Source organism: Cibotium barometz, chromosome 43, assembly GCF_041138505.1.
Source record: "Cibotium barometz isolate CiBa-2024 chromosome 43, ASM4113850v1, whole genome shotgun sequence".
Classification (NCBI taxonomy): domain Eukaryota; kingdom Viridiplantae; phylum Streptophyta; class Polypodiopsida; order Cyatheales; family Cibotiaceae; genus Cibotium; species Cibotium barometz.
In genome coordinates, this window is record NC_141088.1 from 35312947 (window position 1) to 35373894 (window position 60948).

At 40.9% G+C, this 60948-nt stretch overlaps 2 protein-coding genes across 2 annotated transcripts; one reads left to right on the forward strand and one right to left on the reverse strand.

The window, feature by feature from the left end:
- The first annotated feature begins 9673 nt into the window (after window positions 1-9673).
- LOC147613865 (zinc finger A20 and AN1 domain-containing stress-associated protein 4-like) lies at window positions 9674-11122 on the forward strand. Its single transcript, XM_086781841.1, has one exon. The coding sequence runs from the start codon at window positions 10164-10166 to the stop codon at window positions 10920-10922; it is 759 nt and encodes a 252-aa protein (XP_086637967.1). The 5' UTR covers window positions 9674-10163; the 3' UTR covers window positions 10923-11122.
- Window positions 11123-38157: 27035 nt separating this feature from the next.
- On the reverse strand, window positions 38158-42131 carry LOC147613866 (uncharacterized). Its single transcript, XM_086781839.1, has 2 exons — window positions 39263-42131; window positions 38158-38888 (listed from the first exon to the last, which is right to left on the reverse strand). The coding sequence occupies exons 1-2, from the start codon at window positions 41925-41927 to the stop codon at window positions 38488-38490; spliced, it is 3066 nt and encodes a 1021-aa protein (XP_086637965.1). The 5' UTR covers window positions 41928-42131; the 3' UTR covers window positions 38158-38487.
- Window positions 42132-60948: the final 18817 nt, after the last annotated feature.

A 60948-nucleotide genomic window follows, 5' to 3' on the forward strand; every position in this document is an offset into this window, starting at 1 on the left:
TTCCAAATCTTAAGTGCATGTATGTATGATCTGATAAGCTATTAATTAACCCAATTTAATTCAATTTCTGATTCTATCGCTCCTGTTCAGGAGGCGTGAATTAGTAGAGAATGTTTCACATCGTGAAATAGCAGGACTCAGTTCACGTCGTGAAAGAATGGTTCACGTCGTGAAACTGCAAGAAAATGGTTCATCTCGTGAAACTGCAAAAAAATGGTTCATGTCGTGAATTGTATATTATGTAGTATACCTTTGGTTAAGGCATCCATGGCATCTACTATGCAATTATGTAGTATGCCTCTCAATAATTTTGGGTTACTAGATTGAAAGGGGTTATTTCCATCAAGCTAAGCATGAGCTTTGGCTTAAGGAGTGGGTTACATGTATGGATCATGGCCTCATAATCCTTGCCTACATTACTTCTTGTCATGGATCCTACACATCTTGCTGAGCAGCCTGATGAACTTACAACATTGAGAGGGTTCTAAACTTGTTCCAGAGCTAGTAACTCTTTGGGGTCTAGTAAGTTTATTAGTGGGAAAGTCATCTTATGGAGGAAAAAAAGAAGTGTGAGTGTGGCATGTGTTAGTGATAAGTGATTGAGAAATGGGGGGTGAGATGATAACTTATTAGATAGGGAATGAGATTATAATAACTTATTAGATAGGGGATAGTGAATAGGGTAAGTTTAATCGAGCCTTTTATCTAACAACAAAGTGCACTTTTAGTAGTTAGGGGAAGTGAATAGGGTAAGTATAATCAGGCCTTATATTTAACCACAAAGCATGCAATTTTAGTAGAATGTTACAAACTTTCCTAATAAATTCCTAATCAACTTTAACAAGATGTGTAATAGCATATGCAACCAAAGTACTCATCAATATTACAAGGTAAGCAATCATAAATTTTACTTTAAAATACTAGTTATTTTTTACATTGAAAAAGGAAAGTGTTGAATCTTGCTTCTAGTGCAATGAGGGCAAGGAGTACAACTGATGGAGAGAGAGACTAATGTTGACTAGCAAGATAATCAGCACATTAACAAAATGATCAAAGAGGGGATTACACAATTGAGACGTGGAAAGCATATATATTATGATATTTGGTCCTTTTTATAGTAGAGACCCCCCTTCACAACAAGGTGTCTGCATGTGCTACCACCACACATGCCACATGTCAAGGCATTATGCCAAGTTTCCATAATAGGTGTCACCTTTACACATCATTGCTTACATAAGATCCTTTTAAGAGGTTGTTCACACATACAAAGGAACCCACACAATAGCGACTATTCACACACACTAGTGACTATTCCCACACACTAGCGACTGTTCACACACACTAGAACCACTTTATTTAAACCTAAGCTTACGCACATACTAGTGTGCTAGTTTACACACACTAGAACCACTTTATTTAAACCTAAGTTTACACATACTAGAGTGCTAGTTTACACACACTAGAATTGCTTTATTTAAACCTAATCTTACACACGTTAGAGTGCTAGTTTACACACACTAGAACCACTTTATTTAAACCTAAGCTTACACATACTAGAGTGCTAGTTTATACACACTAGAATTGCTTTATTTAAACCTAATCTTACACACGTTAGAGTGCTAGTTTACACACTAGAATTGCTTTATTTAAACCTAATCTTACACACGTTAGAGTGCTAGTTTACACACACTAGAACCACTTTATTTAAACCTAATCTTACACACACTATAGTGCTAGTTTATACAACCACCTGGCACTTGTGTATTTCCACATTAATCACTATTAATATTTAACATTCCCCCCCATAGTGATAATGTGGCTAGAAAGCCCAGCCAGCATTGAGTAGGTTTGCTTTTTCTTTTGGCTACTTCTTTTTATTGTTAGAGGTAGAAGTGGCAAAGTGTGGCAGAGTTTATAGAATCTTCATCAGCTTTTAGCTTTGCAAGTTTCTTTTGGCACACTTCAATAAAGTGCCCTAGCTTGTGGTAGTAATGACACTTTAAGGACCATGATTAATGGGAGAGAGAGAGAGATGTTGACCAGCAAGATAATTAGCACATTAACAAGCTGATTAAAGTGAGGATTAAGGGGATTACATAAGCTGATTAAAGTGAGGATTAAGGGGATTACACAAGTGAGTCATAAAGCATATTTGTATTATGATATTTGGTCCTTTTTATAGGATGGCCCCCCCTTTACAAGGTATGTGCATATGCTACCATCACGCATGCCACATGTCAATGCATAATGCCAAGTATCCCTAAGAGGTGTCACCTTTACACATCATTTCTTATATAAGATCCTTCTAAGAGGTTGTTTTCCCACACACAAAGGAACCCACACACTAGCGGTTGCTCACACATAGTAGAACTGCATTATTTAAACCTAAGTTTATAGACTAGAGTACTAGTTACACAACCACCTAGCACTTGTTTATTCCCACATTAATCACTATTAATATTAAACATTAAAAAGGAGAGTATCTCTCTCTCTCTCTCTCTCTCTCTCTCTCTCTCTCTCTCTCTCTCTCTCTCTCTGTGCACTAGACCATATATCACCTAATTGCATGGTAGTACATTTGTATTCATGGCATAAATGGGCACATCTCACTAGATCGTACCATATGGCACCGCATTCCACATTTGTATTCAAGGACTAAATGGACAAATTTGATTATGCCGATCAGCACTAAATACGTTTTCCCTTCAACTCGCTTAGTTAAATCTTATGGACTATGATTTTGCACTATTGTTTGGGTCCATGGGCCCTATTTAGCTTTTATGGATCTTATTACTACCATCGTCATCATCATCATCAACATGTGTGTGTGTGTGTGTGTGTGTGTGTGTGTGTGTGTGTACATTGCTTAAGCACAAAAACTTTTGCATGAGCGATATGCCAACCTTATTCACTTTCTCAAATAAAGAGTAAGAGGATTTTGAACTTTATATAGCTTTAAACATTGAAGATCCTTTGATTTTGCACTAGAATCCATTTAATGTACATGTACCCCAATAAGTCCAAAGTCTCACTTTTTGTTTTTAAAGGATCCATTTTTACACGTATGCTAAAAGGCTAATACACCCTCGTGTAAGCAATCACTAAGTACTTTATGCTTCATATGCTGTCAACATAACAACATCAAAGAGTGAACATCTTATGTGCCATTGTCGCCTTCCTTGTATAATATGAAATCTTTAACTTTTGTCAAAGTGAACACACACATACACAAAATATTCCAAGCATATCATGTCACACAATGCACATAAATTTTATGTTCTTGCAAAAACCAATGATAAATTTTAAAACAATGTGTCTTGATTTTCTAATTAAAGAATAGCACAAACCCCAACCTAGCCTTCTTCAATTATGGAAAGTTTTAATGTAGAGAATGGTTTCACACCTCTCATAATGTTCATCTTAGCATTTGAGTGATAGAAAAGGGTTCTTCATTACAAAAGTTTTGCCCTTCTTTATTGCTCTTCAAACAAAGATGGGCTTGATAATTGGACTAAAAAGAGCCCGAAAGTATAAATTTCCAAAAGTTAAAAACAATTATGCTTTTTGTTCTTCATTTAAACTTTTTCTACTGTAAAAATGATGTTTTTTAAAAGTAAAGCTCTTGTTTGATGGAGTTGAAAGTTATGCTTCCATACTAGGATGGCATCTACACACTTACCTATTGGATGATAATAATATTTAATCAAGAAATGGGTTAAAATTCACATACACCTAAATGTAGATGATCAACTTACAAAGATGTTGCAAATGAGGGTTGAAAATGGGTTGAAATTCATGTATACCCGAATGTAGATGATCAACTTACAAGGATGCTACAAATGAGGGGGGTTAGACATAGCCAATTTTGAAAACATGGGGAGAGCATTAAAGAAGGTGTGCTTTTGCATGTGCAATAATGATAAGCTAAACTTTGTTTTTGTTGAGATTTTTTATTCTATGATGCTCTAGCCTCTCTCTCTCTCTCTCTCTCTCTCTCTCTCTCTCTTTATACACACACACACACACACACACACACACACACACACACATACACACACACACACACACACACATACATACATACATACATACATATATATATACATATACATATACATATATATATATATATATATATATATATATATATATATATATATATATATATATATATGCATGGGGCCCCCAATGAGTGTGTGTGTGTGTGTGTGTGGGGTGTGCATGCATGTGTGTGCGTGTGTGTGTGTTGGATATTTTAAAGTCTAGTGAGTGTCTAGTGGTGTGTGAACACTTTAGCTGTAAACACCCTCTTATGAAGAGAACATAAGATAGGGCCTTGGTGCCTATATAAAGCATTGTATATTTTGACGTCTAGTGAGTGTCCACCAGTGTTGTGTGAACTCTTCAGGTGTAAACACCCTCTAATGAAGAGAACATAAGATGGGGCCTTGGTGCCTATATAAAGCATTGCACATGGTGTAAGTATTATCATAATATAATCATTGTTGTGTTATGCAATAACTCTCTCTCTCTCTCTCTCTCTCTCTCTCTCTCTCTCTCTCATGCGTGTTATCACATCTCTCTCCCTTCAACTAATTCATGTCTATGCACCAAGTCACAAAGCATGGGTGAACCCACCACCATCATGACCATCATCATGCCTCTTTATGTTTTTGTTGCCTTGCCTTTAGACATGCGGATTTTCCTTCATATAACTTAGCGTTTTTTTTCATGAGCATCTCTACGTTTTCTTTGCCACTATCATCTCTCCCTTCATTGCTGTGTTTTTACAGATAGCCACCATGTGAGCTTCATCCTTTGCTACTTTTTTTTTGGCATAGTTATGCTTCATACACACATTTGTGTATTTTGCAAATGCTGAATTGTATTTTTTAATGCCACTCTCCTTGTTTTATAATAAGAAGCCTTAACACTTTACTTTACGTTTTTTAGTTGTGTCTTTTTCTATAGCCCATGTTGGATGCCTATCACCTCTTCTCTTTATTGCAAGCAGCCACCATTAACGAACACATCTCAACCAAGCACATCATGCATGGCCATAGTAACAAAAAAAACTGTTTCTAGCTTTCGAAAGCTCGAAACTTCGAGTTTTTAAAAACCTCGAAACCTCTCTAGTATGGCAGTTTCGTCCAAATTTCAGGTTTTGTTTTTTTCCCCCCTTGGCATTGAATCAAGAAAAATTGCCATAATGCCTCACCAAAATAAGGATGGTTCCCTGAGATGGGTGAGAAGAGACCACTTTTTCATAATTACAGTATATTTTTAGATGGCTGCTATAATTTCTTTAAGTATATATACTTTTTGAAATTATTGATTTTTCAAAACCTCGTGGTTTCTTAGCCGAGGGACGAAACATTTCGAAATAAAACCCCAAAAACCTCGAAACGAAAAAAACCTCAAAACACTTCTTGTGACTATGTGCATGGTTTAATTCTAAACATCATCACATGATGTGAGTGCCATCAATCCATGTAAATTTATTTGACCAGCGATTTTCTATCATCTTCATCACACAGAAGCCCTTGCCCATACTCCATGTGTTGCAATTCATGCACATCAACTTGGCTTCCCCTTAGTTGTGTTGAATAGTCGCATCACATGCTTATGAGACGCTTGTACCTACAGCAAGCCTATCTTTAGCATCCTCATCAATCATCTTGCATATTCACATCCGCTTTGTAAGATTTGAAGATTACCACACATTTGGTAAAATCAAAGTTCTTATTCATCAAGCTTGCATAACTTTTTGATTTTTCAGTGAATGCAATTTGGGGATTTCACATAAATATTTATTAAATCATCAAACAAGAGGCATTTCCTTCGCAAAAATTTGGGGCTTTTCTTAAATATAAAAAATCAATAAATTGAATAGAATTTGGGGATTTCACATAAATATTGATTAAATCATCAAATCAGAGGCACTGCCTTAGCAAAAATTTGGGGCTTTTCCCAAAAATAGAAAAAATAATATGAAGATCTGAGAGCCACAAGAAACTATGACTTTTCAAAAATTAGAGCAAAGTTATAGCTTCTACCCCATGGAGAAGTTGGGGATTTTCTCAAATGTTGAAAAATTATCAAACTGCTATGCCGACAAATTTGTGGGGCTTTTTTCACAAGAAAGCCTTTAGCATAAAATTGACCATGCTACATTAACAAAAATTTGGGGATTCATTAGAGCTTCTAAATCGAGCATTAACGAGTACTCTACCTTGGCCCCCCTGAACCTTGAGAACGATGGCCCAAGTGTCAACCACTTGGCAACGGAATCGAAAGAAGACTGTCATCGACATTGCATTGGTGTGATGAGTTTTTCAAGCTTCCAAAATCATCTTCTAGTTATGTATGAGGCTCGACTCCTTTTTATTTTACTTTCCCTACTTAGAGCTAGGGGGGTCATCTATACATAGACTAATGTAAGCATTATGTATGGTCAAGCTCTTCTAGTTATGTATGAGGCTCGACTCCTATTTATCTTACTTTTCCTACTTGGTTGTCTATGGATAGACTAATGTAGGCATTATGTATGGTCAAGCTCTTGTAACAGGCTTGGCATGAGAGTTTCAGGTCTTGGCATCATTGTGTTCTTTTATAGCATCTAACATCCCAAATCATCATACTTGGAGGTCTCTCTATAGATGACACCTCCTTCACTCCGAAGGGGGGTTTGTGGGCAATTTCAAATTCTAGTAAGTGTCTAGTAGGGTGTGAACACCCTCCTAATAAGAGAATATACGATCCTCCGAAGAGGGGTCTTGTTGGATATTTCAAAGTGTAGTAAGTGTCTAGTGGTGTGTAAACACTTTGGGTGTAAACACCCTCTTATTAAGAGAACATAAGATAGGGCCTGGTGCCTATATAAAGCATTGTACATGGTGGAAGTATTATCATAATACAATCATTGTTGTGTTGTGCAACAACTCTCTCTCTCTCTCTCTCTCTTGTGTGTGTGTGTTATCACATCTCTCTCTCTCTCCCCCCCTCCACCCATCATGTCTACGCATCAAGTCACCATGGGTTGATCTATCTCTATGTCTTTTCCACCCATCCATGTTATGCACCAACCATCCATCTCTCCTTCCACTCACACTCTCTCATGGATGGAACCATGTTTACCTACATGTGTGTGTGTGTGTGTGGCTTGTTTCATAATTTTGATCAAATGCACACCATTATTAAGGAGATTCTTGTTTTCTCACAGAGCAAAAATATAGTGTTTGGGATTGTAAATTAGTTAAGATGGGAAAAGCTTCCAGCCTCACAAAATCCACAATGATATGGCACATGGTTAGCTACCCCACCATGAGAGATTGCAAACAAAAAAATGTCAATATCATGCAAGTCATTTCCATGAGCTATAGATGGCATTGGTGGCTTGACACCACTTTTATATAGGAAAGGAGAGTGTTCCCAATCAAACTTAAACAACTCTCTTATTAAGATTGTAAACATAAACTTGATGGTTTCAAGATGAATAGATTCCATTGCATGGGAAAATCCAAGTTTCTGAAAGTGGGCATTCTAGTTACCCAACTATTTATTATATGTACTCAAAGCCCAACGTTTATAAAGTAGGGCCTTTACATGTCTTCTTTTTTGAATGTGAAAATTACCCATCATCCAAAGACTTAAGCTTAGGCAACTTGCCTCTTATTTTTTAAGTAGTATACAAAGTGCAACTTGCATTAGAGCATGAAGTATATAATAATTATTGCTAGAAAGAACATTATATTAATATTCTAGTCCAACTTCTTAATGGAAGATTTTAGGGTGGGTTCACAAAAAGGGTGAGGGTTGGAAAGAGCTTTGCAACTTTTGCAACAATAAATATGGGAGTCAAGCACATGCACATCTCATTTCCTTCTCTATACAACATCGACACACACACACACACACACACACACACACACACACACACACACACACACACACACACACGTACATGCATATGCATGCACAAAGTTGCAATAAAGATGGGAGTCAAGCACATGCACATCTCGTTTCCTTCTCTATACAACATCGACCACACACACACACACACACACACACACACACACATCTTGGCTTGGATTTTCAAACAATAGGGGGAACTCGTTGACTTACTATTGATTCGTCTACTCTTATAAGAACCATTTAGGATGTAATCCCAAATGAGGTCACACACACCACATACACATAGAAAGCTATATGCCAATCGTCTACATGATTTGTGTTGATTTTTTCAATTCATCCTAGCTTGGATTTTCAAAAAGTAGGGGGAATTCTTTAACTTTTTGTTAATTCTTCTACAATTCTAACTCTATTTCAGAAATGAGGTATAACACCATGATTAAATCATGTTCTAGTAGAGGTACTTGCCTAGGGACATGTCGATATATTATTGGTATGCCTAGTGCTAGAAAAAAAACCTTAAACAAAATAAGGGTGAGTCTTGACCTTTGCCACTTTTTTTTACACATTAGCTGGCTTTATAACTAAAAGTTCAAGGCCTCAAGGGGATATCGTAAGTTTAAATCTCACTAACTACAGACAAGATTGACATTGCAAGGGGGTAGGGGGACGACTTGCTTGTGAATACGCATGGGTAAAATTTCTCTCTTAAAACTAAAGTCAATAAAATCTTAGCCATTAATTGCAAGGCTAATGAAAAGGTAAAGTTAAAGGACAATCCTTCCACTATAAAAAGGTTAGACTAAGTGGGTATATAATTGTTTCTTAGGGACAATTATCCCACTATAAAAAGGTTAGACTAAGGGGGTATGCAATTGTTGCTTAGGGATAATTTTTTCTCCCATAATAAAAAGATTAGACTAAGTGGTATGTAATGGTTGGACTCTATGTTTGAAAAGTAGAGTTTGGAATTTTATTGAAATGTGATTACTTCAAGTTTTCTCCAATCATTCACTCTCTCTTGTCTATTGGAGGCTCTCTACCCGTATCATTTTTATTGAAATGTGATTACTTCAAGTTTTCTCCAATCATTCACTCTCTCGTCTATTGGAGACTCTCTACCCTTATCATTTTTGTCTTTCCCCTTCTCTCTCTCTCTCTCTCTCTCTCTCTCTCTCTCTCTCTCATCAAAGGAGCTCGGGATAGTTTCCTACGATGCAAAAACAATTCTTCTTCTTCTTCTTCTTCTCCTGTCTGTCTGTCTGTCTCTCTCAATTGCTATCCCCTTCTCTCTCTCTCCACTTCTTGTCTTTCTTCTCCCCCCCTCTCTCTCTCTCTCTCTCTCTCTTCCCCTTCCTCTCTCTCTCTCTCTCTCTCTCTCCACTTAATTTCTCCCCCTCTCACTCTCTCTCCACTTAATTTCTTCCCCTTCCCCTCTCTCTCTCTCTCCCCCACACAATGGAAAAGCTAGGAAGTGAATTAAATTAGGAAAATAATTTCGAAGGAAAACTATATATGGATGAGGTGAGGACCAAGGACGGGGTCTTCCAAAGGGTCGGCGGCGGTGAGGGGAGGTCGAATGGGGGAATGCCACGCAAACCTTACAAACACACACACACACACGTATGAGGAGGAGGGAGGTGCGGGTGCTTGTGAAAAGACACTGACAATAATTGCGGAAAAACTGGACCACCACCACAGCGTGCTGCGTGGTGTGGACGGTCCTCTCTGTCATCGTCTCCGTCCCCAACCACATCAACATTTTTCTGCTTATTGCTGGTTCTTTCTCTCTGCTCAGGACTTGGCAGGGTCCAGGGAGCTTGGCGAGGCCTCTCTCTCTCTGCGTAAATCCCTCAACAACCCACCATTCACCACCTTTCTCTTCACCTCCCCGTTGTTTTTCTTTCATCTTTTTCTCTTCTTTCCCCTGTTCTGCCGCCCTCTTCATAGTTCACAGTTTTTTCCTTCTCTTCACGTTCTCTCTCTCTCTCTCTCTCTCTTTCTCTCTCTCTCTCTTTCTACTTTGCCATCGCCATAGCCTGACTACGAGGAGTCTGTGGTCTTCTTTATGAGCAATAGCCCCTTTTAAAGATGCTGCCCAGGCTCTTCTCTGCATAGATCGGCCATTTTCTCTCTCAGATCTGCTCATTTTCCGTCATTTTCTGCCTGGCTTTTCCTCCAGGCAGATCCCCCCTTCCCTCCTTCCTTGTCCTCTCTCTCTCTCTCTCTCTCTCTCTCTCTCTCTCTGCACGATGGCACAAGAGAGTTGGAACCTCGATGCCGCAGACGGCAGCGGCTGCCAGCAGCAAGAGGGCCTCGTCCTCTGCACCAATAACTGTGGCTTCTTCGGATTTGCCGCCACCATGAACCTCTGCTCCAAGTGCTTCAGAGAGCTATCTCTAAAGCAGGGCAACGCTGCCTTCCCTGCGCATTCATCAGAGAAAGCCATGGCAGCAACAGCAGAGAAGTCTATGATCTCGGCGCTCTCTGACAAATCTCTGGTTTCCATGGCTCAAGCATCGCTTACTACCTCTGAGAAGCCTTTCGAAAAATCCATGGTAGCCGTGGCCATGGCTCAAGCTTCGTTGACGCAGCCGGCGGTTTCTGAGAGGTCGTCGGTGTCATCGGCAGCCATGGTTAAGCCATCTGAGAGTCTGCCATCTCTGAGATCTGCGCAGTGCGAGTCCGGGTTATGCACTTCTGCGTCATCAACGGCAAGCCAGGTCTTGTCGAAATCAGATCTTGCGCCCATCGCTGCACTGTTCTCTTCAACGGCGTCACATTCGAACGAGCAGCAGCCGGCCGCCCGTAGGCAAGGGGTGAACAGGTGCCTGACCTGCAGGAAGCGAACTGGCCTTCTTGGATTCAAGTGCCGCTGCGGCAATGTCTTCTGCGCCCTCCACAGGTACTCTGACAAGCATAGCTGCCCTTATGACTACAAATCTGCAGCAAGAGACGCCATAGCCAAGGCCAACCCTATTGTGAAGGCCGAAAAGGTTGAAAAGATTTGATTTTCGTGTAGATCTCGCCTTCTGGATTGATTTGTATTGGTGGGGGCAAGTAGTAGGAAGAGGGCCAAGACTGCGTTTTGATGCTGTAATTTCTTTTTGGGCCTGATCTGATGTGCAAGATGACCCCTTCAGACTTCCCCCTTTAATTGTAATCCGCTTAGTCTCATAGTTAATCTAATCTTAAGTTATTGTGCTTAATTCTGTTCCAGATTAACGTGACCTGAACTAATTGGTATCAGTCTTAGTCAATTGCCAGAAGCCTTAATAAAATCAATTGTCAGAGCAACTCTTTATCTTCAGCAGCATTGTCAGAAATAAGCTTTTTTTTCTAACCAGTGTTTTTATTGAAAAAATCATAGATTAATCGATTTTATAATTAAAACTTCAGAAAAAAAATAGAATCTTTAAATTCAAGGCTAGGCAAAACTATAAACCGTATTTTTCTTGGATTTTTAAATAAAAGTTAGTTATTTAAAACCTTTCTATGTAATATTTCACGGAACATATAGAGATGATGTTTTATTTCATGTTCATTTGAAATTAAGGATTTCACATTCGGTCTTGCCATTAGTGTGGCTTTCAGTACTAATAATTACACTTGTTCCTTTCAAAAAGTAGGGGGGTTAGGGTAGGTATGGTCCCAACATTTTCGTGGTTCAAAAAATCCTTAAAATTTTAAAATCTTCGAGATTCTCCCAAAAGTCACTTTTCTTTCAAAAAACCATCTCAAATTTCATTGTAGTCAAAAATTTCATTTTCAAGTCCGTTTTTCCTCTTGAATGTCCAAATTAAACTCTCGTTAACTTTCCTCCCTTCCTCTTCCATCTCTTCAATATCCATCAAGTCCGAAACCCTAATCTACATAGCATCTTTGCGTTTTCTTTCTCTATCTCATTCGCCCAACCCTAATCTCACTACTATAGCTTCACAATTGATATGGCTACATTACGAAGAAGACCAAAAGATGAGATTGAGGAGATTTCATTGTACAACAAGAGGGACGATGATGGTGCTTGGGTGAGAGAGGCATTTCGCAAGGGTGCTTGGGTTTTCCTGTAGCCTAAATTGACAACTTGCTTTAGGAATTAGGCCAACATTGGTAAAGTTTAGCCCCATGGCCAACTAGTTTTATAAGCCGTGCACCCTTGTAGAGATATGTTTTGGTGTGTGATCTACTGCCGTTTTTAGTAATCATACAAGCATTGCTAAGACTAAGATTGCAAGTTGTGCTCTAGCACTATGAGAATCATGATACTTCTCATTGTTGGTACCAAGGAAACCCAACAAGGTGGACACCTGCCAATCCTCAAAGTGCCAAGGTAAAAGATTAGCTTTACCAACCCTAGCAACCACTCTTCAACTAACATAAGCTCTAGTATGACACTATTTTAGATAAGACCTTATTTTCTTACGGTACCTTCTTACACTATGCCCAAAAAATTTGGCATATATTACTTTGCCATAAAGCTATCGAGCTTGTGAGCTCATGCAAGTGGCATGCATGGGCTATGAGTGCAAAAAATGACAGTGTGTCCATGTGTGTTCTCCTCCATGTGAAAACTCTAACACATTTTTCCTTTCTTTGACTCTTATTTCTCCTTTCTTTAACATTTTCATTTTATTAGGGGAATTAAGGGGGGAATCGAGGCCATGGGCACCCCTGTTTGAGTTGATGAGGGTTTTTTTATTGGCTCTAGGATCATAAATGCGAGGTATTTTGGAGACTCTCTATGTGTACTCATCATGTATGTGTACCCCTATTAGTGTACTTGCTTGTGTCTATGTGTAAACAACCCTTGTTTGTGTGTGTGTGTAGTCATCATGTACATGTACCCCTATTTGTGTACATGTACCCCTATTTGTGTACATGCGTGTGTCTATGTATAAACAACCCTTGTTTGTGTGTGGACACACTTATGTGAGTAAATGAGTAATTCATTTCTACTCTTATAAGAGTGTGGAGACTTCTGAGTAAGTGAGTAATTCATTTCTACATACCCTAGTCAACTCTAGATGCAAATATCAAGTTGGTATTAGATCCACCCATCATCCCTTGAGGAGATATGCAGAGGAGATATGCACCATAGGATAGGTTAGATTAGGAAAATGAATAGTTTTCTTAAATAGGTTTCAAGCGATCTTTTTCCCTCTTTTAGCAAGCTCCAAATCATCAAGAATTAAAGTCTTTTGATTCATTCTCTTCAATAAGGAAAACTTGGAAGCTAGAAAAACAACTCAAAGAGCTACAAAAAAGAGCAGAGGAGGATTGTATTAATCAAATCAAAAGCATCAAAGTGGGTAGTAGTAGGTAGCAAAAATTTGAGCCTAAAGGGTTAAAATTTCATATTTTGTGCATCAATCTTGCTATTTCTTGGCTCATGGATTACAAATATGGGTGTAGAAGTGAAAAGTTTTAAAAGTGGATTTCTCAAATCAGAGAAATGTAGTCATAGACATAGATTTCTACAAGTGTAGACTTGTTATATAGGACTTAAAAGTGGAGAATTCTACAGACTTAGAAGTGGGGACTTCTATAGTGTCTTAGAAGTATAGGCATAGAAATGAAAGTGGGGTCTTAAAAGTGGGGACTTCTACGGTCCTAAAAGTATAGGCATAGAAATGAAAAGCCGTAGAAGTGTACTTTTCATGACATAGAACTGTCCAAAGAAGTGAACCTCTCCATGCATAGAAGTGTGATTTCTGTACTTGTAGAAGTGAGAACCTTATCTAACATGTGGAACTTTGTTATTAGTCGAAAATTGATTTAAAAAATTATGTTGTGTAGTTGTTGTGGAAGTGTAGACTAGTAGACGTGGAAGTCCTTCTGAGAGCAATAGTTTTGACTTTTTAGCCCAAAAATTGATGATTTTCTCGTCCTTTTAATGATTTCTAACCTAATTTCTATTTTTAAGTTACTAAGCTATCTAATGCATGGTTACTCTAAATCTTGAATTGAGGGATAGGGTGGAAGCCATTAAAAAAATTGCATGGAAAAGAGTGATGTCAAATGCTTTATCACAAAAGCTAATATTAACTAAAGAAAATTATAAAAGCAAACACATAGAAAACATAAAATGTACAAAATGAAAGCAAAAAATGCACAAAAACTACTTGGAATCGCTTTCCTTAAACCAACATCATATACTTATGCTCAAACCTTTCAATTGTAATCTAACCAAAAATTCTGACCAACAAACAACACAAAACACCTCTTAAACAACAACACTAAAGCCTCATGCTTCTCTCATTGTGTCACTACTAAGCACTAAGAAACAATACAAAACACCTCTAAAATAACAACACTAATGCTCCTCTCAGTGTATCTCTACTAAGCATTTGGAGACTCTATAGACAAAAAGGAACAAAAACCATGACTAGCAAGTCTTAATGGTGTTTTGAAATAATTGTAGTAATGGTGCCAATAAAAATTTGGACTTGTTAGGGCAAGGGTCGTTAGGAAACTTACCACAAAATCAAACCTACCATTTAATCCTCAAATTATATTAATGGAGAGTGAGTTCCTTAAGTGGTCTTGTCATTCTCACACCGAGTTGGTTCCTCATGTCATAGGTGTTGCGATTGGTGAAGCCGAATCTTATGTGGAACCTCTAAGCTCCAATCCCCTCGCTTGTGTTAGCTTAGAAAGTAACCCTTACTCTTGTTAATCATTTATGGCTTAACTTAGGGGTAGCTTAGGAATAAGATTCGAATAATAATGTCAGATCGACGAAGGTGATGCTTTGTTCCTTGATTCAAGATGTTATTACTATGCTAAGCACTCATATGAATAGAAGGAAGATATAGAAATACAGAGTCAGATGTGTGATTTACTTTTACAATTATGTGCATCTTTGTATTTGTAAGTATTGTAATGTTTAGTAATCTGTGTATCTTAAATATTTGAATGATGGTTTTATAATATAATTATGTTTAGTGTTTAATTGTAATCTCTGTGTTACTTTATCCATCTCGCTAACACTTTTGGCAATCTTGATGTGATTGAATACTCAAACATGCTTTGGTTGATGTTCTGAGAATCATGCAATCCTCTACATGGTGCCTTGGGTTCCCTTACCAGCCAAGTTAAAGATTATTCATTGTCTCCTAGGTCATCCTTCACTTTGTCTTTATTTTGCCAATCATCCTTCACTTTGTCTTTATTTTGCCAATCAGACCCTAATGGAATTTGTTGTTCCACCTTACACATTGATGTGTTTTCCTTATGTGATGTTGTTTTGCCTATTCCACATGTATCTATCTTGTTAGGTTGTTTTTGTTAACTAATTGATCAAGTCAAAGTGATCACATTTCGTGGGTGTTCCTCTTTGGGTCTCTCAGAATGTCTTCCATTTTCGTTATTTGTAGCAACTAGTTGATCGAGTTAAAGTGATCACATTTTATGGGTGTTTCTCTTTGGGTCTCTTGGGTGGGAACGACTTCCATTTTCCATGTTCAAGCCTTTTTTCCAACTCATGTGCGGCTATCCAATTGCTTTTCTAGTCAATGCTTAATTTAACGTGCTCAATCTACTAACATGGAGGACTTGCTTCTTTTGGAGGCGAGTGCGATAATGACTCCTATTATTAGGCAATCATCTGTTATTTTACTATTTAGGAATGTCATTAATGCTTGCCCTAATAGATGACTTACATTGGAGCTAGGTCTGAAGAGTCTCTAGGAGGATGAGGATGTGCTCACCCATGGCGGGAAGAGGATTATGCGATTGCACCAAAGAAGACTATGTGAAAATAGAAGAGGAGGATGAGTCCATATAAGATGATGTCGTGAAGATACATCCAATAAACATACAGAGGACAACTATCTACAGAGGACAACATATAAGATGATGTCGTGAAGATACATCCAATAAACATACAGAGGACAACTATCTACAGTCAAAAGCACCCTTAATTGACTCAAGTGCAACTAGGAATCTCTTGATTTCCAAACTTCTCTTTGCTAGATTATATGCAAATCTTCCTTTGACATGTCATCTCGCTCAGTGCACCTTTTGGCTGTTTTGGTCTAGTTTGTCTTTTGGTGGCTATTTAGTCTTATAGGAGCATTATTATCTCAATTGTTTATCAGTCATGGCTCAACATATATCCCTCAAATACGTAAAGTTTCATGGTGATTAAGAAGGAGGATCCAATATACATGTGGAAAATTTTGGGAATATCTGGTTGACTAATGGCATGTAGCCTATAGTTTTGACATTCACAAGCACAATGCATTCATTGGTACTTTTGATATGGTACTTTTGATAGGAGGGCAAGAAATTGGCATGTGCAATATGGCCCCAATCAATTCCCAACTTATGAGGCCCTTGTGTGATGCATTTCTATATTAATTTGGGAAGGATAAGATATCCTTACAAGTGTTACATAATTTACAACACTTGGAGTTGAAAAGCTTACTAGGAGAAGATTATACGGCTAAGTTCTATACTTTGTGGAGTCGTGTGGGTCTTGTAGATCGACCAGCTACGGAACTCATGGGAGAATGATTTATCCATGGTCTACAAAAGAAATTGAAGCCTATAGTAGCATCTGTTGATCTCACAACCAGTGGTTTTGATGGATTGGTGGGAGCTACTCGAATATCAAAGCACACTTTAGGGGAAATCTCAACTTCCAAAAAGGGGGGGGGAGTGGGATATAGATTCCTTAAAGGATAAGAAAGAGGAAGACGCTTTGGATGATCAATCAGATATGGAGTCAGATTCAAAATCCAAGTAGAAGAACCAAAAGAAGAAAAACCAGAAGTTGGAGATGGTCAAAGAACGACTAGTAGTAGCGTGGGCTAAGCTTCAAGGTGGAAGTGCAAGAGGATCTAGATCTCAAAAGACCGGATGTTTGGTGCATGAAGTGTTTAAAACAAGGTCATACCAAGGAGGAATTTAAGCTCACTCCCTACTATGTGATTTATGTTAGACCACCACTAATACTGTAGAGGCTTATCACTACAATGGCATGGTCCATCATCTGCAATAGTGAAAAGCAGAGCAAACCCATGCTCCAGTTCCAATTCAATAGATAGCACTAGTTAACCATGTAAATATAAGCATACCATAGGCTTTCCCTTATGTCAAGGTTTTGATGGTGCAGTAGGTGTGCCCTTTCAGTGTTACTATTGCATCAAAGGTCAGGTTTTCCAAAGCCATAGCTGCCATGAGTTGTGAGATGGACCACCATGTTTACCAAGGGAGGGTCAAGGTGCAGATGATGGTCATAAAAGACAAGAATCATCACCTATTGAAGTGACATTGCTTAAATCCTCATTGGGGGGCCACCAACCAAAATGAGTGTGGGCTCATTTGTAGATGGTGACTTCTTCTCCTCTTTAGCTCATTTGTAGATGGTGACTCTTTGCATATGCTTCTCCATTATACTTTCCCTTGACCAATGGGTGATTCTTCTCCCCTTTAGCTCATTCATAGTAGATGGTGACTTTTGCTACTTTAAGGTTATGAGTGCTCTTTTCTCTATAGCTTCTCTATCTCTCGAGGGGTGTCCCTAAAAATATTTTCTCTCACTTCCTAGTAATATTTTATCTCCCTCCCTCCATCCTTCCCTCCCTCCCTCCCTCCTTCCCCCTCTCTCTCTCTCTCTCTCTCTCTCTCATATAGATCCATTTATCTCTTTTTTTCTACATGCATTATTTTCACATTATTTTTTATTTATTCATTTATAATCACATATATGTATATATGTAAACATACATGCATATATATTTTTGTTTATCCATTTATAATCACACATATGTATATATGTGTACATACATATGTATGTATGTACACACATACATATGTATGTATGTATGTACACACATACACACAAACATGTGTGTGTGTGTGTGTGTGCATGCGCATGCATACTTGTGCATGTGTGTGTGTATATATATATACATATGTATGTATGTATATACGTATGTGTATATATACATATACATATATATATATGTAATGGTGGTCAAGCTTATGCAGTTCAAATTAAGTCATTTCTCCAAATCTTCTAGCAAAGAGCCACTTGCTAGTAAGATTTGTCTACAACATGTGCTTTGGTGTAAAATCTTCATAAGATCTTTACAAGACAAAGAACTTGATGCAAGAGAGAGAGATCATAATTTTGGACTATTGTTTAAAAAACAAATTACAAAAGCTGATGGCATTTGCCTACTTATCCACTACTCCAACAATGAGCTTTAATGGTGATCTAGATAAAGGATGTCATGCACACTCTCAAAGGTTCACAATGCAATGACTATAGGTCTATCATGGTGATCTCAACAATGAGCTTTAATGGTGATCTAGATAGAGGATGTCATGTGCCGTATCAAAGGTGCACAATGCAATGGCTATAGATCTATCATAGTGATCTTGTAACATACCCATCTTCACTAATAAAAAAATGTCCATGTAATAGATAACTTTATGAGTTTTTATGGTATAAAAATCAATGAGTTTACTAAATGAGTCATTTCTACTTAGAATCTTCAAATTTTGGAATTTGCACATGATTTTACCCTAATATAGGATTTTACAATATCCAAAACGGACACCGGATTAAGCTTATACGCAAATTTCAGTCATTTTTAGTTAAAAAACGACGACCTTTAAACCTTAATAAATGCACGACTGGGCGTCCGATTGACGAACGGTCTGCACCCCAACGACCAAGAGAACCTCCAGGACAAAAAAATTTCGTCCCCCAAGGCAGTCCGGCACGCAAATCAAGACCGGCGTCCTAAATTTGGGGATCACACCCCAAAATTTGGACCATACACACTTACCAGGGTGCCCGTACGATGGTCACACAAGAACCAAAGGACAACCGCCCACTGTGTGGTCCACATGTACTGCTACGTGGACACCCACGCTGCCCCTATCCAGATAAGGTACATGTGTACCACTCATTTCCCTGTTAATCGACACCGTACCTTTCCCCTAGACCCATGCAAGCCACTGATCTACAGCCTTTGTTGGTACACTATCCTTTTGTTCTTGCTTTGCGCAGCGCCCGTACCCCACAGTTATATAAACCCCTGGGGTGCTCCATGGCCAACACACATTTCTGTGTAGCTTATGATCTGCTGTGCCATCGTCCGTACTGCCGTCCATCCCTGTGCAGTGTACTTGCTGTAGTGTAGCCACCCCTCTCACACCCCCTCATTTGCCACTTTTCAGATAAGGCAATTTTCCTCTATCCCCCTCTTGCTAGGAGGCAGCGTCCTTAACTCTTCTCCCCCCGTGTGAAGAGACTTACAGCAGCCCTCAAACCTTCTCCCCTTTAGCATAACGTTTTTGTGTTAAGGACATCTCACAATTCCCTCCCCCCGCCCCTCCCCATTTACGTGGACTTTAGTAAGAGGTTTTAGCCTTAACAGAGGGTTCATGCGCTGTGGTCTTTTGCTCATACGATGAGCAAACAATCTCAGAATTGAGATCTGACTGGAGCGTTTTGAACGCAACAGCGAGCCCTACAAGACGACGTCCAAGATGGCCCCTTCCCGCAAACATCAGAATATTGCCTTTCAGGAGGAGCACGCAATAAACGAGATTAGAGAAGATGCTCCCGATGCGGCTCCAACCCTCCCTTTACAAGCTCCTCAAGGAAATGGTGGCCAGGTTAGCTTGGTTATCTTTTAAAGAAGAGTTTTTATATATATTAGTGTTAGTAAATGTGTATCTTTCTCTTTTAAAATAATGACATAAAATTGTATGAAGTTTATAATTGTGTGATGTTGTATTCAATAACTTGCATTGAAATTGTTATCTTTAAAGAGTGCAAGTTTTTCCTGGCTTTGATGCTAACTACATTTCGTGCTTGTGTAGCCGGGCAGCGTCATTATAGCAAAGTGTAACGTACCCATCTTCACTAATAAAGAAATGTCCATGTAATTATGAGTTTTTATGGTATAAATATCAATGATTTTATTATTTGAGTCATTTCTACTTAGAATATTCAAATTTTGAGCCCAAATTTGGAATCTGCGTGCGATTTTACCCTAATATAGGATTTTACAGCATCCAAAACGGATACCGGATCAAGCCTATACGCTAATTTCAATCATTTTAGTTAAAAAACGGCAACCTTTAAACCTTAATAAATGCACGACCGCACGTCCGATTGACGAACGGTCTGAACCCCTGTGACCAGGAGAACCTCCCGGACAAAAAAAAAATTTTGCCCCCCGGGGCGGTCCGGCACGCAAATCGAGGCGGGCGCTCCAAATTTGGGTGCCTCGTCCCAAAATTTGGTCCGTACACACTTACTAGGGTGCCCGTACAATGACCGCCCAAGAACCAAAGGACGGCCGCCCACTGTATGGTCCACGCGTACCCTTACGTGGACATCCATGCTGCCCCAGACCAGATAAGGTACACGCGTACCACTCCTTCCCCGGACAACCGACACCGTACCTTTCCCCTAGACCCATGCAGGCCACTGATCCATAGCCTTTGAAGGTACACCGTCCTTTCATCCTTGCTTTGCGCAGTACCCGTACCCTCACCCCTCAGCTATATAAACCCCCGCGGGGTGCTCCTCAGACAGCACACATTTCTGTGTAGCGTATACCCTGTTGAGCCACCATCCGTACCCTGTTGTGCAAATATGAATCTTGTAATCTTAAAATTGTTTTTACAATGATGACCAGGACGACCACCCTCCACTAACCAATGCGCTTTGAAGTCTGGATTGAGGCGATGGACGATTATTTCTCCGCTGCCGGTACTGGAGTAGCAAATCAGTCTATGCTCGCACGGTTTCGCCTCATTGGAGATGCTAAACTCTGGTGGAAACAGTGGTGCCGTGAGTGACAAGGAAGTCATCGAGCATTCTCAAACGTGGGAAGACATCAAGCAGGCAGTGAAGGAAAGATATCTTCCTCCATCCCATGAGTCCATAAAGATGAATGAGTTTTTTAGTCTTAGACAATGCAGCTTAACTCTTGAGGACTACTATTCCAAATTTATTACCCTTCGGAAGTATGCCCCAGCTATGACTACTTCCCAGCAAGTTCTGCCAAGGACTAAATGAACCCCTAGATTCCCGCCTTGAAGCAATGAGGCTGAGCACATTACAGGATGCTCTCATACGAGCAAAGCCCCTTGTGAAAGAAATGAAGGCTAACAAACCGAAGAATCAAAAGAGATCTTACCCTGAGGCAAACCTTAGAGATCAACCCTACAAAAAACCTCAACAGAATTTTCCCTACTACAACAGAGGGCGACAAGGCAACTCTTTTGCTCCCCGCTCGTATGCTACTTCTTCCAGAGAAGGCCCTCTGTGTTTTGAGTGCAATGAGCCGGGACACTTTAGAGCCAACTGTCCCAAGATGGCAACATCATTTCCCCAAGGTAACAGAGGAAATCAAGGCCGTGGAACCCCTACCCACCAAGGTGCAAGAGGCAGTGGCCGTGGCAGAGGCCACGGAGGAACAGTAGCTAGAACTGCCTGTGTTATAAGTGAAGAACCGACCTTGGAAACGGCTGAAGAAGAGCGTGCCACCGTCCATGCGGCAGTAGAACACCAAGGTCCGAATAAACAATTTGGTGTAATCCAAACCCCCGCCACTCATCACGGTAAGCCATTTCAGCTTTTGATTGATTGTGGCAGTACCCATTCATTCCTTTCTCCTAGATGCTTGCAAAAATTAAACTTGAGTCAAAAAACAGCTAGAAAAATGATTGTAGAGTTAGCCAGTGGGAAAGAAGTAGTATCTCGCCACTCTATAGGAAACCTTGATTTTGAGCTGGGTAATGAGCAAACTCATGGTCACTTTAGAGTCTTGCCACCAGGAATTTATGATGGAATCCTTGGGATGGATTGGTTAATTGCAAACAAAGCTAGCATTCATTGTAACCAGGGGAGTATCACTTTTGAAAATGAGCATGGCCAAGTAATATCTGTTTAGGGGATCACAGGAAAACCTAAGTCTAGGGTAGTCAAGGCAAAACATATTCTCAAGGGAACACGTAAGGGTCAGCAAGTTTTCTTAGTCAAACTCAACAAAGTCATTGAACCTAGTATGGAGACAGAACCCTCTTGGCTCCAAGAATTCTCTGACATCTTCCCTGACGAGCTTACAGGGTTACCGCCTCCTCGAGAAGTCGACCATGAAATCGAGGTAATCCCTAGAGCTCAACCCGTCTCAAAAACTCCCTATAAAATGTCCCTTCTTGAAGCCATTGAACTTAAGGAGCAACTTTCCCAACTCATTGAACAAGGATTTGTACACCCCAGTAGCTCTCCTTGGGGAGCACCTGTTCTTTTCCAAAAAAAGAAGGACGGGACTCTCCGCCTCTGCAAAGATTATCGAGGGCTCAATCAAGTCACTGTCAAGAATAAGTATCCTATCCCTCGCATCGATGAACTTCTTGACAGGCTTCATGGGGCCAAAGTCTTCTCAAAAATAGATTTAAGGTCTGGTTACTATCAGATCAAAGTCAAGGAAGCAGATATACCCAAAACAGCCTTCAATACCCGTTATGGCCACTATGAGTTTACTGTAATGTCATTCGGGTTAACCAATGCTCCTGCAACCTTCAATCGACTAATGCAAGATATATTCCGTCCTTACTTGGATGAATTTGTGCTTGTTTTCTTTGATGACATCTTAATCTACTCCAAATCAATGGAAGAGCATGAGGAGCATGTACGTAGAGTTCTGCAATTGCTGCGCAGACACAAACTCTATGCCAAGAAGAGCAAATGTACCTTCTTTACTCATCAAATTGAGTATCTTGGATTCATCGTCTCCAAAGATGGCATCTCAGTAGACCCTGCCAAGGTCAAGGATATTCTAGAATGGCCACCCCCTAAATCAGTTCGTGAAGTTCGTGGATTTTTGGGAATCACGGGTTGGTATAGGATTTTTATCAAAGATTATGCCTTGGTAGCTGCACCTTTGACGGACCTTCTTAAGAAGGATTGCAAAATAGTGTGGTTGCCAATCCATCAAAACAGCTTTGATCAGCTGAAAGTCATTATTACTTCTGTCCCAGTCTTAAAGCTTCCTGATTTCTCCAAGGAATTTGAAGTGGTTACCGATGCTAGTAGTCTAGCACTTGGTGGTGTCTTAGGCCAAGAAGGAAAACCAGTCGCTTATACTTCCCACAAGCTGAAGCAATATGAAGCAAACTATGCCACCCATGATTTGGAGCTCTTAGCAGTTGTTCATTGCCTCAAATTATGGAGACATTATCTCTTGGGAGGCAAATTCCAGCTTGTAACTGACCACAAAAGTCGAAAGTGGATCTTCACCCAGCCTAACCTCAACATGCGGCAAAGGAGATGGATTGAAATTCTACAAGAATATGATTTCGACATCAAATTCCGCCCTGGGAAAGATAATGTGGTAGCAGATGCACTTAGCCCCCGCAAATCTTTCTTGAATGCAGTTTCAATGCCAAATAATCCCATACTGGTCAAGGTGGAAGAAGTCTCATCTCATGATCCAGATTATCAGAGGATGAAAAAATTAGTAGAAGAAGGGGGACATTCAGAGAAAGAGAAGAATCTAATCAAGGGATACTCCACTCATGAAGGAAGCCTCTACTTCAATCACAGGCTATGTATCCCTAAGGATCCTGCTTTAAAGAAACTAATCCTCCATGAAGCTCATGATAGCCCTGCTGCAGGACACCCAGGTTATGCAAAAACATTAAATGCTGTAAGAAGGAGCTTTCATTGGGCAGGATTGAAAAATGATGTGCTTCGGTACTTGAAGCAATGTCTCTCATGCCAAAGGATCAAAGCTGAAAGGGTCAAGATGCCTGGAAAACTTCAACCATTAGATATTCCCCAAATGAAGTGGGAGTGCATTAGTATGGATTTTGTCACAAGTCTCCCCACTGTTCAAGGAGGATATGACTCCATTCTAGTAGTAGTGGACTTACTTACCAAAGTAGCTCACCTTATACCAGCAAAGAAGACCTTCAAAGCTTCTGATGTTGCTCGAATATTCATCAAGGAAGTCCTCAAACTTCATGGTCTCCCAAAAAGGATAGTAAGTAATCGGGATTCTGACTTCACTTCAAAATTCTGGCAGTCTTTATTTCAAGCCCTGGGAACTCAACTTTGCTTTAGCACAGCTTACCATCCAGAGACCGATGGCCAGACTGAGAGAGTCAATCAAGTAATTGAAGACATTCTCAGAGCATATTGTGGACGGGAACCGAGAAGGTGGATTCAATACCTTCCTCTGGTAGAATTTGCCTACAATACATCTTATCATCAAAGCATAGGAATGTCACCATTCAAGGCACTCTATGGGCAAGAATGCCTGTCTCCTCTAAATTTCTCTGATCCAACCATAAGAGTTGAGGCATCCAGGAAAATGCTCGAAGAAATGGAGGAACAAACCAAGGCAATCCAAAAAGATATTAAAGCTGCCCAAGATCGACAAAAGCTTTATGCTGACAACAAGAGGTCTGAAAGGATCTTCAAGGAAGGAGACAGAGTTCTTCTACGAGTCCGACCCAAACGAAGTTCTCTATCACTCGGGAAATATAAGAAGCTCAGCCCTAGGTATTGTGGTCCTTATACAGTTATCAAGTGTCTAGGTAAAAGTGCCTATAAACTCCAACTCCCAGCCCATATCAAAGTCCATAATGTATTTCATGTAAGTTTGTTAAAACCATATGTCCCCAGTCTCGATCATATTCTTGATGATGAACAAGTTATAATCCCTACTCAAGGAGTCCTTGAATTATAGCCCAGTAGCATCATAGATTCTAGGGAAAGGCAACTCCGAAATAGAACTCTTGTAGAACATCTAGTTCAGTGGAAAGATTACCCTGAAGATGATGCAACTTGGGAAGATGAAGCTACACTCTTAAAGGATTATCCCCAATTCATGACGAGATGAGGACATCTCGATTTCTTTAAGGGGGGAAGGATGTAACGTACCCATCTTCACTAATAAAGAAATGTCCATGTAATTATGAGTTTTTATGGTATAAATATCAATGATTTTATTATTTGAGTTAATTTCTACTCAGAATCTTAAAATTCTGAGCCCAAATTTGGAATCTGCGCGTGATTTTATCCTAATATAGGATTTTACAGCATCCAAAACGGACACCGGATCAAGCCTATACGCTAATTTCACTCATTTTAGTTAAAAAACGGCAACCTTTAAACCTTAATAAATGCACGACCGCACGTCCGATTGATGAACGGTCTGAACCCCTGCAACTAGGAGAACCTCCCGGACAAAAAAAAAAAAAATCGCCCCCCAGGGCGGTCCGGCACGCAAATCGAGGCAGGCGTCCCAAATTTGGATACCCCGCCCCAAAATTTGGTCCGTACACACTAACTAGGGTGCCCGTACAATGACAGCCCAAGAACCAAAGGACGGCCGCCCACTGTATGGTCCACGCGTACCCTTACGTGGACACCCACCATGCTGCCCCAAACCAGATAAGGTACATGCGTACCACTCCTTCCCCGGACAACCGACACCGTACCTTTCCCCTAGACCCATGCAGGCCACTGATCCATAGCCTTTGAAGGTACACCGTCCTTTCGTCCTTGCTTTGCGCAGTACCCGTACCCTCACCCCTCAGCTATATAAACCCCCGCGGGGTGCTCCTCAGACGGCACACATTTCTGTGTAGCGTATACCCTGTTGAGCCACCGTCCGTACCGCCGTCCGTCCCTGTGTAGCGTACTTGCTGCAAGTACAGCCGCCCTTGCAGCCACCCCTCTCACACCCCCTCATTTGGCTCTTTTCAGATAAGCCAATTTTCCTCCATCCCCCTCTTGCTAGGAGCCAGTGTCCTTAACTCTTCTCCCCCCCTCGTGTGAATAGACTTACAGAGAGGCTTGCAGCAACCCCTTCCATCCCTCTCCACATTTTTGCCTTTGCCCTTAAGCACATCTCACAATTCCCCCCCATTTGCGTAGACTTTAATAAGGGTTTTTTGACTCAAGAGAGGGTTCGTGCGCCATATTCTTTTGCTCATACGGTGAGCAAACGAGCTCGGAATTCAGATCTGACTGAAGCGTTTCGATCGCAGTAGCGAGCTCTACAAGGCAACGCCTAAGATGGCCTCATCTCGGAGACGATAAAATATTGCCTCAAGAGGAGCACGTAACAACGAGATGGGGGAAGATGCGCCCAACGCGGCTCCAGTCCTCCCTTTTCAAGCCCCTCAAGGAAACGGTGGCCAGGTTAGCTTGGTTAATTTTTAAAAAGAAGAGATTTTCCTTAAATTAGTGTTAATGAATGGTGTCTTTTCCTTTTAAAATGACGACATAAAAATTATATGAAGTTACGAATTATGTGATGTATTCGATAAATTGCGTTGAAATTGTTATCTTCATGAATTATGAATGCTATATTTAGTACATTGAATTGAAGTTGTTATCTTTAGAATTCAAGATTTTTTTTGGCTTCAACGCTAACTCCGTTCCGTGCTTGTGTAGCCGGGCGGCATCGTTAGCAAAGCCCGGGAATGGCCCAAGGTATCCCTCATACCTTTGGGAGAATAAGGATCGCCGATTGAGGCGAGAGATTATGAGGCTGTCTAGTTCTGAGGGCCCAGGCTAGTGCGGTAAATAAGCCCACCCTAGTGTGCAGACATCCCTCTGAGGGGTGGGAGGATCGAGCGATGGAGCCTGAGAGGGCGACAGGCCGGCTTAAGTCCTCGCTAGTGGCCGACGATGAGGTGTATGGTCCCGTAGGGTTTTGCCCAGCATGTAGAGACTGGAAGGCCGAATTCTAGATCATCGGCAGAATAAGAATAAGAGAGCCAGTTTGGCTTGTATGGAATTGATTCATGTATAAACTTTTTATATAATTACATCTTGTCTTTGGTATGATCGTATTGTGTAAGAAGGCTGTTTTAACGAACCTTGTGAAAAAGGGCCTTAATTAAGGAATATGTTTATTTATGTCAAACAGTGGGGTAGGATTAATTAGAAAATAAATTGATGCGTGAGTAGGGTGGAAAGTGGGAGGATGGAATGCCCTGACGGCACCATCCTACTACGGACGGCGGGTGGATCCGATTAGTCGGGTAGCTTTCCAACAGATTAAGTGAAAGCCTACGCTAGATAGTTAGGTTCCTGGGCAACTCTATTCTAGAAGACTAGGCCAGCGGCTGTGCCTTGCATAAGATGAGGAAAAAGCGTTGTCCCTAGAAATCAAGTCTAGTAGTTGCCCAATTTATGATCGATTACCCTATGTGATTTGATGTTTAGAAAATCACGCTCCCCTTGCGGGATAGATCTAGGTTATACCTATAAATCGTATCCTTGAATCTCTGCAAGGTCAAGGTGTCGATGAATAGGAAATTTTTCCCAAGATAAGACTTAGCGGACTATCTTAAGTGTTTCTCTCATCTTGGAAGGGAGGAACCTTACACAAAGCCTGGGAATGGCCCGAGGTATCCCTCATACCATTGGGATAATAAGGTTCGCTGATTGAGGTGAGAGATTATGATGCTACCTAGTTCTGAGGGCGTAGGCTAGTGCGATGAATAAGCCCACCCTAGTGTGCAGACATCCCTCTGAGGGGCGGGAGGATCGAGCGATGGAGCGTGAGAGGGCGACAGGCCGGCTTGAGTCCTTGCCAGCGGCGGCGGCCGACGATGAGGTGTATGGTCCCGTAGGGTTTTGCCTAGCATGTAGAGGCTGGAAGGCCGAATTCTAGATCATCGGCAGTATAAAGGAAAAGAATAAGAGAGCCGGTTTGGCTTGTATGGAATTGATTCATGTATACACTTTTTTTAAATCTTGTCTTTGACATTATTGTATTGTGGAAAAAGACTGTTTTAACAAACCTTGTGAAAAGGGCATTAATTAAGGAACATATTTATTTATATCAAACAGTGTGGTAGGATTAATTAGAAAATAAATTGACGCGTGAGTAGGGTGGAAAGTGGGAGGATGGAATGCCCCGACGGCACCATCCCACGGACGGGTGGACCCGATTAGTCGGGTAGCTTTCCAACAGATTAAGTGAAAGCCCTATGCTAGATAAATAGGTTCTTGGACAACTCTATTCTAGAAGACTAGGGCAACGGCTGTGCCTTGCATGGATGAAGAAAAAAGTGTTGTCTCTAGAAATCAAGTCTAGTAGTTGCCCAATTTATGATCAATTACCCTATGGGTGATTTGATTTTTAGAAGATCACGCTCCCCCTACTACGGGATAGGACTAGGTCTTACCTATGAATCGTATCCTTGAATCTCTACATGGTCAAGGTGTCGATGAATAGGAAATTTTCTCCAAGTTAAGACTTAGTGGACTATCTTAAGTGTTTCCCCTATTTTAGAAGGGGGGAACCTTACAATTGGTATCAGAGCCGATCTTAGCTCCTAGGAATTGCCATTTAAGGACTGTTTTGCAATGAATGTTTTACCTAACATAATGCTAATTAATAAAAACATCCTACTAAAAAAACAAGTTGAATTGATGTTTGAATGACTGTAGGAAGAGGAAGATGCCTACTCGAAGTTTCTAGTTTTCCAATGCATCTTCGAGACAGGTCACTCCTCAAATTTCGAGTTCCGTGACACCATGGTGCAGATACTAGAGAAGATGTCCCTCCCTCATTTCTCTCGTATTGAAAGAGGATGGTGTAGAGATTTTTGGAGTTGTGGGTCGAGATAAATCTTCATCCGAGCAGATCAAATTGGGATCCTTACCACCGACCTAAAGCGGATTCGTTGGATTGAAAAGTTGAAGATGATCCGTTTATTTTGGTTCGTCGCGGTACCCCCCAGGGCTGACACCTCTGTGACTATAGATGGGATTCGCATACCTCAGGATCGCTAGGTGTATGACCAGTGATGCAGGTCTTACTTGTTGTGACAGAGTAGCTGTGTTGGGACCTACCCCAATCCAAAGTCTACCACCCTTACACCATCAGTTTTTAGAGTCTTAGAAACTACAACGGAACCCCCATATTTCACCTATCTGGACCGCTCTACCCTTATGTCATAGTCAAGCCTAGGAATTTTCCTTGATGGCAGATCTTTGTAATAAAACTCGTCCTTGTAAATATTTGGAAATAAAATGATTTCAGTGTTTTACTCTCCAAAATAAGCATTGTGCAAATATGAATCTTGTTATCTTAAAATTGTTTTTACAATGATGGCCAAGACGATCACCCTCCACTTCCCAATGTGCATTACACTGATATCCAGGAGAAGAAGCTCTTTCTCAAGCAAATAAAACCTCCCTCTTTCAAAGGAGAAGGTTCAAAGATTGAGAAGGATACTGAGGTCTGGATTGAAGCGATGGACGATTATTTCTCTACCGTCGGGTACTGGAGTAGCAAATCAGTCTATGCTTGCACGGTTTCACCTCATCGGAGATGCTAAACTCTCGTGGAAACAGTGGTGCCGTGACAAGGGAGTCACTGAGCATTCTCAAACATGGGAAGACATCAAGCAGGCCGTGAAGGAAAGATATCTTCCCCCATCCCATGAATCCATAAAGATGAATGAGTTTTTTAGTCTTAGGCAGTGCAGCTTAACTCTTGAGGACTACTATTCCAAATTTATCATTCTTCGGAAGTATGCCCCAGCTATGACTACTTCCCAGCAAGTGGCTCGTTTCTGCCAAGGGTTAAATGAACCCTTAGATTCCCGCTTTGAAGTAATGAGGCCAAACACATTACAGGATGCTCTCATACGAGCAAAGCCCCTTGTGAAAGAAATGAGGACTGAGACAAACCTAAGGATCAAAAGAGATCTTACCCTGAGCAAATCCTAAAGATCAACCCTACAAGAAACCCCAACAGAATTTCCCCTACTACAACAGAGGGCGACAAGGCAACTCTTTTGTCCCCCACTTGTATGCTGCTTCCAGAGGAGGCCCTCTATGTTTTGAGTGGTGCAATGAGTCGGGACACTTTAGGGCCAACTATCCCAAGATGGCAACATCATTTCCCCAAGGTGGCAGAGAAAATCAAGGCCGTGGAACCCCTATCCACCAAGGTGCAAGAGGCGATGGGCGTGGCAGAGGCCGCGGAGGAGCAGTTGCTAGGACCACCTGTATTATAAGTGAAGAACCGACCTTGGAAGTGGTTGAAGAAGAGCATGCCACCATCCATGCGGTAGTAGAACACCAAGGTCCGAATAAACAATTTGGTGTAATCCAAACCCCAGCCACTCATCACACGGTAAGCCATTTCAGCTTTTGATTGATTGTGGCAGTACCCATTCATTTCTTTCTCCTAGGTGTTTGCAAAAATTAAACTTGGGTCAAAAAACAGCTAGAAGAATGATTGTAGAGTTAGCCAGTGGGAAAGAAGTAGTATCTCGCCACTCTATAGGAAACCTTGATTTTGAGCTGGTTAATGAGCGAACTCATGGCCACTTTAGAGTCTTGCCATTAGGAATTTATGATGGAATCCTTGGGATGGATTGGTTAATTGCAAACAAAGCTAGCATTCATTGTAACCAAGGGAGTATCACTTTTGAAAATGAGCATGGCCAAGTAATATCCGTTCAGGGGATAACAGGAAAACCTAAATCTAGGGTAGTCAAGGCAAAACATCTTCTCAACGGAACATGTAAAGGTCAGCAATTCTTAGTCAAGCTCAACAAAGCCATTGAACCTAGTAAGGAGATAGAACCCTCTTGGCTCCAAGAATTCTCTGACATCTCTACTGACGAGCTTACAGGGCTACCGCCTCCTCGAGAAGTCGATCATGAAATCAAGGTGATCCCTAGGGCTCAACCCGTCTCAAAAACGCCCTATAAAATGTCCTTTCTTGAAGCCATTGAGCTTAAAGAGCAACTTTCCCAACTCATTGAGCAAGGATTCGTACGCCTCAGTAGCTCTCCTTGGGGGGCACCTGTCCTTTTCCAAAAAAAGAAGGACGAAACTCTCCGCCTCTGCATAGATTATTGAGGGCTGAATCAAGTCACTGTCAAGAATAAGTATCCTATCCCTCACATCGACGAACTTCTTGACAAGCTTCATGGGGCCAAAGTCTTCTCAAAAATAGATTTGAGGTTTGGTTACTATCAGATCAAAGTCAAGGAAACAAATATACCCAAGACAGCCTTCAATACCCGTTATGGCCACTATGAGTTTACTGTAATGTCATTCGGGTTAACCAATGCTCCTGCAACCTTCAACCGCCTAATGCAAGATATATTCCGTCCTTACTTGGATGAATTTGTGCTTGTTTTCTTTGATGACATCTTAATCTACTCTAAATCAATGGTGGAAGAGCATGAGGAGCATGTGAGTAGAGTTCTGAAATTGTTGCGCAGACACAAACTCTATGCCAAGAAGAGCAAATGTACTTTCTTTACTCATCAAATTGAGTATCTTGGGTTCATCGTCTCCAAAGATGGCATTTCAATAGACCCCGCCAAGGTCAAAGATATTCTGGAGTGGCCATCCCCTACATCAGTTTGTGTTCGTGGGTTTTTGGGAATCACGGGATGGTATAGGATTTTTATCAAAGATTATGCCTTGGTAGCTGCACCTTTGACAGATCTTCTTAAGAAGGATTGCAAAATAGTGTGGCTGCCAATCCATCAAAACAATTTTGATCAGCTCAAGGTCATTATTACTTCTGTCCCAGTCCTGAAACTTCCTGATTTCACCAAGGAATTTGAAGTGGTTTACTGATGCCCATAGTCTAGCACTTGGTGGTGTCTTAGGCCAAGAAGGAAGACCAGTCGCTTATACTTCGCAAGCTGAAGCAATATGAAGCAAATTATGCCATCCATGATTTGGAGCTCTTAGCAGCAGTTGTTCATTGCCTCAAATTATGGAGACATTATCTCTTGGGGGAAAAATTCCAGCTTATAAACTGACCACAAAAGTCTAAAGTGGATCTTCACCCAGCCTAACCTCAACATGCGGCAAAGGAGATGGATTGAAATTCTACAAGAATATGACTTCGACATCAAATTCTGCCTTGGGAAAGATAATGTGGTAGCAGATGCACTGTCACAAATCTTTCTTGAGTGCAATTTCAATGCCAAATAATCCCATACTGGTCAAGGTGGAAGAAGTCTCATCTCATGATCCAGATTATCAGAGGATGATGAAGTTAGTAGAAGAAGGGAAAAATTCAAAGAAAGAGAAGAATCTAATCAAGGGATACTCCACTCATGAAGGAAGCCTCTACTTCCTTCGGTACTTGAAGCAATGTCTCTCATGCCAAAGGATCAAAGCTGAAAGGGTCAAGATGCCTGGGAAACTTCAACCCTTCCCCAAATGAAGTGGGAGTGCATTAGTATGGATTTTGTCACAAGTCTCCCCACTGTTCAAGGAGGATATGACTCCATTCTAGTAGTAGTGGAGTTACTTACCAAAGTAGCTCACCTTATACCAGCAAAGAAGACCTTCAAAGCTTCTGATGTTGCTCGAATATTCATCAAGGAAGTCCTCAAACTTCATGGTCTCCCAAAAACGATAGTAAGTGACCGGGATTCTGACTTCACTTCAAAGTTCTGGCAGTCCTTATTTCAAGCCCTGGGAACTCAACTTTGCTTTAGCACAGCTTATCATCCAGAGACCGATAGCCAGACTGAGAGAGTCAATCAAGTAATTGAAGACATTCTCAGAGCATATTGTGGATGAGAACCAAGAAGGTGGATTCAATACCTTCCTCTCGTAGAATTTGCCTACAATGCATCTTATCATTAGAGCATAGGAATGTCACCATTCAAAGCACTCTATGGGCAAGAATGCTTGTCTCCTCTAAATTTCTCTGGTCCGACCATAAGAGTTGAGGCATCCAGGAAAATGCTCAAAGAGATGGAGGAACAAACCAAGGCAATCCAAAAGGATATTAAAGCTGTCCAAGATCGACAAAAACATTATGCTGACACCAAAAGGTCTGAAAGGAAGGAGACAAAGTTCTTCTACGAGTGCGACCCAAACAAAGTTCTCTATCACTTGGGAAATATAAGAAGCTCAGCCCTAGGTATTGTGGCTCCTATACAGTTATCAAGTGTCTAGGTAAAAGTGCCTGTAAACTCCAACTCCCATCCCATATCAAAGTCCACAATCTATTTCATGTAAGTTTGTTAAAACCTTATGTACCCAGTCTCGATCATATTCTTGATGATGAACAAGTTGTAATCCCTACTCAAGGAGTCCTTGAATTACAGCCCAGTAGCATCATAGATTCTAGGGAAAGGCAACTTCGAAATAGAACTCTTGTAGAACATCTAGTACAGTGGAAAGATTACCCTGAAGAGGATGCAACTTAGGAAGATAAAGCTACACTCTTAAAGGATTATCCCCAATTCATGACGAGATGAGGATATCTCGATTTCTTTAAGGGGAGAAGGATGTAACATACCCATCTTCACTAATAAAGAAATGTCCATGTAATAGATAAATTTATGAGTTTTTATGGTATAAAAATCAATGATTTTATTAAATGAGTTATTTCTACTTAGAATCTTCAAATTTTGGGCTCAAATTTGAAATCTACGTGTAATTTTACCCTAGTATAAGATTTTACAGCATCCAAACGGACACCGGATCAAGCTTATACGCAAATTTCACTCATTTTTAGTTAAAAAGCAACGACCTTTAAACCTTAATAAATGCATGGTGGGCATCCGATTGACGAACGGTCTGCATCCCAACGACCAGGAGAACCTCCAGGATTTTTTTAAAAAAATCACCCCTCGAGGCGGTCTGGCACGCAAATCGAGGGGCAATTCGACACGCAAATCGAGACCGGTGTCCCAAATTTGGAGACCTCGCCCCAAAATTTGGACCGTACACACTTACCAGGGTGCCCGTACGATGGCCACACAAGAACCAAAGGACGGCTGCCCACTGTGTAGTCCACACGTACCGCTACGTGAACACCCATGCTGCCCCTAACCAGATAAGGTACATGCGTACCACTCCTTTCCCTGTTAACCGACACCGTACCTTTCCCCTAGACCCATGCAGGCCACTGATCTACAGCCTTTGTTGGTACACCGTCCTTTCGTCCTTGCTTTGCGCAGCGCTCGTGCCCCCGCGTACCCCACAGTTATATAAACCCCCCGGGGTGTTCCATGGGCAACACGCATTTCTGCGTAGCTTATGCTTTGCTGTGCCGCCGTCTGTCCCTGTGTAGTGTACTTGCTGTAGTACAGCCGCCCCTTTTGCAGCCACCCCTCTCACACCCCCTCATTTGCCACTTTTCAGATAAGGCAATTTTCCTCTTCCCCCTCTTATTAGGAGGTAGTGTCCTTAACTCTTCTCCCCCCCCCCCCCCCCCCCCCCCCGCCCGCGCGTGTGAAGAGACTTACAGCAGCCCTCATCCCTTCTCCCCTTTAGCATAACGTTTTTGTGTTAAGGACATCTCACAATCCCCCCCCATTTGCGTGGACTTTAGTAAGAGGTTTTAGCCTTAAGAGAGGGTTCATGCGCTGTGGTCTTTTGCTCGTACGGTGAGCAAACGATCTTAGAATTGAGATCCGACTGGAGAGTTTTGACCGCGACAGTGAGCCCTGCAAGACGACATCCCTTCCCACAAACGTCAGAATATTGCCTCGGGAGGAGCATGCAACAAGACACACGCAACAAGACAAGATTAGAGAAGATGCTCCCGATGCGGCTCCAACCCTCCGTTTACAAGCTCCCCAAGGAAATGGTGGCCAGGTTAGCTTGGTTATCTTTTAAAGAAGAGTTTTTTTATATATTAGTGTTAATAAATGTGTATCTTTTCCTTTTAAAATAATGACATAAAATTGTATGAAGTTACGAATTGTGTGATGCTGTATTCAATAAATTGCATTGAAATTGTTATCTTTAAAGAGTGCAAGTTTTTCTTGGCTTCGATGCTAACTCCATTCTGTGCTTGTGTAGCCGAGCGGCGTTGTTAGCAAAGCCCGGGAATGGCCCGAGGTATCCCTCATACCATTGGGAGAATAAGGTTCACCGATTGAGGTGAGAGATTATGATGCTGCCTAGTTCTGAGGGCCCAGGCTAGTGCGGTGAATAAGCCCACCCTAATTGTGAGATGTCGTTCTCCCCTTTAGCATAACGTTTTTGTGTTAAGGACATCTAACAATCCCCCCCCATTTGCGTGGACTTTAGTAAGAGGTTTTAGCCTTAAGAGAGGGTTCATGCGCTGTGGTCTTTTGCTCGTACGATGAGCAAACGATCTCAAAATAGAGATCCGACTGGAGAGTTTCGACCGCGACAGAGCGAGCCCTGCAAGAAGACGTCCAAGATGGCCCCTTCCCGCAAACATCAGAATATTACCTCGGGAGGAGCAAGCAACAACGAGATTAGAGAAGATGCTCCCGATGCGGCACCAACCCTCCCTTTACAAGCTCCTCAAGGAAATGGTGGCCAAGTTAGCTTGGTTATCTTTTAAAGAAGAGTTTTTTTTATATTAGTGTTAATAAATGTGTATCTTTTCCTTTTAAAATAATGACATAAAATTGTATGAAATTACGAATTGTGTGATGCTGTATTCAATAAATTGCATTGAAATTGTTATCTTTAAAGAGTGCAAGTTTTTTCTGGCTTCGACGCTAACTCCGTTCCGTGCTTGTGTAGCCGGGTGGCGTCGTTAGCAAAGCCCGGGAATAGCCCGAGGTATCCCTCATACCATTGGGAGAATAAGGTTCGCCGATTGAGGCGAGAGATTATGATGCTGCCTAGTTCTGAGGCCCCAGGCTAGTGCGGTGAATAAGCCCACCCTAGTGTGCAGACATCCCTCTGAGGGACGGGAGGATCGAGCGATGGAGCCTGAGAGGGCGACAGGCCAGCTTGAGTCCTCGCCAGCAACGATGAGGTGTATGGTCCCGTAGGGTTTTGCCCAGCATGTAGAGGCTGGAAGGCCGAATTCTAGATCATCGGCAGTATAAAGGAAAAGAATAAGAGAGCCGGTTTGGCTTGTACGGAATTGATTCATGTATAAACTTTTTTTAAAATCTTGTCTTTGGCATTTTTGTATTGTGGAAAAAGATTGTTTTAACAAACCTTGTGAAAAGGGCCTTAATTAAGGAACATGTTTATTTATGTCAAACAGTGTGTTAGGATTAATTAAAAAATAAATTAACACATGAGTAGGGTGGAAAGTGGGAGGATGGAATGCCCCGACGGCACCATTCTACGGACGGGTGGACCTGATTAGTCGAGTAGCTTTCCAACAGATTAAGTGAAGATCCTACGCTAGATAAATAGGTTCTTGGGCAACTCTATTCTAGAAGACTAGGCCAGTGGCTGTGCCTTGCATTGATGAGGAAAAAAGCATTGCCTCTAGAAATCAAGTCTAGTAGTTGCCCAATTTATGATCAATTACCCTATGGGTGATTTGATTTTTAGAAGATCACGCTCCCCCTGCGGGATAGGACTAGGTCTTACTATGAATCGTATCCTTGAATCTCTACATGGTCAAGGTGTCGATGAATAGGAAATTTTCTCCAAGTTAAGACTTAGTGGACTATCTTAAGTGTTTACCCTATTTCAGAAGGGGGGAACCTTACAGATCTCAATATGACTAAGAAGGCTACTATTGAACCTATCTACATATAGTTCTAGGGTTAGTTATATCATATGTCACATCCTCCAAACCCATCCAAGGTTGTCTAGGCACCTATTCGCGCGAGCATCATAACCAAGGACTAAGTGTCAAGGAAGAACTCTTTCTATCTAAGAATGCGGTTGATTAATCCACACTTACATGCATCCTACTTGGGATGGTTCCAAGACTTCATAAGCCATTTCCTAACCATATGGCCACATATATCATCCACAATGTCTAAGCTGGGAAGTATTGGGTGCTTAACATAACAACACAACTTCTCATATAGGGGGCCTTACAAAATAGAGAATCAACAAATTCCTAGAAACCCAAATCTCCCGTAGACAACAATATCTAGGCACCTATTCGTGAGCGTCATAACCAAGGACTAAGTGTCAAGGAAGATCTCTTTGTGTCTCAGAGTGCGGTCAATTAATCCACACTTACATGCACCCTACTTGGCATGGTTCCAAGACTTTATAAGCCATTTCCTAACCATGTGGCCACATATATCTAACATCCACAATGTCTAAGCTGGGAAGTATTGGGTGCTTAACATAACAAAACAACTTCTCATATAGGGGGCCTTACAAAATAGAGGATCAACAAATTCCTAGAAACCCAAAACTCCCATAGACAACAATATCTTATAATGCAAAATATCTCCTGTCCCTTTAATTAATTTCCCAAGTAGCCAGGCCCAAACTCTCACCCACCCATTTACCTATCCTCCCCTTGAACCTATTTTGTAATAAATTAAAATACCAATAGAAAGCTCTCTTTTGTAATGATTAGTAAGCTTTAATAAATTATAAAGGTTCTGAAAAAAACATAAAATATATGGTAAGGTAAAGTAGGGCCTTGAAAGATTAAATTCGTCCAAGGCGGGCGGGTTACCAAAATATTGTTTTTGTGTGCTTATTAATTAATAGGGTTGCAATTCTATATTTATTTACAATTTAGGAACGAGGGAATTTCACTGCATGTACACACCGTCCCCTCCCTCAGAAATTTTAATGCGCAGCAGTCTCTCCCTCTCTCTCGCAGGCCAGGGCTATGGCTTTCTGTTACCTCTCTCTCCCTACCCCCCCCCTCTCTCTCTCTCTCTCTCTCTCTCTCTTTCCACCAGCTATGGCACCTCTCTCGCATCCATCGCATGTAACTACAATTTCCCAGATCAAGCATTCTTTCTCGTAAATTTTCCTCTGCATGCAATAGCGAGTGTGCACTGTATCGATAACAGCACCCTAACAACACACACACACACACACATTTGCGTTACATTTAAGTTACATGGAAAAGTACTCCACCTTTGCTGCAGTGTTGCTATCATTAGGCCCAACATCCATGGGCACTGAATTTCTAGTCCTCCATAACCAATTTTAATCGCTTTATTAAATCAAAGCCTTTAAAAGGCTGGCCGACTGCAAGGCACATTGTTCGATGACTCGACTTGTGCGCCTCTCAAGTGCTATGTTTCGACTTTGAATCACCCAAGCAGAGGCAATTTAATGCTGTTAGTATTTGCATATGTTCCCCTGCATTTTGCTACCCGCCTCTCCTTTAAGTTGGCATGGCAATGGCAAAGCTTTATGCTAGAAAAAGAAGAGTTACACCGGGTACCACAATCTAGAAAACAGTGCTAGTGCTCACCACCAGAGCCAATACACCAATGAATACAGTTCGTTGTGTGTGTGTGTGTGTGTGTGTGTGGGGGGGGGGGGGGGGTTGGGTTGCAATAGGGATATACATAAAAAGCCACTTTAGACAAGATGCAATTATATTAATGTGGAGATTTTAAAAGATATTACAGAACTCCCAACTTAGAACTCTAGCTGGTTCAGGTAGTAACACTGGATACAAAGACTGTAAGCAGGACATGCATGACATGCAATATCAGCAAGTAAATAACACATATACAGTAGCATATAGACCTTCTCCTATCAAGAAAGCTTGGGCATGTATATGGGGAGGCAATAGACCTTCTTGCAAAGCTTGCATAATCATCACTGATTAAGTTAAGCTTGGGCATGTAAGCAAAACCATCACATAGGATGTAAGTAGCATCCAAAACATACCATGCTGTACAGATTTATGCTGATACAAGGTCTGAAGTTTTGATTGCCTTTTCTCCTTCAGGTCCATCATGTTTCCTGTCTTCCTTACCTCTAGGACCATCAACTAAAATTTGGACCACATCACGCAATGTCGGCCGGTGATCTGGTTGATATGCCACACATCTTAATGCCACTTCCAATAGAAACATGATCTCTTGCTTTAGCTTCATAGATGTGTCAGCCACACCGATTCGCACATCAACAATCTCCATCCTCCCTTCCCTGGTTTGAGCTTTCCTTTTGACCCACCTTGCTATGTCTATGTGGTCACCATACTCCGGTTCAATCGGCCTCCTCCCAGTGACAAGCTCAAGCAGAACAACACCATAGCTGTACACATCGCTTTTCTCATCCACCCTCAAAGTGTAGGCATACTCTGCAACGGTAATTTAGCACAGGCAAAGTTTAGATAACACCAGAGCACACATTAAACAGAACTTCATCAATATTAACTGCAATGTTTCAACAACTTTCAAAACACCAAGGCACTATCCCAACAACCACCAATGGGCATTTGCGACAGCTTTAAGGTTTACATGGAATTAGTTACTTATCAAATCTAATAGACAAGCCAAGACTACAATGGGAACAAATATCATTTTGCACACTCAAGCAGCATTGCACATTAAGCATCAGGACACACAATGCACCTGAAACAACTCTTAATCAACACTAATGCAAGACAAGATTACATCCAAGATTAGTCTCAGAATGCCATGTAGAGATAATTCTCATTGTGAAAAGACTTACCTGGAGCGATGTAGCCATAAGATCCTGCAACTGAGGACATGGATTCAGATGTCCCTGACTCTTGTTGTAGAGCTTTGGCTAAGCCAAAATCTGCAACATGAGCTTCATAGTTCTTGTCCAAGAGTATATTGTTGGACTTCACATCCCTATGCACAATCATAGGAGAGCGATCATGATGCAGGTAGCAGAGCCCCTTAGCAGCATCAAGAGCAATCCTGTACCTTAGATCCCAATGAAGAGAACCACCTCTAGGTCCATGGAGAAGGTCACCCAAGCTGCCATTGGGCATATACTCCAGCAATAGTAGATTTGTCTCATGGTTAGTGCAGAATCCCAACACTCTCACTATATTCCGATGCCGTATACACCCAAGGGTTTGTATTTCGGCTGAGAACCCATTATCACCTTCTGCAGAGCCCTTACAACTTGCTGGAAACCTCTTAATTGCTATCATCTGGTTGTTGGGCATGAGACCTTTGTATACAATGGCTGAACCACCCTTGCTTATGATGTTCTCATCAATCAGACAATCCACCACATTTTTCGCAGTGAAGGCCAGCTTCTCAAATGCAGTAAGCTCCCATGACCTTTCCACTTTTTCAATCCTGTAAAAACCCCAAGCGATTGCCCCAACCAAGCATGGCAAGCCAACTAGAAAGACACAGATGATAATAATGTTCTGCTGCTGTTTGACTCTGGCAGCCAAACTCGGTGAAACAGAAGCATTAGGCTGGCTGCAATGGGCAGGTATTTGCGTACCGCAAAGCCCTGGATTGCCTAGGAAAGAGGTTGCATTGAAGCTGGAAAATTGGCCCCCAGAAGGTATAGACCCTGTCAAGTTGTTGAAAGAGAAATCTGCAACAGCCAAGGTCAACATTTTCACAAAGGACGCAGGAATGGGTCCAGTCAAGAGATTTCTAGAAACATTAAGGTTGTCCAAGACCGCAAGCTTGGAGAGCTCTGGAGAGATTTCTCCTTGAAGATGGTTGTTGCTGAGGTCCAAGAAAGTCAGGGAGGAACAGCTGCCAAGAGCAGATGGTATGATTCCAGTGAGCAGGTTGTCGGAAAGATCAAGAGTTGCAAGCTGCCGAAGATGCCCAACCTCTTTTGGGATACTTCCAGAAATTCTGTTTCCAGAGAGGTCTACATCAATCAATTGTACCATGTTGCCTATGGTGGGTGGCAATTGACCAGTGAGCTGATTGTATGACAAATCCAAGCTTCCGAGATTAGAGGTGGTTGGGATTTGGTCTGGAAGAGGACCCGTCAGCTGGTTGAAGGGAAGCTCTAGCAAAGCCAATGCAGGGAGTAGGAGCAGGGAAGAAGGGATGGGTCCTTGGAGATCATTGTTGCCAAGGCGGATGCGCTCAAGCTTAGGGCAATGTCCGAGGGTATCAGGTATGGTGCCAAAGAAATGGTTGTTCATGATGATGAGCTGCTCAAGGGTGTTGCCATGACACAGCTGAGGGGGTATGGGTCCATCAAATGAGTTGGAAGAAAGGTCTAATTGGATGAGATGCCCACCCACGCCAAGATGTTGTGGTATGACGCCGGAGAGGTTATTACCAAAAAGCTTCAGAACCTGCAAGTTCGGCAAGTTGCCGATGAGCGGTGGGATGCTGCCATAGAGTGAATTACTGAAGAGGTTGAGCAGCTCCAACATGTGCAAACTCCCGAGCTCGTGGGGTATGCTGCCTCCAAGGCGATTAGCAGAGAGGTCAAGGGATTTGAGGTTGCTCAGATTGCCAAGCTCAGGCGGGATGAAACCTGTGAAGTCATTCTCCTGCAAGAAAAGGGTATCTAAGTTGCTTAGAGAGCCCAAAATAGGGGGTATAGTTCCGTTAAGGCCACTACTAGAGATATCCAGACGGATTAGTTTAGTTAACCTCCCTAATTCTACCGGAATCCCACCCTCGAACTGATTAAAATAGCCTATATACATCTGCTGAAGCTCCGTCAGGCTCCCAAGCTCTGCCGGAATCCTTCCAGTGAGCCAGTTGCCGGAAAGTGCCAAATACTCCAGCCCCTGCATGTTGCCGTACTGAGGGTGAATTCTGCCGGAGAAAAAGTTGCCGCCCAAATGCAAATGCTTCAGACTGGTGAGTAGGCTGAGCTCTAATGGCAGCTCGCCGGTGAAATTGTTGTTGAAGGCATCGAGAATTTGAAGGGATTTTAAGCGGGAGAAATTAGCGGGAAAGCTGTTGCTGAAGTTGTTGTTGGAAATGTTGAGGTAACGTAGGCCGGAGAGAGCGGCGATTTCCATCGGCAGGCTGCCGGTGAAGTTGTTGGCGGCGACGGAGAGATTGACGAGGTTGGAAAGAAGGCCGACAGATGGCGACAGGCTGCCGGAGAGCCCCATGAATGAGAGGTCCAGGCCTATGACGCTGAAATTCCCGTCGCATGTGACGCCTTTCCACTTGCAGTGAGTCGCAATGGAGGTGTTGACGTCGACGGAGACGTGACTGCGGCCCCCGGAAGTCGCCCAAGTAACTAAACGGCCAGAAACGTCCGTCACGGCAGCTCTCAGCGACAGGAGGGCCTGTGTCTCGCTGGTGGGCGGCGGGGGTATTGGAGTTCCGTCAGCGCAGCTGCCGTAGGAACAGTAGAGGCAGGATACCAGAGCGAAGGCTACAGTGCAACACCATATCTCCGACAAGGAAGCCATGGAAAGGCCTGTGCGAAACACTAACTAGAACCCAAAATCTTTCCGTCCATTTTTTATCACAGATCGCTGCTACTCTCGCTGCGACAATGAGATTAAGCGTAATGACATCCCATTATTAAGATTAATTACATCCCATCCTAAACCTTGTTAAGAATCAGACGAGCCTAATCAAAATCATAATCAAAATCAAATAAGGGCTTGTAGAGTAGAGACAGTTAGGGTAGCCAGTATTTACAGGTACAGAACAGTGAAATGCCAAATATAAATAAATAATAACATATAAATAAATTGATAAATTGGTATTGATATTTAATATTATAGGTATTGTTATTACGAATTATCCTTAAACAAATGTGAAGATTAAGAACGGTTGTCCTGTCAGAGAGAGCTTTTTAAAAAAGCTGAGAGAGGTGTGACTGCGTTCCTGACAGGCCACACCACTTTGAACTTTGAAGTTTCCAATGACCATCATATCCAACCTAAGGGACTAAGGCTATGGGCTTAGCTTTAATTTTTTGGCAGCCTCAAGAATCACGATATCTCTGGATTCTCGATCCCTCGACAGGCACCATTTAATCAGTTAATAATACTTAGAATCTAGCAGAGGGTTCGAGAAAGGTTCACAAATCAAAGAGGACATTAATGGTTAAGCCTTTCTTAAGGCTTAATGTACGTTTGAGCATTGAGTCCTTCCCCCCGGTTTAAAAGCTCAAAAGTTGGGACCACACACAACGCTACAAAATACGTTACAAGAGGTTTCTGCCAACCCTCGTCTGTACCCTTTGAGGCTATGTTCCTCGTTTACGGTTCAGTGCTCTTTTAAGATAATAGCCATTAGGCCTTTAAAGCATGGATAACCTCATTCCTAATTTCCTTGCCTCCTTGGCTCCTCCACACTTGTTTTTTGACTGGGTATTTTGGAGGCCCACTCCTCCCAAAAAAACCTGTTTTTTATTTCATCCTAGGCAATGCTTAGACTTAACCAAGATTTAGACTTAGGCTTAACCAAGATTTAGACTTGAAAATTACTAAAAATGCTTACGCAACGCTTAAGCTCAGCCAAGATTCATACTATAAATGCCAGGATTTATAACTAAAATATACAAATTTCAACCCTTACCATTAAAGCCAATGTTGAATTCCAGCCCGGGATTTCTAAATCTCAACTGGGAAAATTACACTACATACCAAGATCTCTTAGCGCACAGTTGTGGACCCAAAAAAATCTCCAAAAGTAGTTCTCTGCCTTCAAAAATTCCATGTAAATGGCGAAAGACTTGCAAGTCTCCTCCCTTTCCTATCAAATTTGATGGATAAGGGTGCCCATCAAAAGGTAACCAACCATGCACGTCTCTTAACTTCAGTTCGAATGCCTCTCTAACATGAGGTATTAGGTTCGAATCTACCCTTGTATCTAATAAAGGCTTTTAGCCACTACATCCAAAAATTGCACCTCTTTTTTAAAAAATTTGTGGGTAGGTGGGGAGATGGATAAAGGAGTCCATGTGCTTGGGTAGTGATGATCTTCTAGGAAGCTCAGGATTTTTCAACCGATTCTAAGCATTATTCAACCAATTCTAGCATGAGGACAATGTAAAGGCCCTAAAATTCAGCTCTCTCTCTCTCTCTCTCTCTCTCTCTCTCTCTCTCTCTCTCTCTCTCTCTCTCTCTCAATACAAAGAAAAAACATGGGTAACCTCAATATCCTCTCTCTCTATATTTTTTAAAAACATGAGTTACCTTGATTTTAGATGTACATGTCAAAATAAACTTTGGTTAGAGTTGGAATAAATTTTGAATGTGTTTCTATTAAATTATGTACTATAGTACTACTATGAGCATAATAGTAAGTATAGAAATTACAAATTATGTACTATTGTATGTATATATAGTACTATCATGAGCACAACAGTAAGTGGAGATATTACAAATTATGTACTATAGTATGTATATATAGTACTGCCAAGCACAATAGTAAGTAGAGGTATTACAAGTTATGTACTATATTATGTATATATAGTAATACTATGAGCACAATAGTAAGTAGAGATATTACAGATTTTAAAATTTCACATAATGGAACTTGGAAGGAATCTCAACGGTGGTAGTGGTGTGGGTAGTGAGACATGTTTACTTATTATTATCCACATTTATTTGTACATCTCTCTCTCTCTCTCTCTCTCTCTCTCTCTCTCTCTCTCTCTCTCTCTCTCTCTCTCTCTCAACTTTGGGAATATGATGAAGCCATAATATATATATGCTGTGGTGCTATTGGTTGGTCCAGGGACAGGTCCAGGGACAGCTGTCGGCCAACATAGCAAGAGACCAAAAAGCCAAATAAATCATATAAACTCCACTTTTTAGGGCTAGGAAAAATACCATTTTCACACACACCCCCTGTCAAACTAAAAAGGGGACCATGCGAGAAGATGAAGGATACCAGGGTTCCACATTGACACACTGGTAGAAGGAATGTATCCCCCTCTGGAAGTGAAGTCTAATAAGTTCATAGGGGAAGATTGTGATGGCAAAGGTGTAGAGGGTGAGTAGATGTGGACAAGTTGATCATCTCCCAATGTAAGGCCTTGAACGGGGCTCTTCATTGAGAAAGAAGTCCCATCCCCTGTGTGGCCGAGATCGGAGTAGAAACATCGGTCCTTTGTTGGGAATGCGAGTAGATGATCCATGTTGTGTGCTCTCGAGGTATTCAATCCCTTAACTATGATACCATGTGAGGGAAAAAGGACAAAAGGACACATGTAGAGAGATCAGAGCAAATCTACACAGCATGAAATGGGTGAATGAGTGTATGTATGAGGGTGAATGAAATCATGTGCAAAGGCCCTCTAATGTGAGGTGACTCTAAGTAGTAGACCAGCGTAGAAGCACAAACAAGGTTGGAGCTAAAGCACAGTCAGTGGTGACAAAGGCTTGCGTCGATGTGAGGCATAGGCACTCCGAGAGGTGGTCAGGCTTGCGTTGGTGGATGCAAAGGCACTCCGAGGTGGTAGATAGCTGCAGTGGGCAGTGGAAGGTGAAGTGGTGCAGCCTCTAGTGACAAGGCGCTATGGTACTTGAGGGGTGGAGAATAGTAGAGGGCTATCGTCCCGAGTGGTGCAGGCTCTGGTGATAAGGGTGCTGCAATACCTAAGGAGTGGTGAAGATGAGCAAAGAGGGCTACCATCCCGAGTGGTGCCGAATGATGATGATGAAGTAGAGAGTGGGCTACTGTCCCAACGATGTGAGCTGTAGAGAAATGATGATATGATGGAGCAGAGAGTGGGTTGCTGTCCCAAGATATGCTACGGTAGGAAAAACTAGATATGGTGAATGCAAAGAGGGCGGTTGTCCCGAGCTGTGTTGTAGGAGAAAACACAGATTGTTGGATGTAGATAGGGCTACTCTCCCAAGGATGTGAGCTGTAGGAGAAAATACAGACTTCTAGATGTAGATAGGACTGCTCTCCCAAGGATGTAAGTTGTAGATAGGACTGCTCTCCCAAGGATGTAAGTTGTAGGAGAAAATGAAGACTGCTGTGGATGCAGAGAGGGTTGTTGTCCCAAGGATGTGAGCTGTAGGAGAAAATGATAGAGCTAATAACGATAATAATATTTTGATGTAGAGCAGGCCCTCGTAGCAGCAGCAGATGGTATTATTGTTTATAATGTGGTTGAGTGTTGAATGATGAAGCGAGGATATATATATATGCTGTGGTGCTATTGGTTGACATCCAGGGACAAATGTTGATTAGTTATATCAAGAGACCAAAAAACCAAATAAATCATATAAAATCTCCTTTTTAAGACTAGGAAAATACCATTTTCACATAGATGATGCATATGAAGTGTGAGGGAGAGGGAAGGAGAGATAATGCATAGGAAGAGTGAGGGATGTTAAAATGCAAGCAAAGTGATGAGCTATGGTGGATCAAATGCAAGAATCAACATAATTAATAAATGATTAGATGGTGATTAAGATGAGATTAGTGAGCAATTAACTGATATGTAGGCACGGATACTCAAAAACCAGCAAATTACTCATTAGGCCAATGCGTCAATTTATACAAGTCTGCTTCACTGATTTGTTCCTTGATTTGTGCCACCTCCCCTACATCTGGGGGAGGCTCCACTGATTTGTTCCTTGATTTGTGCCACCTCCCCTACATCTGGGGGGGACACCTCATCCTTGATTTATGCCACCTCCCCTACATCTAGGGGGGACACCTCATCCTTGATTCACTCCACCTCTTTTGCTTGATTTTCTCCACCTCTACACTTTTCCTAGAATATCTCCACATCCTAGAACTTCTCATGCTACCCTTTATTTTCTCCCAGTAGATACTTCTCACCTTTTCACTACTACTCACTCATTTACAGACTCTTGCTAAGGGCTTGTTCCCGCACACACCCATTCACTTGTATATTCTAACACCTCCCCTCAAGTGAATAATCCTAGCACACCTGGACCCTATACCCAGTTTCCCTCTTACTTGGTAGCCCGCGACCAATGCCTCAAGTCCCTAACTCATAGTCCTTGACACTCTCTCTCTCTATGTGTCCAAGGCTACTACAAGTGCCCGTGACCTTGACTAAAGTGCTCACACATACATCTACCACATGGCCTACATCATCGGTGGCTCAGAGGCGATTTTACTCTATTGGGGCAGGTTACATTAGGTTGTGGGGTTTCTCTCTTAGAAAAGATGATCTGACTCCACTTCCTTAGGAGTCTCCATGAAGTTTGCCGATGTCGTTCCTTCTTCACTGGGTTTGCTGTCTTTTGCCATGTGTCCTGGCTTCCCACAGTTGTGGCAAGTGAAGGTCCTTCCTCATCCCCTTCCTTTTCCTCGTCCTCTTCCTCGTGAGAATCCTCCTCGGGTGAAGAATACTTTTTCCTCTCCAGTTGTTGAGTCCACCCCTTTCTTCTCTTTGACCTTGGTCTCTTACTCTAGTAGAGCTCCTTCTATCTCATGCAGCTTCAATTCAGGTATATTCTTTAAGGTTGCCACAATGTTTTCATATTCTCTTTTGTCCACACTCTTTAGAAGCACTGCTAGTGTCTCATCATCCTCTACCTTCTTATCAATGGCATCCTCTTCAGAAGCACTGCTAGTGTCTCATCATCCTCTACCTTCTTACCAATGGCTGCCAGTTGTTGCTTAATGCTTTTGTATTTGTTCAAGTGTGTGATTAGAGGTTCATTTCCTTCATGTCAAGTTTGTAGAATTGCATTAGCAAATTTATCTTTAAATTTTTTGCTTGAGTGCCAAATAATTTATTGAGTTCATCCCATGCATCTTTAGCCCGTTGTATCCCTGTGATGTGGTGAATGATTCCATCATTTAAACTGAGTGCAATGAGTCCTAATGCTTTCTCATTCCTAATCTTCCACTCATTCTCCCCAATCACCTCTAGGCATTCATCTCTTCCCTCAACTAGGCCCCACATATTTTTTCTCATGAGCAAATACATGGTCTTTGTTTGCCATGTATAAAACTGCTCCCCATTAAATTTAGCTATTTCTTGTGCTAATGAGTCCTAATGCTTTCTCATTCCTAATCTTCCACTCATTCTCTCCAATCACCTTTGGGCATTCATCTCTTCCCTCAACTAGCCCCCACATATTTTTTCTCATGAGCAAATACATGATCTTTGTTTGCCATCATGTATAAAATTGCTCCCCATTAAATTTAGCTATTTCTTATGTCGTGCTCATGATGATGTGAAGGGGGTCTTACGTCTTGATCCAATTCAAGATTCAAGGGCAGTGTCTACCCTTATACAACTCAAATTTGGTGTTAAATGATGATTACAATAGATTTATCAACATAAATTTACCATAAAGCCAAGTGTAGTTGATATGTACTGAATGGTTGGAGTATCAAACCATCTCCGAATTGCAATTTAAAGTGATAGGGATCTGTATTAGATACCCAATGGTAAATTTGAACCCTCAATTGTACCAAAATGCAATGATTAATGCTGATTAATCATTGATTAGTGAAATAATCTCTTATTTTATGTGCAGAAAACAAAGTGTGCGGGGAGGCCAGATCTGGTGCCTTAGAGTTCAAATGAGCTCAAATCCTTTCAAAGGCATTAATAGCAGTTAGTCTAGTAGAGGATCAAGCCAAGAAACAAAATATTTGACCAAACATTGAATGCTTAATCTCTGTTTTACCAAAGTCACTTGCAGATTTGATGCAGAGCTTGATGCCACTTCTCCTTGAGGAATTTCACAAATCTGACATCACCAGCATATAGAGCATCCTTGAAAACCCTATAGGACCAAGAGGAATTAGACCAATGCCTTCTCTGTGAGTGTGGATCTAAGTTTTTCTTTAGAAAGGGGGTGCCTACAAATTCGTGATTTTCGGTTGCTCTTGGTGGCGGCGGGCGATTCGTCGAGCTGAATAGGTGGGCTAGAGTGTGAGGCTTGTAGCTAGATGAGGCTAGAAGCTTGAAGCCTATTGTTAAGGCTGGAGGGAGAGGGAGATCCTCCACCAGCTGGGGGTGCAGAGAATGGTTGAAAAGAGGCTAAAAAGATTATTATCTCCTAAGTATGATTAGTAGGATGATTAGCTAAATAATTAGGCTAAAAAATTGGATGGATCCTAAGCTTGGCTCTGATACCATGTTAAAATGCAAGCAAAGTGATGAGCTATGGTGGATCAAATGCAAGAATCAACATAATTAACAAATGATTAGATGGTGATTAAGATAAGATTAGTGAGCAATTAACTGATAGCTTAATGTAGGCATGGATACTCAAAAACCAGCAAATTATTCATTAGGCCAATGCCTCAATTTATACAAGTTTGTCCATGATCTGCTCCACTGATTTGTTCCTTAATTTGTGCCACCTTCCCTACATCTGGGGGGGACACCTCATCCTTGACTCACTCCACCTCTTTTGCTTGATTCTCTCCACCTTTACACTTTTCCCAGAATATCTCCACACATCCTAGAACTTCTCATGCTACCCTTTATTCTCTCCCAATAGTAGAGATACCTCTCACCTTTTCACTGCTACTCACTCATTTACAGACTCTCTTTTACAGCCTCTTGCTAAGGGCTTGTTCTCGCACACACCCATTCACTTATATATTTACACAAGGGAGAGGGAAAGGAAGGAGAGAGGGAAGAGGATGGGAGAAGGGGAGAGGGAGAGGGAGAAAGAAAGGAAGACATTTGGAGGAGGAAGTTGGGAGAGGGAGAAGTAGAGTGAGAGGGAGACAAAAAGGGATGAGGTTGGGAGAGAGAGAGAGAGAAAGAGGGAAGAAGAGAGATTGAGAGGGAGGGTGAGAGAGAGAGAGAGAGAGAGAGAGAGAGAGAGAACGAGAAGGAGAGATTATGCATAGTGAGAGGGAGAGACAGAGAGAAGAGGAGAGTAGAGAGAGATAGAGAGAAGAGGAAGGAGAGATGATGCATAGGGAGGGACATGGAGAGAGCAAGAGAGGGTGGAAGAAGGAGAGAGAGAGAGGAAGAGAGAAAGGCAAGAGGTTGGGAGAGAGATAGAGGGAAGGAGAGACATAAGGATAGAGAGTGAGAGGGAGGGTGGATAAAGGAGAAAGAGTGAGAGGGGGAAGAGGATGGGAGAGGGACAGAGAGGGAAGAGGGTGGGAGATTGGGAGAGAAAGAGAGAGAGAGAGAGAGAGAGAGAGAGAAGGGAGGAGCTAAATTGGGGTAGAGGGGAGAAAGTGGGTTGGGTTGAGAGGTGGTGGTGGAGGTAGGAGAGTGGTGGGCTGGGTTGGAGGTAGTGGTGGAGGGGCTGGAGAGAGAATGTCTACATTTTTAAGAGAGAAGAGTTGCTAGTAAAAGCTCCCTCAAAAAACACACTCTCATTTACCAAAAATAGCAGTTATCAAAAAAAGTAAGTGGGTTCATAAATTTTAAAGCTAAATGGGGGCAATTTAAGCTTAAGCACCAACACACCATGGGAATAGGCACCTAGGATCTAGAATATGTATACACTATAGATTCATCAACACAACTAAGGTGGATTTCAGTGTCTACATTGACTAAGGATAGGTTTCCCATGATACATGTGTGAAACTGGACTGTTAAATGACAAGAATTTGTAGTCAAAGAAGCTTGTGATGGTCCCTAACATATGCTTGATAATGTGCTATAAGCTTATTTATTTTGTATAACATAGGGTAGAGAGCTAGGCTAAAATATAAGTGAGAATGTGCTAATGTATGCTCGATAATGTGCTATAAGGTTATTTATTTTGTACAACTTGGGGTAGAGAGCTAGGCTAAAATATAAGTGAGCACTAGATAAAATATTCTCAATAATGTGTTATATGCTTGTTTATTTTATAGAACTTAGGGTAGAGATATAGCTAAGATATAAGTGAGCACTACACAAGTGTGAATTGCCCACATTTATCTTATCTTATCCACATAATGTGTTATATGCTTGTTTATTTTATAGAACTTAGGGTAGAGATCTGGCTAAGATATAAGTGAGCACTACACAAGTGTGAATTGCCCATATTTATCTTATCCACATAACTTACTAATAATTCTTGGCTACTCTGCATATAGAAATTGTCTACCTATAGTTTTTTGGTTGTTGTAAGCAAAGATGTCAGAGAACATCAACCAAATTATCAGTGTGAGAAGCTTGACAAGAACAACTTCCATGCGTGGAAGTTTAGGATGATAAATTTCTTGATGGGAAAAGGATTTTGGGACTATGTTGAAGGAGACAATGAGGAGCCTCCAAAATTTCCTGAAGAGAATGCAACTCTAAACAGAGATAAAATCGTTCAAAGATGGAACCAAGGTACAAGGAAAGTCATGTATTGACTTTCAATCAGTGTAACAAATACTATGATAGGGCATATATAGGATGCCAACACTCTAGTAGTTTGCATGGCAAAACTTGGTGAAGATGTTCAAGACAAACACAAAGACAAAGCAGGACTTGCATATAGTGGAGAAGAAGAACATGTCCATCAATGAGTATGCATGAAGATCAAGGGTATTATTGAATCCCTTGGATCTAGTTTGTCTCAGTAGAAGATGATGACTTTGTGAGCATCTTCTTGAATGGGCTTGGCAAAGAATACAAGCCATTTAAGACCTCCATTACTGTAAGAGACCAATTTTTGAGATTTGATATCTATGTTAATCATAGAAGAGAAGTCTTTGGTGAAGGCTTCCTCCTAAAGAAAAAGAATAGGCCTTCTACTCAAATTCGGGTAGAGGTAGAGGTAGAGATCACAGGTGATCGAGGCCAAGGTGGTGGCCATTTTGGAAATCAAAATTATGGACACAGCAATAGTTCAATGATTCATAGAGCAACAAACACACACATGTGGAAGAGGCCAGTCTCAAGGTAGGGGGAGCCAGAGAGGCCAAGGTAATTGGCAAAGACAACAATTGGGATCAAGTTCAAAGGATTTCTTTTATTGTGGAAAACCAAGTCACATTGTAGATAACAGAATGTCGCAACAAGAAGGGGGAGGTTGCAGAAAAAATAATTATGCATCTTCAAGCAAGCAGGCTGAAGATAGATGTGATAAATTGTTTGTTATGCAACACACATTAAATTCAGTGACATAAAAAGGGGGAGGTTGCAGAAAAAATAATTATGCATCTTCAAGCAAGCAGGCTGAAGATAGATTTGATAAATTGTTTGTTATGCAACACACATTAAATTCAGTGACAGAGTAGCCCAAATATAATGACAAACACTAGGTCCCAGCAAAATTTCATCCAAAATAGCTATTGTCCTCTTTAAACCTAGATCAAGCTCCTAGTTAGGAATAGTGCTAATACTAGCTACTCATTTGTGTTCTCCAACATAGACGCCTTGCATTTTTAGACAAGTCCAGTCCCAAAAGAGACCCACAATGTATATGAGTGCCCCAGTTGTTGCTGTGGGGATTTTTTAAAATAGTCATGTAGGGTACCATTCAAGGGAAAATCCTAATGCACACCTATTAATTGATATTCTAATTTGTTTATCTACATCTGCACCTTTACTAACTTCACATTGACCTAACTAAGGACACTTTTGCTAAGCTAGGAGTAGGAGGGACTACCTAGTAATCTTCTTCTCTACAAGGGAACAAAAAGTCGAAACTCACAAAAGTGAACACCTAGGTTTAGGCAACGTATCAAGAGAAATTCATGGTTACTCATTTTGGGAGACCTTATGTGTCTGTCTATTATTAGCAAACTTAAATTCATGGTTATCGTTTTGGGAGACCTTATGTGTCTGTCTATGTTGCCTACAGATGGTCAAGCCACTCCTCATAAGGTATTCATATGGTGCACTACTACGGACATGGTGAATGCAAGATAAGTGATAAAATGCAAGTGTAAAATGCACTACAATGTGAGAGAATTCAATCTAGGGAAGTGAAGATATGAGTCCTAATCATGGGAATATAATTAACAAAGGAATTATGCAAACAAAATTCTTCTTAGATGTGAGGATTTTTCCCTTAAATGGTACCCTACATGCTTTCAAGAAGCCCTAGAAAATCCCATCATCATGGCATATCCACAGGAGCATAGTCATGGCAAGAGTCTACTAAATAGCTTTTGAGAGAGGTAATGCGAGAGCATGAAGTCAAACCAACCAAATAAGATATGCCTTTGTGCCACATGTAAAAATAGTCCCGGCTAATGTGAATGAGGTTGCATGATGCTACTTCATTCCTAGTAGTTGGGGCACTTTTTTAAATATAACAAAATCTTCCATTTCATTACTAATGTGGTTTATTGATGTGCTAGATTCAAAATGGAATTTCTTGACCTACCTACCCCCATGGGGGAAGAGTTGACTAGATAGTGGCATCACAATGTTAGATATATAATTGCCTTCTACACATCTTTACAGTCTCTCTTGAACCCATTCATAGCAACATGGGCATAGTCATGGGTGTGTGTGTGTGTGTGTGTGTGTGTGTGTGTGTGTGTGTGAGAGAGAGAGAGAGAGAGAGAGAGAGAGAGAGAGAGAGAGAGAGAGAGATGTGATATATTCAAACACAAAATAAAGTTTACGACTTTCCTTGTTTTGTAATGCAGCTTACAAGCCCAAATAACATATTCATATGGGCAACCAACCAACACCACACATGAATACCACATCACTTCCAAGTATTTGGAAAAGAGGGGGGACAAGGATACCACACATGAATACCATGTCCCTTCCAAGTATTTGGAAAGGAGGTAAGCAAATATTTGGAAAGGAGGGGGACAAGGATATGGGTTGCAAGGGGATTTCCCTTGCTTGTTTTTTTAATAAGTAAATGTAAGTAATGACCTTCAGCACAAGTTTCAGTACATGAGTGACTTTTAATTATATCAACCTAATAACAAAATGATATACCACTTAGGAAGGTTTACGTGTGAACAAAATGCCTCTTTTACCATATAATTTAGGCCACATGCATTCTCAGTTGCTATAGTTGTATCATAAACTTGCTAAATGTCAACTACACACACATGCACCAATGAATTACATGTTTCTAATCTTAGAAACTCCACAAATAATCGCAAGCTTTGATCTTTGGAAAATTGAATTTGTCTACATAAACAAACCCTAAAAAAGAACCAACAAAACCCTAGATTACCACAACAGGATGTGGTGCTACTCTACTTTAAGAGGGAAAATGTGGGTAAAAAAGGAGCATGGAAAGCACAAAACTTTGCTTTTTGGCTATGGCGATGTCAGTGCCAACATTTTAACTAACAAAAGCAAGAAGATGATCCACGATAAGAAATTTTCTTTTCCCCTGTAAAATTATAAGCTGCCCATCATTGTCGGGCTATAGTACCTACCTACAACTAGCATGTATGTCAATCTCTCCAAACTACTAAAACCAAATCTAACATTTACTACAAACTTGCACTTTCTCTTTGATTTTAAAATTTAAAATTCAAATTTTAATTATATAAAATCTTATTTTAAAGATTCTCTTTTGATTTTAAAATTCAAAATTCAAAATTTAGCTATATAAAAACCCCACCCTTCCCCCATCCTAAGTGGCAAGAGAGAGAGAGAGAGAGAGAGAGAGAGAGAGAGAGAGAGAGAGAGAGAGAGAGAGAGAGAGAGAGAGAGAGAGAGAGAGAGAGGTGAAAGAAGGTAGAAGAGCGTGGAGGTACATATATCAAATAGTCAACTTATAATAACTTTCAACAAAATTGTATTCCCATCATGACCGAAGTACAAATGATCAAAAGATCAACTCTCATTTAATATTTGGGGCCTTCTCACCTTCATTGCTTTCCATGGTTCAAAGATACTATTCCAATCCACATCTTGTGGCCTTTGCTCCATTGAAAGGGACAGAAACATAAACTTGTCTAACTGTGTGCTTAAGTTTAGTGAAGCTCTCGCTTGACTCTTGATCCTATTCTGCTTAGAAAAGCCTCTCTCAGACATGATTGAGTTTGTTGGCAACACAAGTATAATCTGAAACAACTTAAAAAGTTTAGGAAACATTTTCCTCCACTCCATCTCACTCTGCCACATTGCATCCAAGTATCAAACAAGCCCTTGGTTGGATAAGACTCTATCAAGTTAGCATCAAATTGATGTAGTTCACTTTGACAAAGATCAACATTGACCAATGGAGATATACCAAATTATACTAAACTTGCCACAAAGTATATCTAACTTGTCCTTGGAAAAGTGCTCTCTGTCTTCAATGTCACTTGGATAATTCTTGGGAGAGAAAAGTTTGGCAACATTGAATAAGGAGTTATCAAAAAACGCAAGCTCTTGGTGCATATTGACCACATTGTCATGCTCATCTATGCATTTAAATTCCACATTTAGAGCATTTTTCAAGAATTTTTGAAGGCATGTAGACCCTTCTCCAAACTTCTTCCCCAAGTACATCCTTTTCAATTCTTTCATTAACATCAACATCTCTTCCTACCATAGTTATATCCATATGCTCTTCTTGGAATCTCAAGTTAAAATTATTAGCTTGAGAACATCTGCAAGAAAGTGAATAAGACATTGCACTTGGAAAATTGTGGCTTTGGCATACATCATTGGGTATCTTGCTTTCCAATCGATGAGGAGTGCATTTATAATTTTTACTAAGCGGGCCATTACTTGATCTCATGTGACAACCATCTCACTCCATACATTTACAACATTTGGTAATGTTTCGTATATGAAGACGACCATAAATATCAAGAAGTTATTCTCGATGAAGAGTGGAATCTCCTAACCATTCCCCGACTTTATTTGTAAGTTTATCAACATGTACATACTCAACAAACTTTTCACATGCATCCTTCATTGCAAGATTTTCTCTATGTGTAATGCAATGTACACCAACAAGTTGGGAAACCACATGAAGTAATTTAGCTGTCAAACCTTCATGCACCCTAATCATAGAACTTGCACCCTCTAATGCAAAACCAACAAGTATTTGTTCATCAATATGCATGTCTGCAAGGAGTTGCTTTACTCCTTCAAACATAGATTGCACCTTCCTATCCCTTATTTGCACTAACCGCACAAATCGAGTTTTAAATGAACCAAACCCCCATTGCAAATATAAGTGATGTAAAATATCAAATGTTTCTCATATTGCCTATCAATACTTTCATCCACCATGATTTCAAAAGGGCTTTCACAAATATCTTGCCTCAGTTTCTCATAATAAACTTGATACATTGCCTCAAGGAATTCCTTACTGGTTGTGGGATTAGTAAAGGCTAAGTATTCTATTGAAATAGGCATATGAGGTGTCTTCATATACATATGAAAGTGACATACTTTCTCATTTGACCATATAATCGACAGGTTATTTTGGACAACATACCATAGGATTTGCATCACACTAATAAATTATACGACTTTTCTCAACATCAATCATCAAATCTATATGTTTCTCTATGAGCTTTGTAGGGATTTTAGCCTTCATTGTTAGCCTTTGTAGGGATTTTAGCCTTCATTGTTAGCCTTTCTATTGCCCTATTATGAGCCTTGGAGCAACTATGCACCTCCAAAGCTTGTTTTTGAATGGTTGTGCTACCATCTAATGGAAAGGGATTGTTTTCCTTTGCTTCAATACAAATTGTCCATTTATTACATTCCTTTCCATTGGCATCAAGCTAAGGATAAACCCATGAATAAATTCTTCTCCATGAAGGTAGGAAAAGAACGTTCATAGCTATCTTTCATTTTCTTTGCATTATCTTCACACTCAATTACAAGAGAAGAAGGGTCCACATTCAAATCAAGACTTAGATTAGGTTATGTTTCTCTTCCCCTTTTAGATGTTCTAGATGCCCCAAATGCAATGATAGTTGTCTTTTATCCTTTTTGGGTGTACACAATATAGTGATGCCTAAATTCAACAAGTACCATGAGTCACAATCTAAAATTTTTTAAAAGATGTAATACACCGAATAGGCATAAGAGCATTCACAAAATTTCACAATAGCTAGTACCAATTGTTGATTAGAATTAGAGAAGAAGTAAGGTAATAAAAGCGCCAAAGATAGGGTGACGGGTCCTTATAATAAGAGAATGCATCATGCATGCATGCACAGTGAGAAATGGTGCAAAAGCAAATGCATGCATGCACAGTGAGAAATGGTGCAAAAGCAAATGGAGAAGCTAAATGGTGTGCCTCGACTCTCTAATTGGCGTGATTTGAGCTCGTTAATCTTGGGCTAATGATGATCTTAAATCTTCCTGCAGCTCACGCTGGTCGGCCACAGCTTGGGCGGCTTCTTCATATCTATGGCAATGGAGGCGTATCCGGACAAGATCTGGCGGGCGGTGTTTGTGGCGGCAGTCATGCCCATCGACGGAGATAACTACGCCTCTGGATGTATAAAAATTGTCACGTAAAATCACTGTGTTATTATTCTCCAAGTAATTTTCCACCAACTGACTTCTGACACGCGCTGATCCCAGATGCCGTTGGTCACCAAGGGCGGCGTCCTGGTGTACGGAGACAAGGAGAGTAGGAACGCAGTCACGACTCACCGAGGCAGAGGATGCACGTGCAGCGCAGCCATGTGTTGTAAGAAGCAGCAGGCCTGAGGCAAAGGAGCGTGCTGCATACGCCGACGATGAGCGCGCACTACCCTAATTTTTGTGGCCTAAAAAATTATGGGATAAAGTATAATAGAAGAAAGTTAGGTGTTGTAAATAATTCCTATTGAAATAGGTAGATTTTAGGAAAAATTAGGGGAAAAAAGAAAGTATTATTTAAAACCCTAGTGAAATTTCTAGAGATAGAAAGTACTATTTTTCTTAATCACCTCATAATAATAGGTAAAATTGAAAGAAGTGGGATGATAGGAAGTCCTCGATATTAAATTACCCCTTTTTATGACTTAGGAGAGAGAAAGTCTATCCTTAGAAGATTAAGCTATAGGGAAATAGCTATAGAGACAAAAAAATGGCACTTCTCCTAGAGAGAGATTTCTTTAAGAGAAAGAAAGACGGCTAAAGAGAGAAAAACCTTAGGAAGATGAAGAATAAGAGAAGGTTCATCAATGAAAAATTAGATAAATTAACCCTTAGACTTAGACGGACCAAATTGGACATTTAAATTATAACCCAAGGCGTAGTACATAGGGGATCATAAAATTTGGTTCCCCTAGGTGAACATTAAGATCTTTCAGAATCTTATCAAGGTTGTAAAGAATTAAAGAAAAGAGTTTGCTAAGTACATGTGAATCAAGAATATATAGAATTCAGCCCTAAACCTTAAGAAACCTTAAGATAAAGGTTAAAATTGGGATCGAGAGGCTCAAATGATACAAGTGGTTGTGTCCAAATCCCTAAGAGATGAATTAGCTCTTGAAGATTCAAGAGAATCTCTACAGTTATTGAGATCGAGAGGCTCAAATGGAACAAGTGTTTATGTACAAAACCCTAAGAGACAAATTAGGTCTTGAAGATTCAAGTATTCCCTAAAAAGTTGACAGAAATGCCTCTAAAAATCGAGAAGTGGATCATGAGATAGAACTTATACTACCTGCAGTGAAATTGACTGCAAGGAGAGCCTATGAAATGGTTGTTCCAGAGGTAATTAAACTCAAGGAACAACTGAAGCAACTCTTGGAGTAGAAATTTATTCAACCAAGTATATATCCATGGGTTGTGCCAATTCCCTTTCAAAAGAAAAAGGATGGAACATTCAGGCTATACATTGATTATATAGGCTTGAATCAGCTTGCAATCAAGATTAAGTATCCAATACCAATAAATGAAATTTTGGATTAGCTACATAGAGCAAACATATTTACTAATATTGATTTAAGGTTTTGATATTATCAGCACAATCAAGGAGTAGGACAGACCGAAGACAGTATTTTAATACAAGATATAGACACTATAAGTTTACTCTAATGATTTTTGGCCTTACAAATGCTCCTTTGACCTTCAAATGCTTCTTCGATTAATGCAACAAATATTTAGGGCGTATCTTGATGAATTTATCTTGGTATTGTTTGACACCATTTTGGTTTATTCCAAAAATACTATAGATCATGAGAAGCATGTTCAAAAAATATTAAGACACATTGAGGAAGCACAAGCTCTTTTTTTAGAAGAGTAAATGTACTTATTCACAGAATGAATTAAATATTATGGATTTATTATATCTAAAGATGGAATCTCAGCTAATCATGCAAAGGTGCAGGTAGTTATTGTTTGGCATAAACCAAAGATTATAAAGTAGGTTTGAGGTTTTCTTTGTCTAACACACGATGGTACCATATATTTTTTGGAGATATGCCAAGATCACCTCTAACATCTTTACTTAAGAAGGATGTACCATTTAAATGGAGCCCTATGTGTGCGAGAGTGCGTTTGATAAGTTGAAGACTGTATTAGTAACTAACCTAGTGATGAAATTGCCAAAGTTTGTAAATTCATTGAGGTAAATGTTGATGCAAGTGGATTCGCAATTCGTGAGATTCTTATGCAAGAAGGAAGGCCAATAGCTTATGAATTGACCCCATGAGAAAAATTATGCAGTTTATGATTTAGAACTTTTGGCTATCACTCATGCATTAAAATGCAAAAGCATTATCTTCGTGGGCAGAAATTTACTCTCGTAATTGACCACAAAAGCTTGAAATGGATATTTACCTAGAATTGTCTTAAGGTGCATCAAAAAAGTTAGATGTAGTCTTGGCTAGGCCGCCCGATAGTGATTGTGCCAAAGAAAAATGGGGAGCTAGGAGTCTGTGTAGATTACAGGAAGTTGAATGTAGCTACCATACGAGATCCATTTCCATTGCCTTCTTTTACAGGCTCAATGTTGGATGTTGAAAGCTGGCCATGAGATGTATTCCTTCTTCTTGGGTGGATTTAGTGGATACAATCAAGTCCAAATGCAAAAGAGGACATGGAGAAGACTGCATTCATCACAGAATGGGGAGCATTTGCTTCAAATGTCATGACCTTCGGACTCCAAAATGCACCCGCCATAACATTCCAATGCATGGTACAAGAAATTTTTTATGATTATCTAATAGAATTCATGCGTTCTTGTGGATGACTTTAGTGTCTTCGGGACATGTGTGGAGCATTTGCATCAACTGCACCTATGCTTGGAAAGATGCAAGAAAACCAAGCTGAAGCTGAACCCAATGTAAGGACTGGATCACTGCTCGGACACATAGTGTCGAAAGATGGAATTGTCGTTGACTTGGTAAAGGTCAAGATGATAGTCAAGATGGGTCCACCTCAAAACCTGAAGAAGCTCAGTAGATTCCTCAGCCAAATTAAATGGCATAATAGATTTCTCAGGTATCTTGCTGATGTGGCATAGCCACTACATAGCCTCACAAACAAAGAAGGGGGTGGAATTCCTTTGATTAGAAGAGTGCAAGGGGACATTCCAAAATCTGAAGAAAATTCTTGCTAGTGCACCTATAATTCAACCACCAGAGTGGAACAAAACGTTTCATGTGTTTGTAGATGTATGGGACACAACCACTGGCAGTGTGCTGATGTAGTAGACAGAAGAAGGGTGGTACAGACCTATATACTATGCTAGTCGAATACTATCAAATGCTGAGAAGAATTACAACACCACCAATAGGGAAGCTTTGGGATTAATTTACTCAGTCAATAAATTTCGTCAATATCGATGGGTAATCAATTTGTGTTTCATGTAGATCATTAGGCACTATCGTATTTAGTAAATAAGTCAAATTTGGCTGGAAATTTGGCAAGGTGGATGCTTTTATTGCAAGAATTTCAATTCACCATTATGGACACTCCCGAAAATCAAAATGCAATAGACACAAGAGAGAATCCTCCAGGGATTGCTAAATCAATTTCTAGATGCAAGTCTGTTTGTTGTTTAACCTATACCCGTGGAAAGAAATTGGTACTTTGACATGCTACAATTCACAGAAGGGACATAACATGCTCACATGCGCAAAGATCAACAAAAGAAACTAGCTCTCAGAACCAGGAGTTACCTTGAGATTGCAGGAGATCTGTACAAAGAAGGCATAGACCAAGTTGTGCGCTACTCCATGTCAGACCATGAACAAACAACTGTGATGATAGAAGCACATCAAAGAGTGTCAAGCGAGCACTACTCTCGCCAAAAAATAGGCAAGAAAGTACTGCACACTGGCTTATGGTGGCCCACGGTGCTCAAAGATGCATGGAATTATGTCAAGCAGTGTGATGTATGTCAAAGGATTGGACAACCATTCATTGTTGATGATCGAATGCCTCATGTTCTACCACTAGAACCCTTTCAAAAGTGGGGATTGGAATTTGTTGGACCATTTAAACCCTCAGCAAAGAGGAGTGGTAACAAATACATCCTCGTATAGCAACTAACTACTACACTAAATGGTGAAGGAAAAAGCCCTCAGGGACAATTCAACTGAAGCAGTAGCCAAATTCTTGTACGAGAATATCATGGCAAGGTTTGGATGTCTAATGGAGCTGGTAAGGACACTTCATCAATGAAGTGATTCAAAAGCTCACTCAACAGCATATGATCCTACACAAGAAATTGATTGTCCACTATCCGGTCAAGCGGA

What these genes read in the sequence shown, in the direction of transcription:
- LOC147613865 (XM_086781841.1), top strand. Translation starts at nt 10,164, where the DNA reads ATGGCACAAGAGAGTTGGAACCTCGATGCCGCAGACGGCAGCGGCTGC.
- LOC147613866 (XM_086781839.1), bottom strand. Translation starts at nt 41,927, where the DNA reads ATGGCTTCCTTGTCGGAGATATGGTGTTGCACTGTAGCCTTCGCTCTG. An exon ending in TTATGGCTACATCGCTCCAG is followed by an intron (nt 38,889 to 39,262) that starts GTAAGTCTTTTC and finishes TTACCGTTGCAG; the next exon opens with AGTATGCCTACACTTTGAGG.